At 36.1% G+C, this 72,089-nt stretch overlaps 1 protein-coding gene across 1 annotated transcript; it reads left to right on the top strand.

Annotated features, from left to right (window-relative positions):
* Positions 1-24,646: 24,646 nt before the first annotated feature.
* LOC104540706 (target of Nesh-SH3-like) lies at positions 24,647-46,521 on the top strand (the record flags this gene model as incomplete). The annotated part of the gene is made up of 4 exons (XM_010184572.1): positions 24,647-24,826; positions 33,455-33,523; positions 34,951-35,083; positions 46,340-46,521. Coding segments are annotated over 4 exons (564 nt in total), but the record flags the coding sequence as incomplete, so codon positions are not given.
* Positions 46,522-72,089: the final 25,568 nt, after the last annotated feature.

The raw sequence follows: 72,089 nt of genomic DNA, 5'->3' as shown, positions 1-72,089 counted from the left end.
TACATTTATCTCTGAGAGAAGTGATAAAACCCATTTTGTTACGTCACCAAATAACTAGTATGTTTCACTGAGATTTTTGTGAATAGAAAATTTGTTGAAAGGTGTTGTGTGACCTTTAAAAGGAGATTGAATTTGTCATAAGACAAACCAGTAGAGTCCACTTTACAGCAATACAAAGACAACTGTGTGTGACCAAGAAGTAATTTTTCCCATTACTTCTCCTGAGAGAATGCTGCATCAAATGATTGATTTCTTATTTTTTATTTTGAAGAGGAAAAAACAGAACGTACTTTCTGGAGCATTTTTGAAAATAATATTTCAGCCAAAAAAATAAAAATGGCACATTTGCTTTGTATATTCAGCTTTCTGTCATTTGAAACTGTTGCCATCAGGTGTGGTCAGTGTTTTGGGAGACTCCTCTCTAACTGTATGGCCTTTTAAACATCTTTTAATCTCAAACAAATTGTACCTGTTCTATTTTTCCTCCCAAAGGTCCTTGAGGTAATAGAGTTTGGGGATTTTGGGGGGTCTGTCTATTATATTGAATTCTAACTTGCTATTCCCAGATTTGAGTTAGTGAATGAGAAAAAGGTGTCCTCCTACAGTAGAATTATAGAATGTGTTGAGTTGGAAGGGACTTTCTAGAAGGTCATTTAGTCCAACCTCCCTGCCGTTATAGGGAACATCTTTAACTAGATCAGGTTGCTTAGAGCCCCATCAAGCCTGACCTTGACTGTTTCCAGGGATGGGGCCTATACCACCTCACTGGGAAACCTGTTCCAGTGTTTCATCACCCTCATAGTGAACAACTTATTCACAATATCTAGTCTAAATCTACCCTGCTCTAGTCCTATTACTATGTGGCTTTGTAAACAGTCCCTCCCCAGCTTTCTTGTAAGCCCCCTTCAGGGCTCGCCCCGCTGGAAGGCTGCTATAAGGTCTCCCTGCAGCCTTCTCTTCTCCAGGCTGAACAATCCCAACTCTCTCACTCAGTCCTCATAGGAGAGGTGCTCCATCCCTCTGATTGTCTTTGTGGTCCTCCTCTGGACCCACTCCAACAGTTCCACATCCTTCTTGTACTGAGGGCTCCAGAGCTGGATGCAGTACTCCAGGTGGGGTCTTATGAGAGCAGAGTAGAGGAGCAGAATCACCTCCCTCACCCTGCTGGCCACATTTCTTGTGATGCAACCCAGGATGTGATTGGCCTTCTGGGCTGCAGATGCACATTGGTGGCTCATGTCCATCTTTTCATCCACCAGTACCCCCAAGTCCTTTTCCGCAGGGCTGCTCTCTGTCACATCATCCCCCAGCCTCTGTTGATAATGAAGATTGCCTCTACCCAAGTCCAGGACTTTGCCCTTGGTCTTGTTGAACCTCATGAAGTTCACATGGGCTCACTTCTCCAGCTTGTCCAGATCCCTCTGGGTCACATTCCATCCCTTGGGCATGTCGACCGCATCACTCAGCTTGGTGTCATCTGCAAACTTGCTGAGGGCGCCCTTGATCCCACTGTCTGTATCATTGTTGAGAATATTAAACAGCACTGGCCCCAGTATGGACCCTTGAGGGACACCACCTGTCTCCATCTGGACATTGAGCCATTGACCACTGCCCTCTGGATGTGACCATCCAACCAATTCCTTATCCACTGAACGGTCCAGCCATCAAATCCATTTCTTTCCAACTTAGAGAGAAGGATGTGGTGGGGAACCATGTCAAAGGCCTTGCAGAAGTCCAGATAGATGACATCCATAGCTCTTCCCTTGTCCACTGTTGTACTCACTCCATTGTAGAAAGCCACTAGGTTGGTCAGGCAGGACTTGCATCTAATAAAGCCATGCTGGCTGTCTCAAATCACCTCCCTGTCCTCCATATGCCTCAGCATAGCTTCTAGGAGGATCTGTGCCATCACCTTCCCAGACACAGGGGTGAGGCTGACAGGTCGGTAGTTCCCAGGGTCCTCCTTTCTACCCTTCTTAAATATGGGTATGACGTTTCCCTTCTTCCACTCACTAGGCACTTCACCTGACTGCCGTGACTTTTCAAATATCATGGAGAGTGGCTTGGCAATGACATCAGCCAGTTCCCTCATGACACTGGGATGCATCTCATCAGGTCCCATAGACTTATGTACATTCAGGTGCCTCAGGTGATCACGAACCTTGTCTTTGTTAACAGTGAGAGAGACTTTGTCCCCCTGGTTCCTGTCTTGCAGTCCTTCAACCAGGGAGGTGTAAGGAGAGATGTTGCCAGTGAAGACCAAGGCAAAAAAGTTTTTGAGAACCTCAGCCTTTGCCTCGTCTGTTGTTACTAGCTTGCCCTGACAGAATTAAGGGGGTGTGATTAGCCTGGAAAACAATTTGACTGTAAAACTGGTTTTGCTGTATCTGTGCACCATCCATACTGGTTAGAAGAGCTGGAATTTCCTTTGTCTGTAAGACCAGTACTGTTAGTATGGAGTATGTGGGGTCTTTTAAGTATAGTACTAATCTGTTTTTTAAGAAATGCTCCTGTAACCTTTAATATAGTACCCTTTCATCTTAAACTACTTCTTTCTACCTAGCTAAGGCACTAATGTGATTTTTCTCTACCTATAGAACACTGTATGAAATTAGGACAATTTCAGGTCCAGGCAAGTGGGAACAGATCAAGCATACTGAAGAGCTTTACATATTGCAAGCAATGGATATGTCTGGTTTTGATTGTGGATATTGATTTGTGGGGTTTTCTTTCTTTTTTTTTTCTTTTTGGGGACTAGACTGGGTTTGGGGTTTTTTTGTTTTGGGTTTTGTTTGTTTGTTTTGTTGTTGGGGTTGTTTTTGTTTGTTTTTTTGTTGGTTTGTTGGTTTTTTGTTTGTTTGTTTTTTGTTTTCTTTTTCAGGGAGAAAGACATATCACTACTTAGTTGAATAAATTTAATCTTTTTTGGGGTGTTTTCCAGATACTGAGACTAAATTCTTCCTCATTCAGTTGTAACCTATTTTCTTCTGCTTCACCCTTTTCTTCCCACCTCCTCATTTCTGAGTAGGACCAAATTCAGTGCTTAGTCATCTCACTGTAAACATTGAGTGAAACAGCTTTTAATGGAATAACAGAATTTCTTTTTCATTTACAGTTATGTAACTGGTGGGAGAATCTAGCCCCTGGAAGGAGATGCATTGCATTTTTGCTTTCAGTGTGCATTGTGCCCATTGGCTCACCAGATGTATAAAAGGGGAAAATAAAAAATATTTTTAAATCGCCAAAATCAGATTCAAAGTTTTGTTTTGTTTTCAAACACAGATCTTTTGCTGAATAAATATTTATCATATCTGTTTATAATGTCATGTCAAATGAAAGTAGTATTTATTTTGCCTGGATGAAAGCCACATCTAGCCTGAAATTAATCTTAAGCAAAATATTGAGAATACAAAAATACTGGGTTCAATATAGGATATAGCTTTCTGAGTACTGTGAATGTTATTTTCACATTTAAAGTCCAGATTTCTTGGCTAAAACAGTGAAAAGTCTCTCAGATCATTTTTCAGTTAGCAGAAGTTTTGCTCTTCCTGGTTTTTATTTGCATGAAATTTAAGCAATCAAACAGTAGTCCCTTATCCTGAGAAGTGAAAAGACCTTGTAACAAACCCCAGAAGATTATTGTAGGGGGAGCCCAATAATGTTTTAATTTTATTTTTAATGCTAGTTCTCTTTTCCAGCGGGAGTGAATGATGTCATCCTGTCTCCTCCCACTGTGTAAACTAAGCTTGTGTCAAAGTGTTGCTGCCTCTTGTCACAGAGAGAACAGTTCACTTAAATGCAGCTGCAGTACTTTTGTGTGATACCTGTCAGAATCATTTCCAGTGCGAGTTTGGGTTTGTGACCATGATGTCAAGATTAGTCTTGCTCCTTTTCTGTGGATATATTGCACTAAACCTGGGAAATGCTCAGAAATTGCCAAGAGGCAAGTAGCTATGACAACTTTCTGGGTTTTTGTTTGTTTTACTGTTGTGGGGAAATTTGTTTTTTTTAATGCTTGTGCTTTGCCATGGAAATTAGCTTTCAACATGTTAGGAATGATTAAAGATTATGGAAAAGATGAAAGAAGATCAGCCAACAGAGCAAGGACCAGGTACAAGAGAGTAACTTTAAAGCTCTTAAATTAAACTAGTTCAAATGTTTTCATGGGATCTTGTGACTCTGATGAGAAGTACCATGAAACCAAGTAACTGCATTTAATGATTTTATAATGATTTAGATAGCATTGTGCAGGTTTGTGCTTTAAGATCTTAAAGAAAATGTGACTTAGAAACACCTTGTTGTGTTGGTGGAAGATTTCAGTTCTGTCTTGAAAAAACTTTTATGCTTTCCCTTTAGATCCATGCTTAATGATCGAATAAGAATTTACTTTTGTAGGTTAGGCTGCATGAATTTTGAGGAAGAGAAATATCGTTTATCAGAATTTCTACATGAAGGAAAAAATCCCCCCAACCTAAATATTTGTTTAACTATTCCTTTCTCATGAAGTCTGGAAGTACAGTAGATTTGCACAGCTGACAGGGATCTTTTCTTTTCTTTGCTAATGTGACCCATGTAACATTGGCATTTTACTAGTATTTTGTTACTTCAGGAAGAACAGTCACAGCATAAAATGAAAAGAATATTTCTGTATCTAGACAGTAAAACAGTTTGTTGTGCCTTAGTATTAAACCAGCACTTTCACAACTGTTTCTGTTCTGCATGTATTGCTCTCATTTTGTAGAAGTGCTTGCCTGATTCCATGGTGCTTTATAATGCATTTTACATCTGCAGTCTCCTGCAACCATTAACATTTAGAAAGGAAGCTGTGATTTAGTTCCTTATGAGAAAGTTTATTAAGAAATCAGCACTTTGAGGGGTGTTTCAAAAGTATTTTGGAGAGAAGAAGTGATTTTTCACCTCTTATCTCTCCCCAAAGACTTTTTGAAAAGATTTTTTTTTCTTCTATGCTGATCTTCTTTTGGAAGTGGCTTTCTTTTAAGTTCATCTTCTGAAGCCAATGTGGATTTTTCTGCATACTGCTAATAGTTGGGCAATGTGTAGTCTCTGAGTAACAGATAGATACATTGTTGTTGTTAAAGTCAAGCAGACTGTATGACCACAGTTTTATAAAAAAATAAATATGTAAGTAAACTATTGCAGCAGTTTTCATAGAGGAGGATTATGATGAACAGAGAGGAACCTTGTATGTATTGCCTACTCTGAGGAAAGGAACTTTCCTAGTGTTTTTCTTCTTAATGGTTTCACTGGACTTTCTGCACATTACCATAGAATAGTGGCTGTAAATTTATGTTAACTGTGAAATTCAGACAGAGCTACTGATCCACTCCGGCCAGTGGAACATCAACTCTGAGTTGCATTTTTTCCCTGTTCTAAAATAACATTGCAGAAGTGAAGCTCTGTTTGCCAAATGCAAAAAGCTGCAGGTGCAAATTTCAGTTCTTTTCATTGAAATAGCTTTTTAAAGATTCTCCCATTGTGGTGTTGACATATCAGTCTAATTCTTTTGTTTGCAGCTGCCTCTCAGGTTATTATTTATATTGGACTGCACTGAAAAAAACAAGTGTATTAGTACCTACCTGTTATCTGGAAATGGATTGTCTTTTTCTACAATACTCTTTTGTTTGATAAGGAATACAGATTTTTTTCATAAGCAAAGAGTATATTTGGATCTTAATTTTAAAATGAGGATATGTGTGGTAGTATTCTATTAAGAGAGCTATGCTGCCCTGCTAAGCAAGCTTAAATTCCAGTGAATTCCTGTGCTTTTCAAGTCATGAACTACGTAACTGAGATTCCAGAGACACTCTTGCTTATTGGGAGCAGTGGAATCAATTAATAACTTGGAGGAGAACAATCCAGCCAGACTTGCTTTCTGATGGAGCAGGTACTCCTGTGAACAGGTTACCAGTGTAAATCTTGCTGTTCTTACTGTCGCTTTGGAATTCCAGTGCTCAAGTCTTCTCTCCAGGAGGTGAACCACACTGATCCCTGGACTCATGACCCTGGATTTCCTTTCAGTGATACAAGGTGGAAGGAACATCTTGACTCCTGCAGCTGCAAAGGAACAGAGCCAGTATACCCGTTGGATGTCAGTGACTTCCACAGTTATTTGAGAGATTGTGTGCAAATAAGATGAACAGGGGGCTGGAACACACATGACTCCTTTTTCCCATATATTATCATACTTTCACCTCCACAAGTGTGTGTTTGACTAGAATGACAAAGAAAATGTTATCGCTGTACACAAAAGAGTTTTCTTTATTAACAAAAAATTAATTGTTTTCACTTCAACAATTAAGGCATTGTTGGAGAAATAATTTGGAGATGCTACCAACATGACCCAAGGAGTCAGAAATATCAGTTAAAATTTCCAGTGAAAATTTACACTTCTTCTATGTATCCTACGTTATAATAGTTTTGTCTGTATAGACAATAGACATAACAGCTGCTAAGAAAATTCTGTAGCCTGTACCTATGGAAACTTATGCGAGGGTTCACAGAACAGCAGGGCAAGAGGAGATGATGCAGTTATGGATGGTCTTTTATCAAGTATTTGAGCCACTGTCCTTTCAGCTTCTAAGGCTTTCTTTTTCATCAGAAAGAAGAGAGACTGGAACATTTTCCACTTATTTTTGTCTCTTCCCTTATGCCACTATACCACTACCATCCAACATATAATTCTTCAGTTCAACACTGTTGTACTGAAATACTCTAATTATAGGTGGAAACAGTTGCAATGCACAGGTGTCAGAGTTATAACTTGTCATACTTTCTCTAATTCTTATGGTTCTGCATAACAGAAATATTCAGTCCCTGAAGAATGCAACATTTTCTCTCTAGACGGGAGTTGAGTACAGACACAAAGTCTTGTCTTTAGAGAAGGAGCTGGTAAGCAGAGCATCCTGAATCTGAGAAGGAGATGAAAAAGCAAAGCCACAGAACCAAGAATAAACAAGTTACAGGACATAATCCACAAGATTGTATTGCCTTGTAAATGCTGTTTCACTGGCATCTTTCCAGCTGGACCTGTTACAAATGTTTTTCAAGACAACAGTTGTGGAACAAGTTCTTAGTGTTTGGTAAAACAGCATTTCATGTTTCTGATTTTGCCAGTTGACTTTCCAGTTACAACACAGATGTGCATAGAAATTCACTTTTTCACTGTAATCTCTGTTTCTGATAGCTTTTTTGTATCTTCATGTCCTGTTTTTCTTTGTTAGAGCTAAAAAGAATTTGGGGTTGATCCCTTCTTAAAAATTTCCAGTTTTATGAAGTTTTTAAAAAGAAGTCACAATGTTTTTTTCTGGTTTCTTTTTCATTGGGTCCCGCTCCCCCATGTTTCTCACCTCTGTGGTTTACCTACTATTTCAATTAGTCATCAGGTAGATTGGAATTCAGGCCCATCCTTGTTCTGCTTTCCAGGATTCAGGCCTGTCCTGTGCTGCTTTCCAGGAAGGGCTCAGGAAACCCTAATTCACCTTCCTTCTGGTTGCTGCTTTCTTAGGCAAAAAGAGTATAGACTTGACATTTCTTACTCAGACCATGTGAAAAAGACTGATTTACAGACTCATGCAGGGAAAACCAGATCCAAAACTTTCTACAGTTGTCAACTGTGGAGATAAGTGGGAAAAATAATAGTTTTACTCAAAGTGTTGGTTTTTTGTGCTATTCTTTGGTAACTATACAGGAATGCTAGAAAATATGGCAGATAACTACTAGCTAAGATTTGTTTTAATGGTAATTATAACTGACATCCTTTTGAGAGTGAACTTTGTATTTACAGTATACTTCCAAACTTACCATTGACATTTGTGAAAGGAATAGCAAAATTCATAGATAAATTTGCTGGCTATGCTACGTTATGTAATACTTCTTCCTAACCAGAGGTTAAACTCGGCATATGCTTTCACTTACTGATGTCAAGCAGTTAAAACAATGTTGAGTTATTTCAATGTATCACAGTCACTATATTGCAACAGCCAAACCTTAATCTTTAAACTTTTGTGCCACCCTTCCCCCCTCCAACAGCACCCCTTTGGTACCATAGGATAGCAGAGCAGAAATCGTAAGACAAGGAAAAGTCTCCTGAAAGACGGAGGTTTTGAGCTAATAATGAAGCTGGCATATGAAAATATCACAAAAGGAGTGAAATGACATGTGGTTTATATGTTACTTTGTCATAGTTTACAAAACATCTTTCTGGGAACTAGTTTTCAAAATACACAATGCATTAACCTTTAAAAAACAAATTCTAACGAAGGAAGGTCAGTTTGGACTAAATTATTGAACTTTTTTTTTAGTGTCTGGAAAGAGAAGTTCAAAATTAATTTGATTTGTGTGAAACACGTTTAGTGGCACATAAGTGACAGTAAATGAGAAATGTCAAAGGAATCCTTGATCTGGTATAATTGAGCAGCAAGAGTTTTCAGTCAGTAAATACATAATGGCAAACTTGACTTGTTCTTTGCTGACAATGGAAAAAATCTGTAAGAATGCCGTGATTATAGCAGTTCGTTTAATCAAGGTTATCTTATCATGCAGACAGCTTTGTCCTAGAATCACACAAAAACATATCAAAACCCAGTACTGAGTGTCAGGCTTCCGAATTCAAAGATAATCTCTAATACCAGCGTTCCATTTTTATACTGGCACAGGCAATGGTGCGACAGTGTGATGACACATATGGGTGTATTCTGCCAGGATTACATTCCATAGCATATGAATGCCTCTAAAATGATTTCACAGCTGGGTAATCTGCATAACCTTCCACTTCTTCATTTTAATTTTAATGTTTCCAAATATCTCTTTCTGAATATTATTTTTCAGTCCTCCTCCACATAATCTTTTGTGTCTAGCCATTCCAGCAGGACAAGCTACATAACTCACTTGAGGGGAGAGTTACAGGCTAAATCCTGTTGCTTCTATAGTCCTAACCATATCTATAGATAAATGTATATAGACAGTATTGTCTGTATATATATTGACTGGTGGTACTGTGAATTATCAATGGGTCTGAGCGTTCTTTAGAGTGTTTGGACTTAACATGTGTGTACTATACATTATGTGTGGAAACAGAAAGCTCACTCTGCTCTGGGGGTAAAAATGGCTAGCAGTGACCTGCCATAGTCAGAACTGTTCATACAGCTCCTACTGGATTTCTTTTCCTTGGGGAAATGCTAGTGCAGACTTGAAATTGTGGGTAAGCAGGATAAATTTGTTGCTGTGGAGTGTTCCTGACTACTGCCTTTAGCAGGAGAAGGTTGAAGACTTGCTCACTGGCATGGATTGTGCAGTAGTGTGACATTAAATCTTGGCATAAAAAGAGGCAGACATTAGTGTTCTGGAAAGGCAGTGGCCATCATCAGCAAAACAGCCCAGTTTGTAGTTCGCTCTCAAGTGAAAAAGGGCAGCCAGAAGCAGGCTAGATGCCACCCAAGCTTGCCTGACAGGCCTTAATTCAAATGCCTTTACTTAGAAATTGTGTTTTCTACAAATGTAGAAATGTAATACAAGTTTGCTTTATGAAATGTATGTTTGTCTTTGCTGTGAGGACAGTGTTCATGAAAATGACTACTGGCAGCATCATGAATTAAGCCTTTGTGTGGGCAAAGGCTAACTTTCCCAGCACAGCTGTCCCTTAAAACATACTGATCATATGCCATTATACTTTGGTTACATCAACCCTAAGCCTCTCCAATCGAGAAAACCTGTGTGTGTCACATGTGTCACATGAAGAATATCAATCCAGAGTCTTCACCACTTCAGAGTTGCTGATCAAATTGTTGGTAAAGAGTTGAGGGACTAGCTACTGGGGATTTAAAGGCAGGGAGGTAGGGAATGTTTTTTTTATTAGAAGAAAGCTAGTCTTGTCCCAGTCTGGAGAAGAGCATTGACTGCACCTGTTCAGAGGTTGGTAGACAAAATCTGACCTCTGTTTCGTAAAATACTTCAGAGTTGTTGCTGAGGTCCATCACTCTGTGATGATTTAATATTATTTAAAATGTTTTCTGGAAAGTTAATAACTGAGGCAAGTGAATCCATGATTTTTTGGGGGGTTAGTCATAGCCATGGTTTTTACACAAATCCTGTTTACCTTGAACAAATGTGTCAATGTAGTGGGGTTTCACATTAATAAACCCACTTCAATAAAACCCAACATAATGAAGTATCTAAACTTCTATCTGATTTGATTTTTAGTTAATTTTTTGTGTATGTGTGCAGTGTGCTAACACTTCAGTGTTACTGTCCGTGCTTAATAAGGGATTGTAATTCAGTGTTATAATTCAATCCAGAGAGTCAGTGGCAAAATGGATTCTCAAAGCGTGAGAGAGTTTCTTTTGTAGGGTTATTTCTACATTTTTGTATAGTTCTACATTTATGAATTATTTTGAATTCTCCTCAGGAAAAGCATGATTCAATAAAACTGCAAGACACTGTAATATTCTTTCCTATCACCAGCAGTTGTACCATTAGTTTATGAATCTATAAATGGCCACAGAGTACTTTATATGAGTTTACATAATTAATACTTTGAGAACCTGGCCAATTTTAGAGGACTGGCAGTGTATGTGGGATAACATTATTTTTGAACTTGCACAAGGAAAAGTCTTTTCTCTTTTTGTCAGCTGCTTGCTGCTGCTTTATATTAATTATTCACTTAAATTTTTCTTTCTGTGATGTAAAAGTCTGGAATCATTTTAGAACACATAAAATTGTGTTTGGCTCAAAAATACAAATATGTAAACTTGAAATGTCCCAGGAGGTTGTTTTCTGACTTTGAAGTCAAAAAATTTTCTGGCAGTTTTGATTCCCTTATTACCACATTTCAAGTCTATACATGAACAAGAAAAATGCACAGCAAGAAAAATTCAAGACTGTAAGACCTTATCACTTATCGCTTCTGTTTTTAAATCTCAGTATGTCTGTACAACATGCACAAGCATGAGCTGAAAAATAAATGAAAGGGTGCAATAGTCTGAAAGAGCTTTGGGATACAAATACTAGGAAGAAAACTGTATTGCCTGACCTGGAAATTTTAGCAGAGTTCCATTATCTCTGGCTCACACAGATGCTGAAGTGACTGGATAAAATGGCAGGGCACAGTTTTTATTTATAGCACAGTGTATACTGAAGCATAGCTTGTTACACTGTTAGGGAAATGGCTGCGGTCAGGTTTGAGAACCATAAATTCTCTTAATTTGGTGAAGAGCTGTACCAGGTGAAAGTCAGGGAGTTGCACATTCAGCTCGAAACAATAGGTTTCCTCCCTTTATTTTAAAGCTTATTAACAGGTATTTACTGTTGTGAGCACAACTATGAAATTGCTCACAATTGGTAGCCAATCATTTGCTCACTTACTGATGAGAACCAGCTTTTAGCTATGCTATGACAAGCATAAATACTGCATCTCTTCAGTATTTCTCCCTGCTTTTTGTTTTAATTATGAGGAAGGCAAAAATCTGGCAATTCTAATTATCATGACTTCCTGGTCCTGTCAATAATTCAGTGTTCCTTAGTAGGTGATAAATGTGCTGTGACTCAATTTATGAAAGTGTAGTAGTGAATTTATGTTGTCTATTTGTCAAGACTTTCAATAAATATCATAAATAAGATTTTTCTAAAAGGAAACAGTACTTAAGCAGACTTTTTGAGTTAAGGCACTTGATTTGAATTTTGGACAGTTTTTGTAATTTTTGCTCCAATGGAAGATTTATAATTTGACTAAACTTGCACACAAGTAAGCAAGTCATGAGGGTGATTTCACACAGATTCTCTAGCACACAGAGGAAAATTTATGAGCAAAATTTATGTACTTAATATTCTCTTAAGTCAGGGAACATTCCCTGGGAATTACTGCAATCTACTGCACACTGGGTTACAAGATCAGTGATGAGACAGACATAACTTTCTACATACCATAAATTCTCCACAAACAATTGGATACATGCCTGAGTGAAGTACAATTAAAAATGCAGTCATTCATATACAGATTGCCTAGCTAATGGGTCTGTGCATATGTGTACATGGCCCTATCCTGCCCCAAAATTAGCATAAGCCTTCCTTTTGTTTAGCTGATAGTGTTTTCCTTATTGGCTTCTTTCTTCTTCTTTCAATAAAACATTGGATGGAGCATTTTTTTTTAATATATTTGGACGTAGAAAGGTGAGTTAGAAATAAAGATTATTCCCTGCTGCTTTCTTGTCTCTCTGAAGACAAAAGGCAATGTGGTGAAAATGGAGCGAGCGATGTAATGGATGTAGAATTTGGAAATACAGTCAGAGAACATAAACTCTATATTTTCTGACATATCCCGAGTAGGAAGGGAAATAGGTGAGAGAACAGATGAAACACTTTGTTAGTAGCAAAAATAAGTATTTGCGACTTTTCTTTGTACTCCCTTAATCATACACATAGCTTTTATTTTACATTTTGTACACAAGCTACAAATATACGTGTTTTCCCCTTTTTTTCTGTAATCCATTGATTTAGAACAATTTATATTTTAGTTTTCTTAAGACTAGTTAATAATGCCTCTGCTTCACAAGGTGGTCATAGTGCTGAAAAAAAGAATTTCTGTCAAATTTTGGAATTAGAAATCATGAAGTATTTATGTTATTAGTGCTTACTCTTTTCAGTCTTTAATTAAAGACTTAGTGGATGCTTGTTGCTTCTTTCTTCAGACATTTACTTGAACTGTAGCAGCTTTCCTTTGATCTTTGCAAACTCAGAAGATACCGAATAATGTAGAAGATGCAGAACAACATAAAGAAGATAGAAAGGGTTACCTGTGATTTTTCCTTTTATGTTAGTTTTTTCTATAAGCCAGGTCATCAGTCTTGAGATCATCTAATGGTGCAAGATGAGATACATTTTCCAGCTGGAAAAACAGTATGCAGTTAGAATCAACCCTTACAGGACTCTGCTATACCCAGCTAGTGTCATAGACATGTGTGAGAATGTTCAGTTTGGAGACCAAAAGCATAAATGAAACCACTTTGTTTTGACTGTTAGTTGGAAATGCTGAGCATTTTTTTTTTTGTGTGTGTGTGTGTGTGTAACTTTCTAAACTGAAAGGGAATAACTGGTTAAAAGCTGTGCTGACAGACTTGAATCCATTGACAAGACCAAATTGCAGTTCCCAAAGCATAACATCTCATATTTGGTTACAAGTTTCATTAGCTGATGAACTTTGCTTATTCTTTCTGAGTTTAATATGTGATATACAGCAACACCCAAGAACTCTTATGTATGTTTCAGATATTTAATTGCTTTATCAGCTGTCTGAAAAATAAGGAACTTATTCCAAAGTTAAAACACAGAAAATTGCAAGCACCAAGTGCACATGCAAAGCTGTTAATCCTTGCACTATTTGAAGTCCTGCATGTCTTGGATGTTAGAAGAAGATTTTGAGCAGAGAACTCAGATACTTTGTGTGATCATATGATGATTGCAATTCTGGAAGTGAAAAGTCATCCTGACTTCAGAGAAGGGATGATCCCATTCAATTTTAGTCTTCTGAGGCATATTATTTCAAAGAGGCCTGTTTCAACTATACACAGCATAATAGGGGATTTATATATAAAAATTAAATCCCATTAGGCAGTAGTAAGATACTAAGTTCACTCTTACAAGCTGGCATACGTTTAAGAATTGTTAAATGCCTTGTGCTGTCATGGGCATGGTCCTTACATATGCAGACTCAATGAGATAGGCAGATTGTACTTTTCTGTTTCTAGATGTTTCTTCTAGAAATAGATTATTATTTTAGCTTCTGAATAAATATTTGTTTCTGTGCAAGGATATCTTATTTTAGATACCTTTTATTTGATCTTCTGAGAGCCTGTGAACTAAACCACTGACGAGACTGTCACTCTCATGAGATGGGCATAGGTGTGTTTACTTAAATATTAAATCTTGACAGAGGAATGAACCATACAAGCTCACTGATGCATCAGGAGAGCAGCAGTGTCTATCTCACTAATTGCACTGCCATTCTGTTAAGATGATTTAGAAAGGTAGCTTGATAGCTAACTTTTTCTGACTGGATGTCCCAATCTAGATTGTCTCCCTTCAATTTGAAAGCAGATCATTATATACTACTCATCTTCTTTTATTTGCCCAAACCAGGTTTTTTGCCAAGTGGAGACAAAAGACAAAACATTGTCCCTCACTGAAATGAGTTTAGGAATTACTGTGGATATTGCCTGAGAACCAGAAAGACTATCAATAGGGATTTTGGACTTTTAATCATTTGCTGCTCTTATTTGAGCCCAGTTTTCCATTTATCTTGTAACCTGCCCATCCAGTCTGCATTTCTCCAGTTTGACTGGAAGGATACCTGTGGAAATGGTGTCAAAGTAAAAGTAAATTACATTTACCATTTTCTTATTTCTGCAAAGCCAGTAATAGCATTACAGAAGGCAGCAGGATTGGTAAGACACAGTTTAGCTTAGTTTGGTAAATTTGTGCTGGCTGTTCTGAATCACCTTCTTGTTCGTCATATGCATAGATTTCATCATCTGTTCCTGGTGAGCAAGGTTAGGCTGAACAGCTTGGAGTTTCCTGGATGCTCTTTCTTGCCCTTACTAAACCAATCGCACTGAGATTTTTTTCTGTTATCACATGACAAATTAATCTTGCCTCACCCTAGCAGTTCTCTTATGCTTATCTATATATTGAGGAGATCATGCTTTATTGAATTTTCAATATCTACATATTAGAGATAGGAATTTAGGATGGATGTTAGATATTGGAATTTAAGCATAGCATTGAGGAGGGCAGATTGAGGTTTTATGGTGCATACTTACAGATGCAGGATAAAAATTGGTAGCCTTCAAGTGGAAAAATATTAATTTCTACAAAGAACCAAAGGATTGAGATGGACTTTTTGAAATAATTTTTACCACCGTCTGCTTATTCCTGAGACAGTTTGTTTCAGAGCTTCACTGCTTTTATCAGTTTACCAGCTATCTTCCTTGACACAATTTATGTCACTTCTGCTCTGATATGAAGCAGAACTTATTCATGCTGCTTTCCCTCAGGGCTTCCTTTATTTATTTGTTTTATATATTTAGATGCTGTCTCCATATCTGTCTACTCTATGCAGGCTTTTTTCCTGGGTAATATACTCTGTACCTGTAGTCATTGACTTTGCCTTTTTTCTGGATTTTATCAAGTTGCTCGACCTCATAGTGCTCTATGGCTTATTAGTGATAAGAGATCTTTTTAGAAGTGAAGACTAGTGTATAAAAGGAGTGGGTGCCAACTCTTCAGATTTTACAGTAGAGAAGAATGATCTTGAAACATACCTAGATATGTAGGTGATTCTGAGTCTCAGATTAGTTTACAAATTAAGAGTTGGAAATACATGCTGGTTTCAAATTTACTCTGTTAGTATAGCCTGCAAACCCTGCTAGCTGACTAAATATTACTATCTTTAAGCAGTTTTGTCCTTAAAAATAACTATGTGCTGAAAGCAAAATCAGCTATGAAATCATCTAAGTCAATGTTACAGAATACTGAGCTGAAGACTTGCTCTCTCAGCTGCTTGGAGTGCAGCAAGTAAAGCACTACGTATCACAGAAGGAGGATTTTAGTATATAACTACCTATTTTGTTCCACAAGTTCAGAAAAACATGTAAATATCAATCTAATATTGCTTGGAATTTTTTTAATATTAATTCGGAGCTGCTTTATTCTAACACAGTAGAAATGATACTTTCTTACCATCAGTTATTTCATATTCTTCTTTTAAATCTGACTCTTAATCTCTCAAAGTATTTTAAAAGATTCCCAGATGAATAGTGATACAGCATATCTATCCAAAAGGTTTGTACTAAAAAACACAAAATTATGTATTCTGATGTAATACATAGTGATCATATGTAAGGAACAGATTTTAAAATGACTGCTACAATGTGAGAACCTCACTGCAACCTGGATACACATCAATCCATGGAGCAGATTATCTGTGCATTCAGTAATGAATGATAATGTTGAGGATTATAAAGTATAGTATCTTCACTCTTCTCTCAGAAGCAAATGCAGTTGTAGTTCCAAATACCATTTTTCTTTATACCTTTGATTTTTGATTCTTCAAAAATGCATTGTAGGTGAGAAATGGATTAAGAGAGTGGTGGTGGTAAACACTGTCTGCTGTTGAATAGGTAATAGCAGTGGTGGTAATGCTAAGCACTGCCTGTCAATGAACATGTTCTTAACAAACTTGTTGCATGAAGGTCCACAGTCTTTAATGGTGATCACCTCAACCTATTTACAATATGTGGGCAGAGCCAGACCCACAGAATCTGAATTCCTCACCTACTTAATTTCTTAGTATCTTCTTGAACTTTCACTATTGAGGAGCTGTTGTTAAAGAAGGTCCATGTTTTTATTCAGCTGATCAGCTCTAAAATGACTATGTTATATACAGCCATGTCCAAAGACCACATTTCTCTTTTTGTGTTTGCATTAGCTGGTGGTCTTTGAAGGCTTAAAAGAGAGTTAGGCCTAGAAAACTTGGAAGACTTTCCTTACTCCTCAGTCTTCTACATGTCTTTACTGAATATCTTTATGCAGAATCTGTCAGGTTCTTTGGCCAAGTTACAATTTGTTTCATAGCTCAATCTGGGTGCAGTTGCATTGAACCTATTTCCTTGGACAGCAGAAGGAGCCAAGATTGGAAAGATGAGCTTTTCTGGGCAAGATGCAGTCACTGTCTCATCAGCTTTGTCCAGGTGGAGTTTCATCGGCCCAGAAAAAGACCTGTCAGGCCAATCTGAAGAAAACAACAACAATCAACTGGCTCTGAGACTAAAGCCAGGGGAATAATGCCCTGGAGGTCATAATTACATCAGATCCAAATCAAGCTTTATCCTAGTGTAAATAATCTAAAAGGAAATAAGGTTTCAGGTTAGTTTACTAATGAGGAGTTTTTTCATGGACAAATAATGTTAAGTTTTGTGGGTTTTGTGCTGTTGATCTGAAAAGTGATATAATGGATAGGCTTTGATCTGTCCCTGTCCTTCAGAAATGTTGGAGTGTTCAATGTTGAATTTTATTTAAATTAAAATTTTAGCACACTTATTCGACTTGTAAACACAACTAAGTTTACTGACTGGGCAAAAAAAAGTAGTGGAACTTCCTAAGATATAAAAGAAAAATTAAACAATATCTTATAACAGGAGACAGAGACAGGTTATTCAAACTCTGTCCAAGGATGTTTTCAGAAGTTTAAGTCCTGTTCCCTTTTGCATCAGAGCTGCAGACCTGGTTATTTTCAAACAACATTTTTCTTGCTTGTTTACAAATTTCTTTACCATTTTAACAAATGAGCTGCAGAATGAAAGCTGAAGTGGGATCTTGAGTTTAAATCCAGGCTCTTTTCATCTTTGTACTCAAAATAAGGATAGTTATTGTACTTAGTTCAATAAAAATAATTTTAAACCAACATGTGTAAGGAGCATTGTGAGTGAGTTAATGAAATGGATGTAAATGGAACTTCAATGAACTGCTTGAATGACAACAGGTGATAGATATGGCAGCGTATGAGTAATAAATTCCCTTTTTGTACATTGCTTTATGTAAATATGTAGAAGCTGGAACTGCTGATTACATCTTTACCTCTGCATCATCCTTACTGGTCCTAAAATAATAGTGAGCTACAGCTTATTAACTCAGGTCTGAACTATACTGATCACTAGAGAAGAAGCAGAAAAGGAAGTTTTTAAAACTGTGTAGTTCTGTAATATAAATGCTCTAACAAGTTTCTTTGAGAAGTATCTATTCAGTGTATATCTGTTAAAAACAGAGAGTATATTCCAGATTAGCATTAGCAAAACTAAAATGCATTGCAGCTGAAGGGAGACAGTCTCAGCACTCCTGAAACACTGCTGTGAAAAAGGGCATTGGAAGGGATGGGGCTGACCCTGGGACCTCACAGTGCATGTCTTCCTACCTTCTCTTAACAAGGTATTCTTGTCCTGTTTAAGGGCATGGTCTATTTGGCACCTATTTTCTTTTGTCAGAGTATTTATTAATATGGATTTTGTGGCTAGGAGCGTCAGTGTTTTAGGTAATCTCTGATGAAAAAGATGATGTAACATTGTCTAGAGATACCTGACCGGAAGATACAAGGAAAACAGACAGATTTGCTGCAGAAGTGCAAAGCAATATGACAAGAGGCACTGGGCACAAGTTGGAACATCGAAAAGTCCGGTTATTTATTAGGATTTAAAAAAAAAAACAACAAGGATGATAAATACTGGAACAGGTTACCCAGACACGAGCAAGAAATGTGTGCTTGCAGCCCAGAAGGCCAACTGTATCCTGGGCTGCATCAAAAGAAGTGTGGCCAGCAGGATGAGAGCGGTGATTCTGCTCCTCTACTCTGGTCTGGTGAGACCTCACCTGGAGTACTCTGTCCAGTTCTGGGGCCTTCAACACAAGAAGGACATGGACCTGTTGGAGCAGGTCCAGAGGAGGGCCATGAAGATGATCAGAGAGCTGGAGCACCTCCCCTATGGGAACAGGTTGAGAGAGTTGGGGCTGTTCAGCCTGGAGAAGTCTGCAGGGAGACCTTACAGTGGCCTTCCAGTACCTGAAAGGGGTCTACAGGAAAGCTGGGGAGGGACATTTTACCAAGGCAGGTAGCAATAGGATGAGCGGTAGTGGCTTTAAACTAGAGGAAGGCAGATTTAGACTAGACATTAGGAAGAAATTCTTTACTGTTTGGGTGGTGAGACACTGGCACAGGTTGCCCAGGGAAGTTGTGGATGCCCCCTCCCTGGAAGTGTCCAAGGCCAGGTTGGACAGGGCTTTGAGCAACCTGGTCTGGTGGGAGGTGTCCCTGCCTATGGCAGGGGTTGAACTGGATGATTTTTAAGGTCCCTTCCAACCCAACCCATTCTATGATTCTATGACATGTTTTGGAATCTAGGTCCTTAGAAGTGTTCAAGACTCAGCTGGACATGGCCCTGATTAGGTCTGCTTCAAGCAGAAAGTTGGACTGGACAGCTTATAGGAGTCCCTTTCACTCTAAATAATCCTGTGATACTATGTTTGGGACTGTCTTAGAAGTGTGTCTTGTTTATTCTACTGCATAGAAACAGAACTATTTAAAAATGTTTCCCATTTTAAGCTATCATTGTTTTTCAGCCAAACAACCAATATTTCTCCATTTTTGGGAGCCAAAGTAAATATGAAAATATAAAGCAGCAAAAATAAAAGTTGCACAGTGTTAGATTAACACTGAAATCTTGGCTGATGGTACTATGGCACCAGATCTGGAAAATGAAAGCACTGCTGTGAATGTTTTGAATCTTTTAAGTAAGGTAGTGTTCACAAATACATGGTGCTAATATATTTTCTTAAGGCATGCTTCATTTGTCTAGCACTCTGGGAGGCAGTGCTAGGTCTTGCCTTCATGCCCTCTAAAATCTTTGAAATGGTGAAGAACAGTTTCAATGTAAGGCAAAAGGAATTCTGATGATGAAGCCAAATTTGCTGTAATACAGTACAGCTGCATTCACCTTCTAGTTTTGTAGGGCAGAGTTCAAGGCTTTTCACTGTATGGATAAAAACAAAAAATAAGACTGTATTTGATCACAAGAAAACGCACTCACTTAAAGCGCACCAGTAGAATTATAGAATAAGTGAAAGTAACACCTTGTCTTGGTATTGCTTTTACTGAACCTTCAGTGAGGCTGGCAAACAGCTGAAAAAAATGTAAGTTGCCAAAATGAATTTGTTTCAAAACATGAAATGGTTACTTTATTTCATTTAGGCTTCATTCTTGAAGTTTGTTGCTATATCAGCACCGCAAGGTTTCTTCTGAATGTGTTAATTATCAGTTAATAAATCATCAGTCAGCTGTTGACATGTCTTCATAAGCTGGAGAGAGAAATAGAGTGCTCTTCAGCTGAAGATACTTTATTTGACAGGGCCAGGATATATTTTAGGGTTTGGGTAGAAACAGAAAAGAGTCAGTTAATTCAAATTCCAGTCACTTCATCACCCAAGTTCTCTCACATTCCTTGAAATAGAGGAGAATCAAACCAGCTGGCAATTTTAACTAAATCCACATCTATTGTAATGATACAGTGAGGCATGGGACATAGAATTTAAAAGGCTTTAATGCTCTGTTACTGAAACAAAATAGTTTTCATTTTTCTTTTGGGAAGTGAACTCTGAGTTCACTGGTTTGATTTGCTTTTATAGGTTGGAAATACCACCATCTCCAATACTGAACTGCTGAACAAATACTGCTTTAATGCAGCTAGCCCAGTGAACCATTTATGTTTATCTCCTTCTCTTCAGTTATTAATTAGCAAAGGAATTTTATAAATCTATTCTTAGTAGTTACTGTTTTGTCTTTTCAGACTGCTTTGTAGTGTTGGTTTTTTAGGGGATTGTTAGACCTAAACCGAAGGGGTTTGACTGGACTCTTGCTGTGAAAGTAGAAGTTGAAAACTGGACTTTATTGTTTTTTTTCTTGTAGCTAAATGTGAACCATCAGTTAGAACTAGCTGGTATGAGTAAGAGATGGTAGCAGTGCTTATGGATTCTCCTTTCTCTTCCTCTGTTACTCTGTGATTAATTAAAGTGATGAGAAAAGGAAGATACTTCACATAATCCCTGGTGGATCCAAAGCTTGAACAAGTGTCCAGTTGAATATTTTATATGTTATTTTCCATAGCTGCTTTCACATTTTAAAGATGTGAATTTCAGTAAGGTATTCTAGAGTTAAATTTTTCTAACGTTTCAATTTTTTTTGCTCTTGGCTACTGTTGCCTATACATGATCACTTATTTTTTCCAACTAGCCAAACTATGGTGTTCCCAGATGAATTATTCAGACCACTTGTAGCCACATTTTTCTTTCTAAAGGGTTATGAGAGGCTGGTTCCCTTATGATGCAGTTGGTTGATCAAGCTGTCTTTAAAAGTCTTTTACCTTATAGGCAAAGAGTCCTTTCCCTAGAGTGATTCTAACACCACAAGTGACCTCATGAATTCAACATAGTGCTTTTAGTTCAGATGTGCTGTGCACGGTTTGTCCTGCTGGTGTTGGCTATCAATTCACTTTTGTTGAAGAGAATACTTGCAGATCAGTGCGGAATTTCTGTTAGCAAGCCAGGGAGGGAAAGACTGTTTCTCAGAGGCAACTATGGGCCCCAGAATCTTTCATTTGTAGGTGACCTCCATGTAAAAGAATTACTCTACAAATGTGAATACTTCAAACTAGAGTTTCAATAACACATGCCAAAAGCTGATACAAATTAATATGAGTTAGGAAAATTCAACCTTGTCTTGCTTTGTGCCTGTAAATGTTCTTTTGTGCTTTTAAGGTGTTTTCAGAATTTCTTAGAGTTGTAATTAGGGAGTGTCTGGTTTATAATTTGACTCTTTCATCAAGGAGGCAGTGAGGGGAAAAGGGTATTCTAAAATGATAATATGGCAAAGTTATTTTCTAAAAATTGAATACATTCTTATCACAGTATTATAGTAGTCAAGTTCCTGTGACTTCCCTCGTCCATTTGATCATACTTAATGAATGTTTATCTGAGTGGTGGCCAAGATAGAGATATTACTCAGAATGGGAGTGCTTCATTTGCCTTTTAGTTGTTCAAAATACAGTGAGATCAACAGAAGTGAAATCTATTTTGCTAATGTGCTCCTGAGATTAGTTCTCATTTACCAAGCTCATTGATAAGAAGTCCTTTATCTCTGTACTGCTGCAGGCTAGCCCTCTCTTGCCTAGACTGGCAGTGTCTGAGCATCAAGTAGCGTTGAGCTCTCCCTGGCTGGCTGCAGAGGTCCCTCTGGGCTGCTGTGTGTGACCTATCTGCATGCCTCTTGTCCAGTCCAAAGTTTCCAAGTGACCATGCAGGCCTTTCTCATAGACCTCAACCTGAGTTCCACTTTGTTAATGTTGGTATGGAAGGCTTTTCTTTTTTTTTTAAAATGCTAATCAGTGTAGTGGAGTTGGGCTTACAGTCTAGTGCACAAACCTGCCTTTTTCTTTTAGACTCAGAAAGTGTCTCAATTGATTCATAAAGGTTCAGGTCTCCTTTGAACTCATGTAACCTCCTTGAGTTTGGAAAATTTTAACTTTTTTTTTATTCTTTGAGGGCTATTTCTTTATAATGCACTCAGCTATAAGAAAAGAGGGTTGCTTCACAGTATTTTGTGTTTGTATTGATGATGCTAAGAAGTATACTGTGTGTAGGTGGTCACAGATGCAAGGTGTTGAGTGGGAGGGCTCCTGGAAAGATGTTGGAGTATTGATCTGTTGGCAGGCAGAAGAGCTGGACTGATGACCAAGTAGCACACTGACCTACTTTGGGGAGAGATGTCATTCCCTACAAAGAGTCCATAGCAAGACAAGGATTTATTTTAAATTTTGTCTCCTTTTCTTTTCTTCTGTTCTGCCTTACTCTCTATTTTAAAAAATATATTCCTGTTTATCTTCCATGTCCTACTAGAACTGGCTTTCAGTTTAAAAGCTTTCATGGTGGTTTTGATCACTAGCTCAAAGCTGTTGCTGTCTTTGGATCCCATTTAGAATTTCTGTTTTTAGAAATTTTCCTGGCAATTTTTAGGCTTGAACAAAATCAAGACCACTTGTCACTATAATTGACTACTTATGAATAAAGCACAGTATCTGTCTAATCGGAATCAAACCCAGTTGAATTCAATCTTGAATTAGAACTAGATCTTCAAATTAATGTACAGTATAACTGAGAGGTATATAGAAACAGAAAAAATTGTGTAAAAAAGATAAATTATTGTAAATTGGAAATCAAAATATTTCTTCACTAATTTATTTTTTTTAATCCAGTTTTGGGTATCATTAAGAATTTCAATACAGAAATAAAATTATTATCTCATATTTGAATCAAGTAATGCAAGTCTTGCTTTCTTCTTAGACATGAATATTTAATAGAGACCAGGTGACCATCCTTTCATTTATGCTCAGCTCTCCAAAGTTAGGTTGGTGTTTTGCAGACTTCATAATTTTAACAAATTTAGTTCACAGTCAACCAGAGGAAATAATCCTAAACTTTGCTGGCATAGAATGCTTTTTACTAAGCATTTTTATGAAGCTTATTAGAGGGGTTTGTAGTTTGGTTTTCTCCCTGGTTTCTGCTATTTGGAGCCTTGTTGATATTTGAAGTTGTTCACCAGCTGCAGTTTCATATACTGAAAATAAAATAAGTTAGGATATCTCCCAGACAAGGAAGCAACCACCACCCCTTCCCCTGTGATGGTATTGTACTGCTGAAAATGTCAGAGTTGAGTTTTCTGGAAGCCTTGCAGTTTTCTGCAACCTGGCTGAGTTGGCTTTGGAAAATTGTGATCATTTCCTGGCTGAGTGCTTTTACTTGATCAGTCTTCAGATAAAGGAAGAGTCTCATCAAAGGCAGATGTTTTCCATCAGTTTTACTTGTACACTTCTTTCTATAAAGGGAAGAGGCACAAAGTGTTTGGCTTAGGTCTTTACATTCAGTGTGCAGCCAGCTGCAGGTGCTTGACAGTACTACTAAATAATCTTCACAGTTTGGGGATTGTGGCCTCTCAGCAAATCTAGTCATTAGAATTTCTCCAAAAAAAAATCAAAACCAAAAAAGGAGGGTAGGCTGGGGTGATGCCAGAGAATCAATATCTATGTGTCTAAAGAAACTTTGAATATCAGTCTGCAATTATTTTTGAGAGAGAGATAGGAAGAATGTGAGGGAGTTAGTGAGGGAAAAAAGGAGAGAAAGAGAAAAGGAAGAGAAAAAGGAAAAGGAAAAGAGGTTCAGTATTGCTCTGTTATTTAATAATTTAATTTTATACTATTATTTAACAGTATACCCTGTTATTTAATGACAGGTCATACATCTCTCATTGGATTTAGCTCCTGAAATAAAATGATTTTGTAAATTTCTGTTTGGTTTTTTTTTTCCTGAAAAGTTAATTTCAGCACTAATAATTGGAGAGACATTGAAAATCTGTTTTGAATACAAATTTATATTTTGCAAATGAGAAGAGGAATAGTAACCCAAAATGTGTTTTTCAAGTGCCAGTGTCATAAGTTTTGGGAAAAGTTATTGTTTGTTTGTTTTTTAAAGCATTGGCATTCAGCAGTTCAGAAAATATGATAAAACTAACAGTGACAAAGGAATATTAAAATTGTTGTAAAATTGTAGGAGAAAGGAAAAAGATTATTCTGTTATGAAGTCATTCTGTGTTGTTATAAGCTAATTTTTGTAGATGGATATACAAGATGTTTTTTGCTTTATGTGCTGCTCCCCTGGAAAGCATAAAAATGAATGTTTAAAAAAAGTTTCTTAGTATTTCTGAGTAAAGTATATATGTTGGTTAGATGTCCTGGTGTAATTCCAACTGGGAAATTACATTTCCAGCCCAACATAGGCAAAAAAAAAAGAAGTTTTTTTAACTTTTAAAACTTTACTTTTAAAAATACACTTAGTTTCCAGGACACTCCACCTTTCAGCAACTGTTCAGTTGCTTGCAACTAGAAAATTAAACAGCCCTGTATTGTTAAATTGTTATATTCCATTACTGAATATATGATTACAAGATAATACATTCTGACCATGTCTTTTTTTACCCTTTCTTCAGTGAAAAGGCAGAATCTGAAAGTTCAGATCAATGCAACAGATGACACCGTTTGCATGAGATACCTTCGACCAAGTCAGAACACCAAACTAGAAGGTTTTGTACTGGGTTATGGGAGCAACTTCTTCTCTAATCAGTACATTCCTTTACCTTCGGAAGGAAAACCCTACATAACAGAACTTGGTAAGGCATATTTGCTTTTCATGCTACTGTTGTCAAGAATTGTGGGAAAGGAGTGAGGAAAATATAAACCTTTGGGTTTCTTAATTTTTGTTTTTATTCAGTTGTTGCACAGCGTTTCTTTGAGTTTGATTAAGGTTGGCTGGGAGAATTTCAGATTAAAGTGGAATCAAGAGATATTTCACGGAGAACAAGAAGTTCTTGTTGTTTGAAAAAGTTTGCTACTGGTATTTGTTTTGATAGTTTTCGTTCTACTAAGAGATTGTACTATATTGACAGGACAAATGGGATTATTTGCCTAAAGTTGCAGTTATAAAGTAGAATGCAAAGGAGAAGTGCATAACACATGGTACAAGAAGCAATGAAACAGTTTTGGGAACTGCGTGGTTGATTCCCCTTGCTAGAAATGTTCATACCAAAATTATGCCTTTTCTGGCAGAGGCCTATTTCACTTTTAAATGTTGTAGAATAACCTATCATTTCTATGTCAGGAGTTATGGATGAAATTCTTTGAGCTGTACGGAAGAGATTGAACCACATCAAGAATGTTATATCCTGTTGCTTGGGATAGGAAGGGAAAAGGGAATTTGTTTGCCTCTTTGACATGAGGTTATGTCAGCATGGGCAGGGTAGCAAAATAATAGAACTGGATTAGTTAGAATTGTCTGATGAATGATTAAAACTGACTTATCAGGATTCGATCTTTTAAGAAACCTGTTCAATCTCTGAGGATTTTTCTGCTGCTTTCTTTAGTCTTTTCTAGCCTTAAATGAATCTGGGTTACCCTCATCATTGTAATGCCAGTGATCTTGGTGTAAAACAAGGTGGAAGAAGGGATGCACAAGGATAGAAGTAACAAATGCTATCTTTTTTATGTGGTCAGTTACGGCAGTTCTGGAGGCTGAAAACTGCAGAATAAAAAAGAATAAATAAGATGTTAGACATAGAATAATTAAGATATTAGAGACTTCCATTAAATCACCGTAGGCTGACTTTTTGCTTCTTGTGAGTTTGTACTCCTGGGATCTCTCTGTAATTCTATCACCAGTCTGGTGTTTGAGTTCATAACTGTCACTTGAGCTGTGTTTGATTTACCTGATTTATCCCATGTGTAACTTTTTAATGAGTTCACCAAGAATGGAGTACAGGATTTTCTGTAGAATACTGTGAATTGGGCATAAGTAACACCTGACTAGTTTTATTTCAGGAGTAGTGGGGATTAATATTTTCCTCTGAAATTCTTGTAAAGAGGAAAAAGCACTGAATGTAATGTCGTGTGCAGATCATTTGCACTTCCTATTTAATAGTTTTATTAACTACTGCTTTGTGAAACTGTATGAAAGCAGAAAGCTGAATGTCACCTGGAACATAAGGAATTTTGATATTTTGTAACTTTAACATTAATAGCTAAAGATTGGAAACTGTAGACAGCTTTCTTTAGTTCTGCAGTGCATCAGAGTGCTAGCCATATGCATATTTATTAAAGGTTGCTGTTAAGCAACCAAAATCTTGTAGCAAAGAATGCAGAAGATGAGAAAACCCACAATGCATACAGCCTGTAATGAAATGGACACATTTTCTCTAGTATATCTGGAGAGGGGAAGGCCCGAGTATTGGGGAAAACTCTCCTTTTCCTTTTTAATTGTTTTAAAGAAGAATAACTTAAAAATTTTAAATCATTCATGCTAATAAAAGTTGTCAGTCAGATTCCTAGTGGCAAAGAATGTATGATTGTGACTTCTGTCATGCAATGTGAATCATAATATAGATAGAAAGACTAGCATTTCCAGCTTTAAGAAAATGTCATCTTTGAAACGACAGGAATAAAAGAAGCTAACAGCAATTGGTACTTTAAGTTGCAAGCATTTATTTAAGGCAATTAACAGTACAATTATTGGAGCCATTGCTTTGAGTTAAGAGGTTTAGGGTTAGATTATATGCTTTGTGCACTCATTTATTGGAGTTTCAAAGCAGAAAGCACATAATATTTTCAATTTCATTAACATTAAATACCACACTTAGCTGCAGCTTTGACTGTACTTTCCAAGTGTGTACAGAATATATGCTAAAGCAAGCTTTTGACTCTATTTTATGGTGACTTATGATTGCTAGCACTCCCCACAGTTTCAAGGACCAGTTGCTGGCATAAACTGAAGGAATTGCAGGATGGTTCTTAGTTTTAGGAACAATGGTTAGATTTTATTCTGGCAGCAAGAGAACTCAGCTCAGCACACACTTTATGTGGATGTTAGAAAAAATAAGCTATTGTAGAGGAACAATAAAAATACTCTCGATATACTTTCCAAAGATACAAAGCCCCTGGATGCTATTGCTGAAAAATACTACATTATCTTTGTACTCCTAGTACATCTCATATGTGATTAAGTTGGCCCAATATGCTATCTTCACATTAAAATAATGCATTTTTTAAATTTCACACTAAAAATTGTCTATTCCATGTTCTAGATAGTCTAGTGATTCAAGTGCCACAGTGCATTTTGCAAAAGAACTTCAGTGGGTTCCACAGGTTTTTCCACAATCAGAACAATTAGGTTTATATGATAATACTTACATTCACTCTGGGAACCCCTTCTTCTGCTCCTCTCATGCTTTGATTTATGCAGTTTGTACAGAGAGCAGATGAACTTTACAGGCTGCAGTGAACAGTAGTTGGTTGTGGCTTTTGCTGAACAGGATGTGGAAGGAGTGATTCCCAAACATGAAGAGACATTGTGGCCCATTTAGGCCAAGATTAACACAATTTAATCCTTCCTCCTATCCTATCCATTTTAGTGGTTCATGGAAAAAGAATACATTTCCCAGTCAATTTAGGGACTTTGCTCACAACCTTAATTTGGTTTGGTAGCTGAAATATGAAGATTAGAAATGGAGATTTAAGGGCATTTGCTAGTTGCTAAAAGATATGTTTTCCCAATTGGTTAAGAAATATTGCTTTAGAATATTATCTCCTGTGAGAGACACTAGATCTAGGAGAATGGAATCTCTGATGTAGACAAAACTAGATCTTGTCCTAGTAGTATTAAAATTGTCTTTTCAGTGAAGATTTGTAAGTGAAGATGGTACAGATATTCAATCAACTGTGGACACTACTGAGAAAAAATTATTTCATTAAGTTAGTAGTTAGACCAATGTAAGAAAACATACAGACTTTGCATATAAGTAAGTCATCATTCCCTCCCTAAAATGCATTAATTTTTAAAAATGTCCTTTGTCCTTTATAGCAAACAGTAGAGGTCTACACAGCAGAATGAACTGCCTTGCAGACATTTTCTTCATTTATCTCTGACTGCCTGGTTTCGTGTATGGAGCAGCAGAATCAGTATTCTATTTGGGATGATTATACCTTATTGGAACTGGAGTACAAGGAATGAAGAAATGACAAATCTATTTTTCTAATAATGGCACAATATGCACAGTAATGTATATACCTAAGGCCCATGACTTCCATATTTCCCACCCTATCACTGTGATGAGATTTATTGTCAGATATTCTACTGGGTCACAAACCTCTTATGACCGTGCTAACACTAAACTTGAAGTCAGCAGATTTATTAATTTATTAAATTATTTGTCCACATGTGAATATATTAAAAAAAAATAATAAGGTTTTGAACTTTCCTGGGATTTCCAGGAGAGATACATGGCTTTGCAGAAGGTGTGACATCTGCTTACAAACTCTGGAGCAGCTTCATGCCCTGCTAGATAGATGGATTTGAATCACAGTGAAGGGTAAATTACAATGATGAGGCAATGTTGGAGGAACCAAAAGAAATCATTGTAGACAGGAAAAGTTTCTAAGAATGAAAAGCAATTAGCTAACAGAGTGAATACAATTAATTATCTTTTCAGTTTCTAAAACCGGCTCAGAGTTGGGCCAAGCTTTGACCTTTCCTTTACCTGAACCAGATTGTACAGTGTAAAAGGAGAACATATTGGCAAACCTGCTTTATAACAATCCTAATAAATGATGGCCGAATTTTACATATATCTAGGGAAGAATTCTAGTGCCAGCTTGAACACCTTTTAGGAAGTGTAATTCAGGGATGCGTGCTAGAGCAGTGCTTAGCTAAAAGATCTTGCTGCACAGTGTCTTATATCTGGTCAGTTCCCAGAAATGTGAAGATGTATTAATCGTATGGTTTTCAAGATGCCAAATAATATGAACATTAATTCAGAAGTATATCACTTTCTAATAGCTTGCCAAAAAAACCAGACTCTTGTTGCTAATATTAGCTGAGCCTAGTGGACTGAAGGACCTGGAGGATGTCAGCAGCTACACCTCCAGCTAGACAAGTTTACTGACCAGCAGCAGGTTCATTCACACCAGCCCCTTTGTCCCTTTTCTCTCTCTTTTCCCATGCTTGTTAAACCACAGTACACTTGGATCCTTCCCTTTCTCCACCTATGGCCTTTGGCCTTCGCTCTTGATGACACCCTGTAGAAAATCTTTAGCAATCCCTAAATTCAGATTTAGGAATCTAAAAAAACCCGTTTTGATTTCTGAATCTGCTAGTCTAATGAGTTCTAATGATGCATTGTGACACTTTATTTTAAAACTTAGAATTTTTATGTTCATTAGTCAGTTCGTTCTTACATTGTTTTGTAATATTAGAAACTGCACTTCTTTACTGGCTGAACTCTGAACTGAATTAAAATAATATGCTTGAACATAAGCAGAATTTGCCAGCATTTTGCAGTCCATGTTAGTTGCCTGCTGCCACGGATTTGGTAGCTTAGCTCATGGCGCATGGAAGTGTTCTCCTATATTAGTTTGATGTGTCAGCAGCATATATTTTTATTATATTCTGATGGTCTTCGGAAGCTGTTGGTGGGTTTTTTAAAATCATTTTATATCACTAATATTACAGAATCTTAGTCAAACAGTTGTTCTTCTCTTTTATAATGACACCAAAGTGCTGGTTTGCCTCTGTGCAACTTTGCAGTCTTTTAAGTGTTTCTTTTGTAGTAAATTGTAGACATACCTGTGTGAACATGTAGAGTGTGTCTTACAGGCTGTCTGGCTGAAAAAGTACAGAGTAATTGAAAGAGATCAGAAGACTATTGCATCTGATTGTTGACAGTTCATTGAACCGTAGCAGGCTTCATGTTTAAAACCAAAACCAAGATGACTTAATGCTTCTGTCTAATATTTTTGGGGAGTGGGAGGAAAGTAAGAGTATATACTGAACAGATATGCATATATCTACTGTATGTATCAAATGCTATAGATACAAATACTTTACAAATAATTTACAAATACTAGTGCCTCAGGTGTGTGACTAGTCTTTCCTCCTGCTTCAATAATACTTTGGTTAGGTGTACATGCCTGCTGGAGTGTTCTGCTTTGGTCCAAAGTGGCATTGCTTTACTCAGCTGTGAGTATTTAGACTTGAAAGAGCAATTCCAAAGTTGTATTGTTGCCTCTCAACTGAGTTGCCAGAACAACTCACTTTTAGGGAACTGCATCACTAAGAATCAGGCATGAATTTGTTTACTAGCGCATCTAGGCATTTTCCTGTAGTACTTTGTGGCTAAAGAATTAAAAGTGGTCACTATTAGGACTTCGTTATTGATATGCAATTTCAAGGTGTTCATAAAGAAATAGCTATGTGCCAGCCGAAAGGAGCTCTTAGCCATGATATTTGTCATTCCAGTCTTAATAAGGAGGGCTGGGAAGTAATAGGTTCAAACAAGTGAGTTTATTATGTTAGTCTTACAGTAGCGGCTCTTCAAGAATGTGTTAAGCAGCAAGGAACTACTAAGACTTTTCATAGTAAATTTGTAAATGTATTTCAAACTGAACTTGTTAAAGTTTGCATTGTTCTGTTGGGATCCTTCAGTTATGACATCCTGGATTGTTACAAGTTGAGAGGCAGACAGATCTGTATCTTGCATCTGTATAGTATGTATCTCTGTTTTACTGATGTATATTAAAACAATTTCTGGGTGCAGATGCTGTATTCATGGATCTGTGTCCAGATATTTGAAAATTAACCTTAATTATGTAATTATAATTTTTTAAAATTAAGCATAGTTCATACAAAATGAGAAGTATTCAGCTGTGAACAGGATTGTCTGTACTCTGTGATTTGTTTTGTATTTACTTGAAGTCATAATTTTGTTTTAGAAATGCACTTCTCTTTTGAAATATATTTCAGTGTAAATAGTTCATACATACTATGAATCATAATGACACACAGTCAGAAACCCATATTTTTATGAGTCTTATGGTCACCCTTCTTATTAGATCTTATCTCAGCAATTTAATTTACCCCCTAAGCATTAAGATGGAATAGCACAAGATAAATTATGGTTTTATTTAGGTTTCTGTATTTCACAGAATTTTCTTTTTCTCCTCCTATGTTACTCATGTCTCCCCAAGATTTCCACTTATGAACATGGAGCTGTAGAGTGGATTATGTATGTATAGGCATCATAAAGGAACTCAGATGATCATAGAGTTCTTGCAACTTGATGGAGTTTAATGCATGAGTAGGGCAAAGTTCTGAGTCCCTGAAAATTAATTGAGTTGTAGTAGCATCAGATTATTTCCATATTATGATGATGACTGATACGTACATTTCTCAGCAGAATGACTGAATCAGTGTGAAAACTCAGTGGCCTTCTGAACTTAGTAAGAGAAATGTTAAATTGCAGTGGAAGGCTAAGAAAGAACTCCTATTTCTAAACCTGAAATGAGATTATATGGATCATTATATGATATTAAGCAAGCTGTCCACCTTTCCCTAGGTATAGAATGTATCTCTGTGTAGAACAAAAGCATTTCAAGGTCTGTGTTTGTCAGTCTGTGCATAATACTTTGATAATGAGCATCAAACTGATACACTTAAGTTGAACTACGGTTGCTGTACTTTTAACACCTGTATTGTAGTGATTCTGTTCAGGAATGGCAAACCGTATTTCTAAATTAAGATGTATTTTTCATTCAGAATAGAATTTTAGTGTAAGTCAGGTATTGAATGTATTCTTCTGATAATTTCAAATTCTGATTTCAGTTACAATGATCATAATATAGTCTTAAATTCAGTGGTTCTAAACCAGACAAGTGGTACTTTTTTAAACATTCTGTTCTATAGCAGAGCTCTCTCAACATCTTTTCTCAGCCTGTTTTCCTAAATACTTCTTATAGATTGTGGTATCAGAAGAACTTAAGTTCTCTGGAAAATCAGAATGTGTTGTATTCTCTATTAAGGCAACATTTGCTATATCTACAAAGAAGCTTAATGAACAGCACCAACTCAAAATATTTCCACTGAGAGCACTGTGTAACAGAACAAAATCACCTGTTAGAACTAATGATTCCTGATAAATACCAGGTTTTGTAGCTTTGAGATGTGCAGAGAGAAATTTAGAGTTCTTGTTAACACTTTTTTTTGACAGGTAGTCTATTTCTATACTGCTACACATGTCATTTCGTACTTCAGCCAGAATGAATTTTTCCAGTGATGGAGTAGAGCAAAACTATCTGTTTCAAACCTTTTGAATGACTCCCTTTCAGCATCATCATTTTGTTGATGAAAACATAATTTTTTGCTGTTTGGAAGACTGACTTTTTAGTTCATGAGTTTTCAAGGTGATGCTTGAAACTAATTTTGTTGAAGTTAAGTGTCTGCAATACTTTAAGAGAGTTACAACAGTCTCACTAGAGGTCATGAATGCACAGCAGAAAATTGGGATTAAAGTACAGGGAAAACAAATTATTTTAGTGTCACTTATTTCTGGTTTTAGGTCTCAATGCAAAAAAAAGTCCATATGACTGCACAGACCCTAGAAGATCTGTGTGCTACTCTAAATATTAAAAAAAGATTTTTTGTAAATGAACAGATATTTGCACTTTGGGGTTGCTTTTTCTTTTTAACTAATTATTTTTTCCACACTACTTTAAGCAGCTATTTTCAGTGTTTTCTTAGTTACGTTTATATTGGGTGGAGTTGAAACCCATTTTTTAAAACATTAAACAATTAAAATAAACCCATAGTATGAATTTGCAGTGACTTAAATGCATGCCTCTTTGGGAGCTTCTATGACTTTTTTTCTCTTGTTGCAGTTCGGTGAGAATAGAGCTTGGTTTAAAATAATTGAGAAGGACAGAAATCACTGACATCTGATGTCAAGAATAAGGGAAAATCTTCTTTCTGAAGATAAATTTCCCAAACTAAAGTCTTCATCTTAGCACTATTTCAGTCAAAGCATTTAATATTTTAAGCTGCAAGATTAAGTTATCTGCCTTTCACTGCCAGAAACATGAATATACCTGCACTTGTGGCCTCCTACCATGTGTGCTTGTGTCATCCAAGCTGCATCAGATGTCTCTCAAATGTGTTAGAGTTTGTGTAAAACTTGTTTTTCTTAATTTCATTAAAAGAATTGTCAAATCTTTTGTGCATGCTTGTATTATTTTTCCAAATGGCTAGAAAGTTTCTGAATGATTGGTGAATAAACTTTATAGCAAACATGCTGAAGCATCACAAAGATTGGATAATGTGTCAAGCATTCACTGAACATTGGAGTTCTTCTTTTGAATTGTATGTTAATCCCTTCTTAAATTAATAGCATATCTGTAATAATTGCTGCTTTCTTCGTTTACAGATGCAGAGCCACGGTATTTGGTTTCAGTAAGACCAGCACGTGTTTCAAATAACAAGAAATCTTGTTCAGGTATTTTACCATTATTGCATCTCTTTCTTAAAGTAGATAAAGGAAGACAGAACTTTTTATTGGGTTTCTCTGAAAGGATATTTGTAACTGTAGGTGTCTGACTGGGATGCACAAGTTGCATTTATGGGAAGGTAAAATGTAGGACAGTATTTCCGAGTCAGTAATTAATCACACATGTGGTGTTCAAAACATGAAAAAGTATCTAAAAATTGTTATTGTTAAAAGTTCTTCTTGAAACTTAGAATGGTAATTCTAATTCTTGAAACTTAGAATACTAATTTCTGATGTTTAAAGAGGTCACAAGAGCATGAAAAAAAAAAAGTTTTGAAATAAAATGACCTGGTGTATGGAGATTATTCTTCCCAAACTACCACTAATACTAATTTTAATTGTGTTACTTCATTCAGAGTGAAGTTAAGTATTGTGCAAAAGCTGAACATGTTGAATGTAGTAGGTGGTAAAAAGAGAAAAATGCCCCTAGATACAGATACAGACACAGACTCAGACTCAGACTCAGATCTGCCTACAGTTTAAACCAGCAGAATTTTTGTACTTTTGATGAAGAATTATATTTTTGATGAAGAATGCTGTAGAAAGTAATTATCTACAGACATAATTGCAGTGTTACTAAGAATCCTGTAAAGAAATTACTATTTCTGTCACAAGCAAAGAGAATCTTCCTAATGTAACACCTTCTGTGAAGCAGTCCAAGAGAGACAGAGCTTTGAAGTTCATCTGTGTATAGCTTGTTCTCATACTATGCATACCAAAACCACCCTTTATAAAAAACTAGGTTTAACTGGAACATAGGCTGAAAAAAAGGAGAAATGGAGAAAACTTCTAATAATACAAATTAGAAACAAATTTTAGTAAACAAATCTTCCTAACTACCAAGTAATAGCAAGAATTCCTTTATTTTTGCCCTGGATCTGCAAGTCTGGAAGTGAACTCTTTCAGTTTATTCCTGGGTTGAAACCTATGCTGTGCAATTCCAGAGGGGACCTAAAAAATTCAGTCATTCTGAGGCTTGTGTGTCTGATACCTGCTTTCTAAAGCAGTCTTCTAATCTGTGCTCCTGCCACCTGTATCCTCCCTTTCTTTATGCCAACTTGGTTCTGCACTTCTTTCCTCTTGTTCATGCTCAATTGGCTTCAGAGAAGGAGCAGTCTCCCTTCCTTGAAGATGTTTCATTTGCCTCAACAAGAAGCCAACACACAGATCACAGAAACCGTCTTTGCTCCCTTTTTAAAATCATACATTAGGAACTGTGACCACAGTAAAGGGAGAGAACTGTTGTACTTTTCCCTTCAAATTTAGAAGATAAGTAGGTTTTCATTTCTTTTATTATCTAACTGCAAAAACTTTCCGCTACATAATACAGGAAGGAGAAAATAACTTGTAATTGGAATGATATGTTTCTTATGTAGGTCGGACCAAGACTCAAAAGCCTCTGCAGCTGGTAGTTGGCACTCTTACACCAACCTCTGTGTTCCTGTCTTGGGGCATCCTAGTCAACCCTCAACATGACTGGACAGCAACAAGTAACTGTGCTAGTGACAGGTAACAGAACAGAAAACTGTTTTTATGATGATCATTATTTAATCCAGTATAGTTATTTGGTATGACTGAAATAAGTTTTACAGTGGAAATTAAAATGTTAGATCAATAGTTCTGAATGTAAAGTAAGTTTTCTCATTTACTTGAATCAGTGCTTTGCAAAACTTTACTTGAGTACAAATTTAGTCACACATTTACATGCTGAAGTACAAATCTTGTTATTTCACACTAGATCATTTGTTCTTAAAGCAATGGTGTTGGCTCTACCTTCATTTGTATCTGAATGAATTGAAAGAAACTTTGTTAAATCATAGGAAATATATTGGTTTAAAGTTGGTCAAATAGGAGTAAAATAAGACTTTCACTGTGCTGTGATACAGGAATGATGTCTTGTTTTAATGCTATTTGATTTTTGTTTCCTATATTTGGTCTTACCACTGCAATGCTTTCCTGATATTGATACTGTACAACTTTCATTACATTTCTGTTGTAAGTAAAAGAAGGTCCTTTCTACTACAACTTTTTTCTTTTACTATAAATATTTAACGAGTGCTACAGCAGGTGGGAAGCTCAGGAAGAGTCACCAGGTAGCAGTTTCAAAAGAAGTCATAGAGCTGCGTAGCTTCTCATTTAAGAGCACTATTACACTTTAGGTGGCTCTTGGCAGATGACTAAAATTCATCTGCTATAATTATTGAAAAGGTTAGTACAGATGTTTTCCCTGCCCTTTCATTTCAGTATTCTCTTTATATTTTTTTTATGACAGAAGAATTTTTTTGTCTTCATTTACATCCTATGAAGCTCCATTCAACTCAGCAATATTTTGTAAAACCAAGAAGAAACTTTGAGCATCCATGTTTGGGATGCATCTACATCTGGTTTGCAACTATTATCTTTTGGTTTTTTTAAAATGCATCTTGCATTAAACATTGAGAACACCTTTTTTCCCCATCTGTCTGATTTTTTTCTAATTTGTAGCTAATTTAGACATGAATCTGCTTACGTTGGTGTTGATAATAAAACTTCAATTGATATTGTTAAACTGATGTTAAACAGACTATGTTAAAAATCTCATTCCATGTAGCTGATATGACCTTTTTCTTGCCTTCCAAAAGTTTTGGACTAACCTTCTTCAAGCTTCAAAATTTTCTCATGAACAAATTTGAATCTTCATCACCAACCAGAATTTCAAACACTGTTAAAAAAACCGGAAATTTTTATGGAATTTTACAAAATAGTCAAGCATGTAATTTAATAGATTTTTTTCTTTTTTTTTAGTATAAATAAAAGTTAGTTTAGGGTTAAATTTTGATCTCTTAATCAAGAAAGAAGCAAATAATTTCCTATAGTTAGAAATAAAAGAAACCAGCTCATCATGGAGGAGCTTGTTAAGAGTTCTGCCCATATAATAATTTTAGCACCGTTTTTACTATTGAACCTATCTTCTCTATGTGCTGTGTCAGCACCAAAGTTACAGCACCCATTGTGCAGTGGAAATGAAGAATACTTTAAAAGCAGCCTATTTACCTGAAGATTAAAGGCATAAAGTATATTGTACCTACCACAATGCCTTCATCAGCTTTGTATTGTCTCTTCCTGTTCAACATGCATTGACTCAAAGTTTGAACAAACTCTTTAACATAGTAAGTAATGTTTTACACTCAGTGCAGTGCTACTGGTATCTTGCTATGTTTAGAATATATTCTATATGTTTGTTATGGCTGTGTGAGAGACTTGCTTTTACCATGTCGTTGTGTCAAGTATTGGTGTGCATCTCCCAAAATTCTGGTTCTTTAGTTAAGTGTTTTTTACTGATTCCTTTCAGGTATTTACTTTTAACATGCCTTCCATTTTAGTGACATGTTGTTAGGCTGTACCAAAGTACTAGCTATGTATTTCCCTTTCACCACATAAGAGGACTTGCCTATAAGAGCTGTATTGTTGATTTTGTTTGAATATCTCCCTGTATTTCAACTCTAAAGATACCCTGACACTCATGAGTAGCTAGTTTAAAAACATGCCAATCAAATTACAAATGGTCTTATCGAAGCATGGGCATATACCTATAAGCAGATTTCTATTTCACAATCAAGCATAGCAATAAAATTAATGAAGAAATCAAAAGATCACTTAAGTGTTGCTCTTATTTTGTTCACTTTTATTGAACAAAATTCCCTGTGATTAGTATAAAGGATGAGAACAGTTCTCCACAAGACTATGGTGTGTATTTCTATAATTCCAAGTAGATATTGGATTCAAATATATTTCTAATCAGTATATAGAAGAAAAAATATTAATTGTTAGAAGTACAAGACTTAAAATCACATAATGGATTCATCATTTGTATCTATTGCAGGGGCAGTCTGCTTCACTTACTTGATCCTTTTTCATCTGGCATGTTCTCCTTATTGTGACATGTTGAAATGTACTGTTAGTCGTCTTCAAGATTGTTGTAACCTCTGATCTTTGACATTGGCAATATGTAACAGTTATGACCTCTTTTTTTATGACTCAGTTTTTTCAGTTAATATCCCACCAAGTTTTAAATTTGTAACTCTGTATGACCTGAAATGGAGCCATGGTGTTCAGCCTCATTTTTTAACATCTCTGAATAGACATTAGGCTTTTGTACAACTGTTGCATAATATGTTAGTTGAATATGTTACTGACTCAGAATATGAAAACCATATGGAACAGTATGCATCTGTTGGTCATCATTTTCTGTAATGTGAGTGTGATCTCAGTGGGATATTCCTTAGAAGATCCAGATTTTTGAGCAAACGAGTTTTGAATAAGAGATGCCATGTCCTCAAAGAGTATTGATATATTTTATTTTAAGTTATTGCTTACTTATTGAGGGCACATAGTGTTCTGTACCTACAAAGTGTTTTTTAAGAAACTCCAATGAAGAAAAAGTTCCTGTGCCATTTCTCAACAAATCATTCTTTCGTTGCTTAACTCTCTAGATATTAAGGGCATAAGCAAAGAGAGTGCTACATATTTCCTGCAAGATAACCCCAAACCCTAATTTCTCATGGAAACAAAGACAATCATTGCCATTCATGTAGACCAAAGTTCTTTGCAAGGTCAAATTTTAAAGCCTCCTTCAAGTGGCTATGATCTCTGATCAAAGTCTTAGCACTAGAATGCAAAACAAAGCAACACAATAAGACCCAAACCAGAAAAACTCAAGCAATCAGTTTTATGTAACTGATGAAAACTGTATAACACTAGAAAGGTTCCACCAGCAATGTGGAGTTCGCTTTCTCAGCATCTTCTGTTTTCTGACATCAGTATGAGGTAGTTGATGGGGGAGGATGGCAGACTCACGGCAACCTGCTAAACAGTTACATTCGGTTCCTCTTTTTATATTTCTAAGAGAGTAGAGAGACTTGTTTCCTCTCTCCCTTTCAGTGTTCAAACAACCATTAGCGGACAAAACTGTCATAATAAACATACTTGCGCTATATTTACTGTCCATTTATGTCTGAAAAAGAGAGTATAGACTGTTGTATAGACTTTTTTGGCCTTTTGTTTGGTTAGAACTACTCCACAGATTCCAAAACAGAGCAGTGGGTCAAAAAAGGTGGTTTGACTTCCAGTTCTTTAGGAGGGGGAGTTGGGGGTAGTAGCAGAAAATATTTTCTCCACACAAGGCAAAACCAGGATTTGTACATAGAATACTATATTTTACTACAGTGAGTGGATTTTATAGAAAGACAAACATGCTTTCAGATGCATGTGAAATAGAAATTTAAAACCTGAAAGTTTTTCATTAAATGAAAATTTTCATTAAATATATGTAAGTTAAGAACTTTGACAAATTCACACTTATATTGTTTAAATTTGTTTGCCCATTATTTAAATACCTTAATGTCATATTTGCAAGTAGTACAGATGTTGTGTTTTACAAAGAATACATACTTACTCTTTATGTTGTATGTCACATAGAATAAGGGTTTTAAAACCCTAAATTCAGTAAGATGTGTGTATGCAGCTCCTTTTGTATGCATCTACAAATCTTTCTCACTATGCAGCTGCAAACTTAAGCATACATTGTGTTACCAATGTCATAGAAAATGCATTTAAAATTTAGCAAAATTCCTTAAGGAGAACAAACTGCAGCAAATAAACTTTTTGAGTTTCAGATGCTTTGAGTTACCACTGAGGAAGTATATGATGAAAGCTTGTTTAAACATGGAAAGATCTGGTGGTGGTGGTGAGCCTCTTGTTCTTCAGAACCTCTAACTCTTAAATTTATTTCAGTTGTTCTTCTAAAATAATTAAGTAGAAAAAGTGAATGTTAGTGATCATGTTAAAGCAAAAACTAAATTAGAAAGTGCTTTGCAAACAAAACTGGTAGCCATCAGCAATGTAATTCTTTCCATCTTTTTTTATATTTCAGTGTCTGTTACTTTAAAGTAAACTGGGCAGTAAAAAGGAAATAATATAATCAACATCATGTGCCAATTTGTGAAACACTGAGTATCTGAACCAGTAGTTCAAACTATATATTTTATTAATTTCTAATACTAAATGGATGATGTGCTTCTAATGAAGTCTAACTATAAACAAATAAATAAATATATGTATATGTTAATAATTTTTTTTGAAGTCTGATTACTGTTCTATGCACAAAATAATCTTTTATCTATAGCAACATGAAATCACAGAATAGGAATGTTCTTATATGTCCAAGCTTAATTGTTTGTTTAGTGTTATGTGTGACTAAAATAGTTATGATTAAATTGTTTGGAGTTTTGGTTTGGATCTGGTTCTAAATAGACCCATGATATTTATACAAACTGACCTAAAACCATCTGCCTTGCAAGATTTCCAGCATCTAATAATTTGTGCCCAAATAATTGACTGTGCAAGCATTTTCTGAGAATCTGGCTGAAAAGAGATTTGATTAACAATTGAAATAATATCACTGGAATTCTTGGCAAGACAGTGTCATTCATATATGAAAACTTAATGTTTTACCTATCCCTCCTAGAATTTTGCTTCTCTTAGAAGTGAGCAATATTTCCTTAATTTTAAAAGCAAAAATGCTCTGAGCTGCTTTTTTAAAATGGTCATCATATTTTGATTTCTTGTGTAATAAAAAATCTAGCTCTAAGCTGAGAAAGAAAAGGTTTCACTGCTTTACACTGTGGAGTTAAAAAAAACAACAAACCACTTGACTACTTAATCTGAACATAGAAGCATTCTTTTGTATAAGGCTAAGAGTCTTTTACACAGAATTTATGGATACAGGAATCACTACAATGGTTGGCCCATGGAGTATTATTGTAGTCTTGTGGCTTCCTTTAAATGATGAGTTTGGTTTACGTTTATTTCTTCCAATGTTTCACACTTTGTGTGCATCATAGGTGGAGGTAAGTGAAGTCAGAATATTGTGAAAGAATACTTAAAGTTTGTTAATGCAGAGATTGTTTCAAGAATGCAGCAGTGAACCCTGTGGAACAGTGAAACACTACCCCTCACCTGCTCATGACACCTTCTGTTTGAATTGTTGGAGTTTATTAACCTTTCAGTTGTCTAGCAAAAAAGGAGAAGGTAAATTTTCTCCATAGTCCCCATGGTAGTTTGCTTGAAAGTATCTTCTAATAAGTGAAACATGGCCTATTAGGGAGAGAGGGAGAGAGACTAATTTTTATGGAGTTTAACAAAAGAGCTCTAATATTTTATACAGCGTAATCTGGAAGAGAGGTGAAGTGATCCCTGAAATATGTTGGTTGGTATTTGTTGTAAATTGGAATACAAGTGCTATTGAATAAACATTATTCTGACAAAATGTACCCTTTTTTATAACCACCACCAAAATGAAAGAAGAATCAAAAATAAAAGCAGTTAAATATTGCCAGGTCTTTGTACATGCTGAAAATCTAGATTAAAATAAATTCTCACCCAGTGCAACTGAGTGTGCCAGCTCCTTGCTGATATGTTGAACTAGCATTCATGGCTGTGCATAGCATTCCGAGAACCGTTCCAAATACATTTTACTTAAATAGTGTCTTACTTTCATATTAGCTATTAGAGCCCTATGATGTGCAATCAAGTTTTCATATTCTTACCTCACAGAGATAAAGGGAAGGTTTTTATTTGAGAGAAAGTGTAGTGTACTTTTCCCCTCTATGTGAGTGTGACTTCAGCCTGCCTTCTGTCATTCTGGGGGGAAATCTATGGAGAAGTTTCTCTAAATGTTTGCAATCCAGGAGAAGTTTTGCAGCTTCTGACAAACATAGCAGGCTAGCTGCACAAATTTTCTGCATGTATGTCACTGATACAAGGGGACTGATACATGTGAGTGGTGACTGGATTTTACTGCTTTCTTGTGGCTTCAATTATATGTGTTGATTGCTCGATATTATATTTTTTTCTGAATGGAAGTTTTGAAAAAGGGTGCAATTACAATTACAGGAAAATAGTCAGTAGAATGTTCACAGTCAGGCACTGAAATTGCTCTGAAATTGCAGCTGTAGTTGACAGCTTGTTGGTCTGGTTTAAAAATGAATTGTTGCTCTTTAATAACAAAACTTGCCATTTCTGAATTCATACTCTATAAACAAATGATTGCATTTCCCCAAAAGTGACTGTTGTTTACAATTTGGGTATTTTTAATACTCAAATGATTGTGACTTGCAAATCGTTAAACGAAACTTCATTTTGGTTGCTTTTTATTGAAATGGTTCAGGAAATTGTTATCACAGTCAGTGTTTTCAGTATTTGTTGTGGCAAGTTTCCACTGAAATAATTACGCCCTTGGTGAAGTTTTTACAGGAAAATAGGGAGTTGAGAGCACATTTCTTCTATAGTGTGTGTTTCTATTTCTAATGGTACAGTTTAGCACAACTATAAAAATCTTCTTGTCAGAGTTTTCAATAGTCCTGAATTTTAGTGAAATATGTTTTTGACATGCAAGTGTTCTTGGTATTTTAATTCATGTTATGGAGAAAGAATTCGCAGGTGTGGAGACAGTATTCAGAAGCAGAACATTTTCTACAGTAGAAGCAATTGAGAACAGCCACTTAAAAGCCTATTCATTATGAACAAATTTTTGATGGGATTTTTTCCTCCTTGTTTCTGATGCAGCTATTCATTTAGACTGTTAAATAGCTGAAATTAATCAGTATACTATTTTCTTTTCATTACATACAATTGGCTCATTTCTGCCTCAATCAACTAAAACAGGTAGGAAAAGGTAAGACTGAAGATGAAAGCAAATGAAATTTCCTCTTTGAGGCAATCTGGGAAGAAGGCAACTACTTCTGCTTATGATTCATATTTTGGTAATACACCTATCAATACCTAGCCTAAATCTCTTACCAAAAGACTGTATGGGGTCCAGCAAGATGCATTTATGTTGCAGATGGGATTTGTTTATTACTGTTATGTCCTTAGCAAGATAGTGACAGAGATTTCAAGTAAGCTTTTCTTGTCTGCTAATGTCTGTGTGACTGTGTATGAAAAGATTAAGAGGATAAAGGAGGAGCATTTCTTCTCATTTTAATGTGTCAATAATTTCCTGTAAAACACATTCTTTGTCACTCCAACTGATATTTAGATCTTACATTGCTTGACATATGAAATATTTGTAGATCAAAGAAGTAAGGATGCAGATTATTACTTGGAATTCTAGGAACTGATAAGAGAAAGGAGATTCACTACTTATAATATTTCTTTCCTTTCCGAGTGTTGGGTTAGACTATGTCTTGTTTTAAACCAAAGTAGTACAGCTAATGAAGAGAGTTATGTTGTATTAAGTTATAAAACTTAATTTTGTAACCTCATGGAATACCTGAATGAGCTAAATTGTAGCTACTAAAACAGGAGAACCTATATTTTTGGTCCCAAGAAAACAGATTTTATTATTATGAGATGTGTAAACAAAGTGTATGAAAATATTTTCCATGACTGGCGCTTGCCTTGTCTTAGGTTGTGTTTTAATAATGAAGTAGAAATTTCCCTGTACTCAGCAGTCATCTTTTGCATGAACTCTACTCTGGAAGTGCTCATCTGTAACTTTGGCAAAAGCAGCTTTATGCTTTGACAGTATTATATTTGGTCTATAAAGTCATTTTAATCTGGACCTTACAACTTTAACTTTTTGTCTCAGTCTTCGCTGACAAGGGCTCAAGCCATAGTGCCCAGGTCATAGAAGTCAAAGGCAGGGACTGGGAGAATGAAGAACAACCCACTATAGGGGAAGATCAGGTTTGAGACTATATAAGGAATCTGGAGGTGCACCTCATGAGATGTATCTGTGGGTTCTGAAGGAGCTGGCAGATGTAGTTGCTAAACCACTACCCATTATATTTGAGAAGTCATGGCAGTCCAGTAAAGTTCCCACTGACTGGAAAATGGAAAACATAACTCCCACATTTAAAAAGGAAAAAAAGGAAGACCCAGGGAACTACAGGCTGGTCACAGAATCACAAAATCACAGAATCACAGAACATTAGGGATTGGAAGGGACCTTAAAAGATCATCTAGTCCAATTTCCCTGCCAGAGCAGGAACACCTAGATGAGGTTACACAGGAAGGCGTCCAAGCGGGTTTTGAATGTCTCCAGAGAAGGAGACTCCACAACCTCTCTGGGCAGCCTGGTCCAGTGCTCTGTCAACCTCACTTAGAAGAAGTTTCTTCTCAAATTTAAGTGGTACCTCCTGTGTTCCAGTTTGTGTCCGTTACCCCTTGTCTTATCATTGTTTGTCACCGAGAAGAGCCTGGCTCCATCCTCATGACACTCACCCTTTAAATATTTATAAACATTAATGAGGTCTCCCCTCAGTCAGTCTCACCTCTGTGCCTGCCATGGAGCAGATCCTCCTGGATACTATGCTAAGGCACATGGAAAATAAGGAAGTGATTGGTGACAGCCAACATGGCTTCTTCAAGAGCAAATCGTGCCTGACAAATCTGATGGTCTTCTATAATGAAATTACAGCACTGGTGGATAAAGGAAGACCATCTGACATAATCTGCCTAGTCCTGCATGACATCCTTGTCTCTAAATTGGAGAGGTATGGATTTGATTGATGGACCATTTGGTGGATAAGGAATCGGCTGAATGGCCATGCTCAAAGTGTTGCAGTTAACGGCTCAGTGTCCAAGTGGAAACCAGTGCATTCCTCAGGGGTCAGTATTGGGACCAGTGCTGTTTAACATTGTCTGCAACATGGACAGTGGGATTGAGTGCACCCTCAGCAAGCTTGCCGATGACACCAAGCTGTGTCATGCAGCCAACAGAGTGGAGGAAAGTGATGCAATTCAGAGTGACCTTAGTCTTGAGAGGTGGGCTCGTGCAAATCTCATGACGCTCAACAAAGCCAAGTGCAAGATCCTGCACTTGGGTTGGGGCAATTTCAAGCACAGATACAGGTTGCATGGAAAAGGGACTGAGGGGAGCACTAAGGAGAAGGACTTGGGGGTGTTGATTCATGAAAAGCTCAACATGACTTAGCAATATGTGCTTGCATCCCAGAAGGCCAACTGTATCCTGGACTGCATCAAAAGAAACGTGATCAGCAGGTCAAGGGAGGTGATTCTGCCCCTCTACTCTGCTCTCGTATAGCTGTGTCCAGCTCTGAGGTCCTCAACATAAGAAGGGCCTTGAGCTGTTGGAGTGGGTCCAGAGGAGGGCCATGAAGATGATCAGAGGGCTGGAGCACCTCTCCTATCAAGACAGGCTTATAGAGTTGGGGTTGTTCAGCCTGGAGAAGAGAAGGCTGTGGGGAGACCTTACGGTGGCCTTCCAGTACCTGAAGGAGCCTACAGGAAAGCCGGGGAAGGACAGGATGAGGCGTAATGGCTTTAAGCTGGAAAAGGGTAGATTTAGACTAGATATTAGGAAGAAATTATTTACTGTGAGGGTGGTGAGACACAGACACAGGTTGCTCTGGGAAGTTGTGGATGCCCTCTCCCTGGCTTCAAGGCCAGGTTTAAGCAATCTGGTATAGTGGAAGGTGTCCCTGCCATGGCAAGGAGTTGGACTGGATGATCTTTAAGATTCCTTCCAGTGCAAACCATTCTATGTTCTACGTACTTGGTAGCTTTTCTGTTGATTAAAGATTTTCTTTTTTTCTTTTCTCAAGGTCCCATCCTTTTTCTCCATATATTTTCCTATATAATACCTGCAATAAATCTCGCAACCCGAATTTCTTTCTCTTTTAGCTTCTGAATGAGTCCTGGGCACATACCCAGAATTTTAGAGTTGTGTTTATTGTATAGCCTTAATTTGCTTTATTGAAGTCTGATAAAATACAATTAATTAATTAATCCTTTTTCAGCTGGTGTAAATGTATGATGGACATGCTTTATTTATGTTACATGTAATAATTTTCAGTGATACTTGGATTAAAAAGTTGCCAAATCTCTCTGAGATCTGTTTTTACAAAAACAGAAGACCCAAACAAACAAAAAGGAAGAAATTGCATTCTGCCATTCTGGCAGTGATACAGTATTTATATTGAAAGCAAGACTGTAGCACGCAGTGAAGTTCTTGTGGTGTAACTTTTATAATTTTCATTTCATTGTTTTACTTTGGTCAAGATTGCATTCATACTTTTTAAGGGTGGTGTTGCTTGATTCAATTGGGCAATTTCTGTAGAAATGTTTTTTAATTTCATAATCTGTTAGCTTTCATCACACTATTGATATAAGCTGCTGAAAGTAATGTCTTGGTTTCTGTTCTTGTTTGAAGTGTGGGCAATGCATAATGGGTTCACTGAATGAGGAATGTATTATATAAATGTCAACTATTACTGGTTTTCCCCTGAGAATATTTTTGGACTAATTTTGAGGGGAACACCTTCCCTTGGACAGATGCAGAAGATTCTGAGAAACTGGTCAAGTCTTCCTGACTAACAGACTCATGATTCAATTGACTAATTCTGGCACATGTCAGAATCACAGAAACTGCTTGAAAAATGAGCTTGCAGTTTGTGTGGTCAGAATCACACACACATGGTTGTTTGTGAATAAGGAGACTGTTCTTTTGCTGTCTATATGATACTCCTAATGTCAGGGTTTGTAGGATGGGGAGCATAAATGTATGTAGGAGACAAATGGGCTACCACTACATTTGCAGGGAAGGTATGCCGGCTTTTTTTGGATATTTGAAAACCATAAGGGGCCAGAAAGAACAAGAACAATGGTGGATAGAAGTAATTTTAATAATTTCTAATGAAAATGGTTGCAGCAAGTTTCTTTGTTAAGAAAATTATTTGTTGGGTTTTTTTTTTGATTGAGCAGGTTCTATACAGTTCGCTACAGAGAAAAGGATAAAGACAAGAAATGGGTTTTTCAGCTTTGCCCAGTGACAGAGACGGTGGTGGACAATCTGAAGCCAAACACACTTTATGAGTTTGGAGTTAAAGACAACATAGAGGATAGTATTTGGAGCAAGACTCTCAATCATAAGACAGTTATTTCTAGTAAGTATTTGGCAATAATTAATAAAATAGCTACTCAGTTTGACTGTATTTTTTCCTCTACTCTGGGATTACTTAAAGTATGCTACTGATTAAGTTTTCGATGTTTAAATGCTATCCCTTATGCCCTTAACAAACTCTTTTTGGAATTTGCCAAACTAGAAATAGTTTCTGTTTGAAAAACTACCACCTACTTTTCTGAAAGGTGTTCTCTTCTTATTGTAAATAGTAGAGGATCTGCTGCAGGCTGGTAGAACTCTAACACTGATTAGTTTAGATACACATAAAGTGTTGAGTACATACATTTATACTTCTGATTGGATTCCAAGCTTTTTCCTAGGGAGTTTAATAAGATGATCATTACTAATTTCATTTGATTGAAAGTATTATCCTTGTTTGAATCTTCTTTTATGTCTGCTTTTAAGTTATAGCTGGTTAAAAGTTAGACAGGGCCTGTCCTATCCAGCATGTATCACAATGGGGCTATTATGACTCTGCTGAAAAGTTAAATTTGAAGCTAATTTTAAGAGAAGAAATTATATAAATTGTGTTCAAAGTATACACTCTCACATATGTTTTTGTTTGGGATTTCATGGAAGCAGTGTATGGCATCTCTAGCTGTTGTCTCAGTCATAGGAAGTCACAGGAAGGCTTATCAGAGGAACCTGGATAGGCTGGGTTGATGGACTGAGGCCAATTGTATGAGCTTCAACAATGCCAAGTGCCGAGGCTGCACTTGAGTCACAGAACTCCGTGCAACATTACAAGGCTTGGAGAAGAATGGCTGGAGAGCTGCCAGGCAGAAAAGGACCAGGGATTGTTGTTTGACAGCCAGCTCAACATGAGCCAGCGATGTGCCCAGGTGGCTAAGAAGGCCAATGGCATCCTGGCCTGCATCAGGAATAGCATAGCCAGCAGGACTGGAGAAGTGATTGTCCCACTGTACTGGCACTGGTGAGGACATGTGAAAACACATACTGTGTTCAGTTTTGGGTGCCACAGTATAAGACATTGAGGTGCTGGAGAGGGTCCAAAGAAGGGCAACAAAGCTGGTGAAGGGTCTGGAGCACAAGTCTTACGAGGAATGGATGAGGGACTTGGGATTATTTTGTCTGAAGAAAAGAAGGCTGAGGGGAGACCTTATTACTCTCAACAACAACCTGAAAGGAAGCTGTAGAGAGGTGGGTGTGGGTCTCTTCTTACAAGTTACAACCAAGAGGACAAAAGGAAATGGCGTCAAGTTACTCCAGGGGAGGTTTAGATAAGAAATTAGGAAAAACTTCTGCACTGAAAGGGTTATCAAAGACTGGAACAGTCTGCCCAAGGAGGCAGCTGAATCACCACTGTTGGATGTATTTAAAAGCTGTCTAGATATGGTGCCTCAGGGACACGGTTTAGAAGTGAGCATGGTAGCTCTTTCTCTGGAGTCCCAAGACAATGCAGGCAAAGTGATATCAAACACTTGAAACACCTGTACTGCTCAAAGAATCACTGCTGTCAATGGAGGAAATAGGCAGCATAAGAGTCTTCCTCTTTTTAAAGAAAGGAAGAGAGGACTTAACAGACATTGTCTAATTTATTTTGTTTTCTTCAAACATTTACATAAAGGTTTTTCTGAGCATGATGTTGGTCAGAAGATGCTGCAAACTCCTATGATCAGTATTTCTATCTTGATTCAAAATGTGAAGATTTGGAATTCTCATGAGAGATCCTTATTCACATAATATTTCCAGATTACATTTGATTTGGACCTCAGTTTCAAGTTGCAGGCAAGTTAGACAGGCTGATATACTTCAGAATAAGGGAGGGGAGCAGCAAGGTGGCTTATAATACTGCAAAAGCCTTCATACTCCCTAATAAAGAACTTTGCTGGCCTTCATCATAAATTAGAAAGCTGTAACATTGAAGTACCTGCCAAGTGCCCATAGAGTAATTTTAGAAGTCAAGAATAATCCCAGCATTATGCCATGAGTTTAAAATGGGGAATGGTAATAGTCTTTTTCCTCACTATCTGCCTTACAAAAAGAATCCCTGCTTCACAGGTCTAAAGAAGACTTATTAAATGCCTAGTTTTCCTAAATGTTAAACATTTTAAAGTCATCTGTAGAGTGAGTGCTGGAATATATTTGAGCATTTAAAGTAGGAGGGAATAAAGAGTGCATAGTGTTTATAGTTTAAACACAACTTAAAGTTGACACTGACTGAAATGTCCACTGGCATCACCAAATTTACTCTTTGCATATAATATATTTCAAAATGCTGCATCTTACAGACACTACACATTTTTAATAGGTCGGAAGAATCATTCTTATAAATTATGAAGACAGTTTGCATTAGGCTGAAAGATACTTTCTTTTAAGAGTTCATATACTATTTAAATGAGACTTTTTTCCCCTAGAATGTAGACTTGTGTATTCAGTAGGTGCTTCTGCTGCAACTAAATTCAAGGAGCTTGCTACCACCCTGAATGTCTACATTCTCATCTACTGATATGTATCTTCTGATCAGAAAGATGACAGCACCTTTCAGATTCAAGCCTTTCATATTGTCATTGCATAGTAGGTAGACAGAGAAACTGTGGGCAGTAAACAGAGAATGAATATTTATTATAAATTTCTAACCATCTGACTACATAGGAGTTTACCAGTCAGCACAAATGACCACTTCTTTTCTAACTTACTGTATAGTCAAGATCTTTTCGTATATTAAGAAACATCTCCATTTAAACCAACCCTCATTCACTTTAAAATTTCTTTTCTCACTGAAGAATATATAAATTAATATAAACTAAAATTCCTGTTGCATGTTATAGTATTTGTTGAGTCCACAGGACAAATTTTTGCAATATACTAAACACATTGGGAGGGGTTGGGAGGAGAATCTGGTTTTAATTCATAATTTGAGGAAGACATAAAATACATGGCAAATATTCAAAGTTTATTTAATCAAAATTTATCAACAGAGATGAAAGTAGATTATTTCTGACCATCTTAACATTATTTTCTCATGAAGTCAGTGTCAAACTTATGTCACTTTTCCCTTTTCTTTAGGCCAATAGTAGGTCCTGGTCCTGAGAAGTATCAAGCACTTTGAGAGACTTTTTCCAGGATAACATGTCAACTTAAATGTCTCTCAGTTTATATTTCTTTATAGATGATTTTTTTTCTATTGCTTATCACTTTTGGATATAATTGTGAAGAATTCGTTTGATTCTTGCTTACATGTCATTTGATGCAAAGGAAGCAGAAAAGTGTTAAGATGGAACATGCAGACAAAGTATGACACATCATGCTAGGATATAAGAGATGCCGGGAGGGCATCACAACAAGCTTCCAATACTAAGAAGCTAAGAGGAAAAACCTAAGAGAAGAATTTCAGATTAAATCCATGGGTTACTTTGTTCATGTGTTGAGACAAAGGAAACCATGTCAGACCCAAAGAGAAGTAATATGCCTGCTCTGTATTGCCAGTGCTATAAATGTGTATTTCTTTTAGAAGAGTGCACTTAAAAGCAAGACTAACTATTGGAGACCTTAAAACATGCTGCTTTTAGCCAGTCTTAGTACCAGCCTGACAGAGGGGGTGCAGAAATTCCTCTTTCAAGTTTCTTTCTTGTGTGTTAGTATTGTGGTTATATTAATTGTATTAAAGAATCTTCTTAGGCAACTCTGACTTCTCCTTAGTAAGTCCTAAAGACCACTTCAGCTCTTTTACCCATTGCTGTAGAACAAGAAGAATACATTTCATTTCGTCTCTGTCAAAATGCAAAGCGGAGGATTTGCAGATGAATTAGTCAATTTGGAGAAACAGAAACAAGCAAACTGCTAGATGATGGTTTTTTATACTTTACAAATAAGCCTTCTAACTTTCTTAGCTATTGAAAAAGTTGAATAAACTTGGTTTACTTTGGTTTGGACAAAACAAAATGTAATTCTGTGTATTTATTTCTCTTTCTGTCAAATCAGATAAAAAAGTAAATGGACAACTCCAGAATATGTACAAGTTGGTACCTAATGGCCAAACACAGGTATGCAAAACAGTCTTATTTTTTATACCAGATTTGTGTTTGTGTTTTGTATGGTCAAATTTTTGCTTCTTTGTTAGGGTAAAGTGAGAAAAGACATTATGGTCACATATTGCCAATATAAAAAAGTATGTTAAATCTAAGACTAGATAACTACATGGGGAAGCGTTTACATGTAGTGGATTGATAAAATGACTGAGAACTGTAGCTAAGATAATTACATCTGTTGATTCCAGTTTAACAAAGATGAAGCTGATCATTTCCATTCTGAACGTTTGAATTTGTTTATTCCTTTGTAGTAGTCAGGTTTGTTAACCTGCGATATTTGCAGTGGTCAGTTCATTTTGTGATACAGTAGTGCTGTTATTTTATAGAGTGATCTTTTGTGTACTCAGAACTTCTAAAATCATTAGCCATTCCATTGAATTCACTGATAGTTCTCATATGTGAGGCAAGTGTTTGCAAAACAAGAGGAGGCTGGAAAGGGCAATTTAATTTGCTTATTGAGATTGCTAGGCAGTTCATTAAATCCTTGCTGTGCAAGGTAGAATTTTTAACTGTTTCATGAAAACATTTGAAGATTTTTTTTATTAATAAGTAAATAAATATCAATATCTATTAATTTATTCTTTTTTTTCTCCTCATCTGACATTTGCCATAACAGCTGTCAAGGAAGCATGGGTGGGCTTCATACATTTGTGGATTCACAAACAGAAATAATTTTGCTTCCGACAGCTGAAGCAGAAATGAAGGATCTGCAGAATGAACATGTTAGTAGGCTAGTTTTAATACAGTGAAAAATAGACATTTTATTAATAGCTTTTGAGCATTACCTCCTCTTCTGATATTAAATTGTTTCCTTCATCTTTCCTTTCCTTAATTTTTTAACAAAGTGCAAGTTTCAGCAGCTAAATAGCTCATCTTCTGGGTTTTTGTTTGTTTGTTTGTTTGTTTAGCTATGTTTGTAAGTTACTATCCATGAGGTAAACTATGGGATAACTTCCCAAGAACTGTTGTAGAAATCCTTCTTACTTCAGATATATTTAAGAATTGACTCATGAGTGATGATTATTATAAGTGAACAATCTGTTCTTCACAATTCTCTTCTGTCTCTGGTTTTCCAGGAGTTTTTATGGTAGGAATTCGTCATGAATGGTTTCTCATTGTTCATTCTTTGTATTGTACAATATTGTAAGTGGTCTGTAATTACCAGACTTCAAATTCCTTCAGGAATCAAGACACAGTACATTACATACATTTTCTTATAGACATAATGAGGTATTCAGTAATATTTTAATTGTAGCATCACATACAGAGTTAGAGCAGTATAGTGCTTAGGTAATCAGAAACATAGTCATGTCTCACAATCAAGAAAAATTATTTCATCTGTGAGTAATATCAAACCAGTTGATTAGATACTCGGGAAAGTTCATCTCATGTTGCTGATGAAATCAACTTAACTATTCTTCCCATTCGTCCCATAAGTGTCTTTAAAGTTACATGTGACAGCCTAAGATCAGAGAATTCATTCTGGCATCTGGAGTGCAAGCTGGGTTCCTTTATTCCTCTTAGAGAACTCTGTGTGTCAGGATCCTGACTCCTATGCTGCTTATGTGGAGGTAGGGATTCTATTTATGCAAAAGAAGTCCTGAGAAAGTGAGCTAAAACAGTTTTCCAAATATTTGCATAGCTTAAACATGGAAGGAGGATTGGAGCCAACATCTAGTCTTTTTAGTCAGCTCCACAGGGCTTAGTTCCTGAGCAGTACTGCTTTATCACTCTCCACAGAAATATCATGAAAACATTCCACAGATTATTCTAAAAATTCTCTCATCATTGTCACTTTAGTGGTGCAAAAAGCTATAAAACTAAGGTTGGGAAGCAGATAGTGGCCAACTCTGAGGTTTACATTATTACTTCAGTTCCCACAGTATTAGATGGGGTATGTTTCAGTGGTGCAATCACATCATCAGTGCAAAGCCAGAATGAGTCTTATTTAGGCCAATCTTTGTTCCTTATTTTGCTCCAAAGACACAACTGGATCATATCAGCATGGTTCTAACTCTTCTCTGTAAGGAGACACTTTTAAAGGTTGTTTAATAAAACAACATTACCAATCCATCTAATCGTTCTGCCCTTTCACCATCGGTCACATATCAGCTTGTGTTTGTTTTGGCAGGTTCATCCTTAAAATTTGATTAAGCTCTTGAGGCTGTGTGAGGTACAACTAATGAGGGGAAAGAGAAACTCTAGGGATGGTCTTTTTTTCCCATTCATAAACAGTGAGTGGTGGTAGGGTTGAGATGATGCAATAGAAATTTATTTAATCTTCAGACTGATTAGGTTCCTGTAATTTCATAATGTCAGCCTTAAAGGTGGGGGCCTCCTCAATTGATGGAGAGATTCCCTTTTTACAAGGAGTAACATGGAAAAGATGAGGGGTAACAGTACAAGTTACTCCTGGAGAGACTGCAATTGGACAAAAGAGGAAAATTTTTACAAGAACTATCAGCCATTGGAATAATCTCCCCAGGGAAGCAGTGGATTCCCCAACATTGGACAGTTTTAAGATATGACTGGACAGGGTGCTGGGCCATCTTGTGGTTGTGTTATTGCCATGAAAGGTTGGACTAGATGATCCTTGAGGTCCCTTCTGACCTGATATTCTATGATTTCTCCAGCCAAAAAGCAGGACTCTTAGCTTCTCTAATTTGTTAATCTCAGGAATAAAACATGCCTGTTCTTCCAAAACTTATCCAATACAGGTTGATTCTTCCTTGAGGAGTCTCTTAATGTCAGTTATTTGTGGCTTTTTGGAGTATTGAGATATAAGAGAGACAGAAAGGACAAGTGGCTCTAAGTAATGTTGCCATATGTCACTTGACAGAATGTCTGAGAACTGTTGTCCTCTATGCAATATGTCATAGATATATGGTCAGAATTTAAGATGCCTGACTTATGGTATAACTTAGATCTCTATTTTTCCTCAGAAATTAAGAAAGAACTTGTTTTCCTTCTTCCTTCATTCATGGAGATCCCACAGTCATTTTAATAACTAATGTTGTTAATACATATATGCTTTATATTCTCTGTCTGGAAAATACATTTAATAGTGCTATTCTTACAGATGATATATTGAAGTTTCTGAAATAGTTTGTCTATGTAGTAAATTTTACTAGACATAGAAATATCTAAAGCAGTCACTTTTTGGAGACTGAGAAAGAGAGGATTGACAACATGGCGGTAGATTTCAAGTGCAGCACTTGCAGTAAGCAGTGTAATTACAGAAGCTGTGGAACACATATTTCATGTCAGTGATTTGTTCTTGAGTGAAAAAACTAGATTTTCAGTGTATTTTAATGTATTTATGTTGTGGTTTAAGCCCAATGGGTAGCAGCACCATGAGGCCATTCACTCACTTCTCCTCCCCATGGTGGGATGAAGAGAAGAAAATATAGCAAAGGACAAAGACAGTTTGCTCACCACTTATGATCACTGGAAAAGACAGATTCTTCTTGGAGAGAAAAACAAATAATTTAATTTGTTACCAGTAGCATCAGAAAAGAGTAGTGAGAGATTCAATCAAATCTTGAAGTCAACACCTTCCCCCATCCCTCCCTTGTTCCCGGGCTCAGCTTTGTTCTTCATCTCAGCCCACCACTGGCACAGGAGGATGGAGAATGGGTGTTGCAGTTAGTTTATCCTATGCAGTGTCTGCCGCTCCTTCCTCTTCAAGGATAGGGAGGACTCCTCCCATTCTCCAGCTGCTTCCACATGATGTCCCTCCCATGCGACACAGTCCTCTACAAATTTCTCTGTGGGTCTGCTCATGGCTGCAGTTTTCCTCATAAACTGCTCTGGTGTGGGCTTCCCATCTGCATGGAGCAGTCCTTCCCACAGACTGCTCCAGTGCAACTTCCCATGGAGTCACAGTCCCTTCAGGAGCAGCCGCCTTCTCATGTGGAACTCTGCTCCACCGTTGAATATCCATGGGCTACAGGCAGGTCAACCTGTCCTCCTACCATGGGTTGCAGTGGAACTTCTGCTCTGGTGCCCTCTCCCCCTCCCCTATTTTCTTCACCAAACTTGGTGTCTGCACAGTTGTTCTTCTCATATACTGCTCCTCTCTGTGCTGAATGTTTTTTTCTGTGGGTTCTTGAAGAGTTCACAGCTCTCTTGGGATGGAGCTGCAGCAGAGCTTGATCTTAAGTTGGAGCGAGAGCAACCCGGATGGGCCAGGGCCATACTGGCTGGGGCCAGAGCAAGAGAGGAAGGGTGGGCTATGCACTGTGCACTCTCTGCTGACCCCTCTCTGTGAATGCAGAGGCACTGATTGGCTTGGCCTTGGTCAGAGTTGGGTTCGAAATTGGAGACAGGGAAGCTTCTAGTAGCTTCTTAAAAGGGCTATCTCTATAGCCCCTCCCTCACTACCAAAAAACCAAAACCCCTCACAGAAACCAAATACAATTTAGTATTCTCAAATTGGTGTCATTATAGCCATCTATTATAATTCAACAAAGAAAGGGTGCTCTTGTCAATATAAGGAAATTTTACTAGTAAAAGCACTGGTCATAATTAATATTAGAAGTTCCACACTGGAGTTACACGAGTACTCACTACAACTTGAGAGCTGTTTCTTTGACTATAGGGCTCCTGATGAGAAACACAATAAAATGAACACCTTCTGATAGATGCATTTTGTTCCACTTGTTAGTCACATGAATAGCAGCATGACTTCAAAAGCTGATCATCTGCAACACATTTTTTTCACTAGAAGACAAAATAGAAAGGTAAATCTTGTTAATAATAAAAGAAAAATAGTAAGCAATAAAGAGAAAGATTATTTTTTATCTTTTATTAATTACAATCATTGAAACCTCCACTTAAATTCAAACCATGTTCATGCCAATGCAAAGCTGTAGCAGAAAGTCATGGCTTTCATAGAACAAGCAGTCTCCATCCATTTCCCTGAGGAAAGGGTCATATTACTTGCTGAGATTTGCCTTCTTCCAGCTTCTTTGAATTTGGTATGTGTTTGATGTATTCCCAACCATTGTTCTTAAAACTTTTTTTTTTTAGTATTTAGAAGAGAGAAAAAATAGTTTTCCTTAGATAAATAATTAAATCTTTGTCATCAAATGCTGAATTTCCATGCAAGTGTTCTTTCATGAAAGTCTACATGAAGTAGACCAGATGTCATAAAGAGCAAAACAAACATTAACTGATTGAGACTTTAGCAGTGTCCATTTAACACAGAAAGGTAACTGAGTTATTTTCTTTCTTGTTACTCAGATATAACTGAAAAAAAGTCCACTTCTAATGTACTTAGCATTTTTATATTGCTGGCATTACAGTCTTCCTCCTCTCATCACCTGAGTGTATTATTAAGCTTTTAGAAGTTGTTCCTAGTACCCATGTGTGGTAGTAAATACTGATTTATAATAATTGGGATCAGCTCTTTTCTTCCTTTTAATAAATATGGGGTCCACTCATGTGTTCCTTATTTTCATGTTATGAAAATGCTGGAAAAGATTCAAACTTAGGCAAAAAGTAATCCGGGTCAAAGACAAGTGAACAGCAGAAAAGTCCATGTATTTAGAATAAAAATGTGAGAACACAGGTGGCTGGCCAATTATACTTTGAAAATAATTTAATCAAATAAAATTACTCTGATTTGATCTACTTTAACCAGACTATGCACCCAAGAGTGCTGATAATTTACAAATGTACACCTGGTTCTGGAATAGTTTGTGTTCTGATTATACTATTCCTGAGAATATAATTATATCTTGTGACCAAATGTTTCAGATGTTTTGTTGTAGTTAAATTTCAGCTTTTCTTAGCTTTCTGGATTACTTCCCATGAGTGCCCAAGAGATTCTTAAAAGAGAAGAGGACTGAATATTCCTAAGCTGTCTAATACTGTGCTTTTATGGAGCAAAACATCTCAAGCTGAAAAAAGGAGATCAAAATGCATTATTACTATGCCAACCTATGGGAATGGAAGAAATAGTGTAACCTTCAGAGACTAGGGCCAGAGCCATATCCAGTGTTAACTTGGGGCAGGGGCGATATTGGATTAGAGCCCTCTGGTTTTGCTACTAAGTTCTATTACTACTGTGACAGTTATCCAAAGGCTTTTTTTTTGCCCCTCTCTTCCTCAGCTTACACTGCGTGATAGTAAGAAGCTGATCCCTGTCACAATAATCAAACAAGGTAAATTTACATTTTTTAATTGATTCTTATAGTCTCCAAGCAAGTAAGTTAAAAGCTAAGTTAAGGGTAAGTTAAAATGAAAAAAAAATTCTGACTCTGATACGGATGTAATGAAAGTTTCCTTTTAGAATTTGTGGAACCTTACAAACTATCCTTTTATTACAAATACTATTAAACTATTACCTACCTGTGTTAATAAAATGGCCTATTACATTGCATAATAAACAATGACTTAGTTGAGTCACTGAATAGATACCAATCAGTTCGGATTTCTGCTAGTATCCATACTTTTTCAGCTGGATTGTCCAGCTGAATGGACATTGTATCTTGATATCAAAGCTGTGCATAACTTGATAGTTGGGCATGAAGGGCAGCAGTGTGGATAAGATTCATGCTACCAAGATTTTTTGGGTGTCTTCAGCTAAGTCATTGACTTTCTCCTTTCTCCTCCTTTGTCTGGTCAATGGAGAGAGATATCTATGGTAGAGTTAAACATATTGCCCTTTAGAAATGCCTGTTTCTCTTTAGTAACGGGAGATAATATAGTAGTGTAATATTTGAAAGTTACTTAAAGGTAGTTGATAGAAAATGCGCTGCAGATTAAAATTTACTAACAGAAATTGTATTGTGCATAATATTAAGTAACAAAATCAAGCAAATTGCCTTTATATGTAAGGCACAGTTCAGGGACAGGAAAACACTGGATAGTGGTGTGAAAGCAACATATGGTAATTACCATTAAAATATGACTGTACTGGTGTTTACATGCATCTTTTTTAGGACTTGTGAATGGCAAGGTAATGAAATGGCCTGGAACTGGCCCTACATTAACTTAAGTAAAGAAGGTAGTTTTTCACCAAGGATATAAAACTGATATGATAGGGGAAAAAAGAGATGCACAGTTAAGAGGTGATGTAGAGGAAACAGTCTGCAGTCTCTTAAACTGAATGCAAATGCAGAAAAGATTAAGATGATGTTCTCATCTTCAAGTACTAAGTTGAGGAAAGATTTTCAGAATGCTGAGACTTGTCTCAGTTGTGGTTTTGTTTCTCGTTTTGGGTTTTTCTAAATGATTTTCTAATATTTCTATGTTATCTCCACAGTTATTCAAAATCGGACACAGTCAAAACCTTCAGATAGTACTTCTCTGCCAGGAGCAATATTAGGTGACTAGAAGATGTTTTTATTATTTTTCCTCATCTTTGTCTGAAAACTAGAACTGTGTAAAATCTTTTCATTTTCTTGATACGATAGTTCTTTACTTGCATATCAAAGAGTATTTTGCAGCAGGTTCAAACAGTCTGGTGGTACAGATGGTTCAAGGGTGATGTAGCCTAAGGGATATAGAATCATTTTATAACCATAGTATTTTAAAAAAGATTGTCACTGTTTAAGAAGTTCTTTCATAGTTCAAGTAAAGGTCTGTGGCAAAGATCTAATTGAGATCAGGGGTTGTTAGTTTTTTTTTAAAGTTAGTATGACAATATACCATCTACAGACACAAACCTGTACTGATATGTTAGGCTACAGTGATGTGTACTGTAACATTTCTTGCAGTTAGAGCTTGATGTTAGATCTCAAGGCATCACTGTTTCCCTCAAGCCATTTAGTTTCATGCTTTCTTTTCTTGTTTGACGAATACACAATACTGGCTTAGAATGTAAAAATAAGGAGAAGTCTATAATGTAGTTCTTAGTGTGGTAAACTATTGGTCTGCCTGAAATAGATAGGAAAGGCTTACTGCACCATGCACCTCATGACCAATTTATTCCCAGATTCAGGAAGATGTTTAGTCTTTTTTATATATGCGAATACCTTCTATAGCTACATAGCTTTAGCATAAGTTTGCTTTGTATGAGTTTTAATGTAATGATGTGAATCAAACAGATACTTACTAACCACATTTGGTATTGAGTCTTCTTGGCCCACCAGGCAGAATGTCCCAGTATTTGTGATACAGCAGCACTCCAGGGTTGTATGCTTCAGTATTGAATTGTTTTCTGTTCTGTTTAATCACGAAATGGTGATAATACACTGAGTGGTGTGAAGGGGAAATTGCACCAAATGAGAGTGATAATTACTGAATGGAACTAACTTATTGCCCAGATACTCAGGCTAAACTCGCAGTGGTTCAGTAGTTGCTCACATATTTCAGAGGGCAGACTGTATTTTTCATCTCTTCTGAAATTAATGGCACATATCTTTCTGTGTAGTGCACCTTATTGTTCCAGGTCTCAATGAAACTCAGCAGAAATTTCCTCCTCTCCTGACAATAGATGACATACCTCAGGCATCCAGGAAAACACTGGGTAAGCAGAAATGAACTAAGCTTGTATTGTTCATGAGCAGTATCAGAAATGTAACAATGTGAGACCAAGTATGTAAGCAGGAAAGTCTTTTTCTTCTGCTCTTACCCGCTTTTTTTCTATTTGTTTAATTAATTATTAGCTTGGACTTAAAGAATTCATAGAAATTCACTTATTTTAAAACATCTGGACAGGTTTTTAAGGTATTTCTCTGCCATTTAAAAGAATAAGCAGTAGCTTTGATGTATAAAGGAAAGAAGATAAAGAAGTCACTTTTACAGTCTTCAGGAGTTTGGTTTTGTTTTACAATGTCACATATTTTTTCATAATTTATATCTATAGGTTATATATGTCTTTAAAAATGGAAATTTGTGTGTCCATTTGAAAGACCAGTTTTTCAGTGAATTTTAATTATATGAGTTCTGGCTTCAGTATATGTAAAACATTGTTTCACAAAGAGATTCTTATTATTAACTGTAATTAACTCAATGAAAAAATGGTAGCTAGAAATTAGAACATTTCAATACAGATTTCATGTGTATCTTGTGAATATGCCTGAAAACTGCAGGAAAAAGGTTGATTGAGGCTTTTGTTTAAGAAACGTAAATTAGCATATCTTCTGTGAACAGCATAATTGTGAGAAATACATCTGCCTTTAAAAACACTAATAATTCCCCCAGTGCATCTTTCAAAGATCCCTTGAGTAGAGTTCTGATGACTTTGGCTTGGCTAATCTTAATATTTAATATGAACTACAAACAACTGGGTCACATTTTTTTTCCTTTCTTATTTCTGCTTTTTTAAATTTACTCTGTCACTCCATTGCTGGCCATGGCACATTTTAAGATTGGCTTGCTTTGTAATGAGAAAACAATAGCATTTGTTTCTGTTAAGACATTGTGTACATATAAGAGTAGAGCTACATAGTAGAGTAATATTTGAATGTGTTTGAGTAAGAATATGTTTGAACTTAGGCTGAGTTCCTTAAGAACCAGTATCTGTAAGTATTTATCAGCATCTGACTGACACATATCGTTAGCGTCATCTGTGACTTCTGAAAATTTAAGCTGAATGGAAAACCTTAATTGCAGTATTTACATTACAGAGCATTACTGTTTTTCAGTCATGATGATAAAATTAATCACATTGTTAATTTGATTAGTATTAGCAATATTAGTATATTTTCTTTTCATGGCAAGCATAGAAAACAAGGTGTTTATCATTACTATCTTGATTTTAACATGTGTATCATCTGCAGGCAACAAAGGTACCACCAAAACACAGTAGACCATATTTTGCCAAATCAATTTTTCATATCCCCTACTTTTAGTAGACCATATTTTAAGACCTCCAATATTAGTTTTGGATTATAGTATCTAGAAATTTTATATTTGTTTTCATTTTCTACCAGTAAAATTGTACATTTCTGCAGGAAAACAATGTTGTGGTTTGAGATAGCTCATAAGGGTCAGTTCTGTGCACAGTAAAAATGGCAGAATGTGAATATGAGCAAAAGATAGGGAAAAAGACAAAGGTAGTCCTAGAGATGTTCAACTTCCTCTGTTGGCTGAGCAGAGAACTTGGACTTCTAGATTTAAATGCTCTGATAGGTCTAAAATAGATAGCTGATGTGATGCCAGTTTGGAAGCCGCTTTTTATGGTGGATTATGCAAACACCTTTGTGAAAATAACCAGGGCAGACAAGCGATGTGCTGTTCTCTTCTGTTTTGTTTACTGTGTATTTCTTACCAGAGAACATGAAGTACATGGGTGTATACACAAGGGACTACTGGATTTCAAAGGAGTGTAAAACAGGGAAGAATCATTGCCTGGAAAGCAAAAATACCCTGAGAAATAGTTTAAATATATAAAATAGTTGACAAAAAGACATACTGTCCAAATTTATACAGATATCATTAACTGATATCTGAGAATGATGTGTGTCTACAATGAAATGCAATAAGGCTTATGCTGTGTGTGAATTTATGACTAATTATGATTTGCTGACATAGTGCAACTATTCTAATTCTGTATTATTTAGAACAGTCAAAATAATGCATCATAGAATATCACATTTATTGAATTCTCAAAGTATATTTTTACTTTTACTTAGTAAAAAACCTACTAGTAGTCCAGAAAAAAACCTACAAAATATATTGCCCTACTCCTAATGGGGAAAAAACCCAACAAACAAACAAAACCCACAAAAACCCAAACAAACAAACAAACACCCAAAACCAAAACAAAGCAAAACAAAACAAAAACAAAACTGGAAAAAATCCCAACGAGTGTACTATTCAAGTAAAAATTAATTAATTTTCCCTATATCCACTGGTGGAATTGGAACTGTCATACCACTGTAATTGTTAGCTGTAATGTAAAAGAAAATCAGGACATGACTAGTGTGAAAATTCCATTGAATTAAAAAATTTCTTAAACTATTATTGTATATTGCTATACTATACTATACTACATATTTGAATTTTGAAAAGCATTTTTGCTGTTAATGCTCAAATGCTAGACAAATGAAAAACACTTCATACTGTGAAAGTAATGATTTGTGACGCATTAAATTCCTTGCTGTACATTTTATTTTTAAAAAGACTTAATGAACAAAATTATACCAAAAATTTATGTGTTTAACATAGCTAGATAGTTGCTTGTACTGATTGTGCAGTGGAAGTTCAGTGATTCCTAAAAGTATTCAGCTTTCCACATTTATCCCTGTTGGTTTACTTTGGCAAACTGAAGCAGGACAGAAATAAATGTGTAGTAGAACAGAGCAGATACAGATTTGCAATTACTCTCTAATGTCTTTATCCCTTTAGCTAAAAATGAAACTCAAGTTTGGCCTGCTGAATCCAAAACACCAGAAGTTCAAGAAATCTCCCCACAGTCCCTCCCAGGTAATGAAAATTCTATTTTTAGAAACTCTGTGGAATATCTTTGCCAAATACATAAACTGAAATTAAATCCTCCTTTGTGTTGCTTGATCTGCAGTTAAAGATGGTAGCTGGAAAACAGGAGGAAAATGTAGCTGAATTAATACCCATGAGTGGTAGATGTGGATAAAACATGTATCTAATTTTGGAGGACAGTTTAAGATGCTAAAATTGTTACATTTATAAAAACACTTAGAATTAGAACCATATCTTTGTGGGGTACTGGATACCTTGAAATTGTGAAAAATGGCAAAACAAGTTTTCTTGAGATTCATCTTGATCTTCTGTCTTTCATGAAATATATGAAGAAGAAAATTAGGGATAAGAGCGTCATCATGCAAAATGCATGTATGAGATTAAGATGGAGCACTCACAGCAATAAGCTCTGTTTCAGAGGTGCACAGCATGACAGCATGATACCTCATTTAAGTTCAATTTTGAACGCATTAGTCTTGACCACACTGTCTGTGGTTTTACTGGTCCGATTAATGTAAATGGGAGCTCTTCACATAGAAGGGAAAGGAATATAAAATTTGATCCTAGACACCTATTCAAGGTTATGTGTCTGTGAAAAGTATGTTAACTTGTATACTTGGAGGACTGAAGTTTTTTGTCATCTACTTGTGACTGCAAAAGTACTACTTATTTAAAAGACCATACTCAGATGCTAATTTCTTAAACTTCAAAAACATGGAGTGAAATTCTAAAACTTGCAAGATTTACTGCCTGTGTAGCATAGACTGTGTCACATCAAGCTGTGTGACAAGTATAGCCCTATATTTTAACATTTGCAACCTAGAGGCAAAAAGATTGGACAGAACTGCATTGGTCAGACTCAGATGATGAAGAGTGACTTTCCACCCACCTTATCCACCCATATTTCAGAACAGTTTAAGTAGACATGCACCTGTCCTCATTTTCTGTAGTTTGGCTTTTAACCTGCAATTGAGAGTCAAGTCTTGATTCTGCTGTCATTAGAGACAATTGTTTGCATCTGCCAACTTCTTTGCTGAAAGCGTAGAAAGGAGGCTTGAACATTGGCAAGATTTTAAAATTAAAAGAACTTCAGAAAGCAATAGAGTGAAGGTTTGCTCTGGTTTAGTTTAGTCATATTATGTGATCTTGTTGCCATTACTCTATTCCATCTATAAACTATTTTCTGGCTGGCTGAAATGGTGTAGCATGTTATTCCTTTGACTTCACACAACTCACACAGATACTGCCCTTAAATGTGACTGTTTATTTTATTCCTTAATTATGTCAGAGATACTATACTTTACATCACCAAAATACCTCCCAAAGAGTATGTGGAGTATAAAAGAGATATAGGATTAAGTAATGCTTCAAAATCTTGTAATGATTGACAACAATCTTTTAGATTAAACAGTCCGTCTTTTTTTTCTAAATAAAAATATTGCAGATTTTGTATTACTCAATAGATAAGTGTATTTGCCAAATTCTAGTTTTAAACATGAATACCTTTCTGCAAAAAATTCACTTAATAAATGTGTAATAAACAGCTTGCTTTTAATTGAAAATGTGTCAATACTTTTTTTAAAAATGTATTTTTTTTCCATTTTTTTGTTTGTTTTACAGTTTGAGATCTCTCATGGACCTCAATTCTGCAGTTACTTTACTAAATTATTTACCTTGTCTAAGTAACTGCAGAACAAGCAATCTATAAATGTATTTCATGGAACTTTGTCATTTTGTGAAAGTGAGAATTGAATGCATAAATTTATGTAATTTGCTCTCCCAGAAAATCCTAGTCATCAGGCTTGCATTCATCTTATCCAAATACATCATTCCTTGTGCTGGAATTTACTGGTTGATCAGGTAAACTGTGTGAAATCTGACACCAGAACTGGTATGTCACCTGGGGAGGAGAGAATCAGCCCATTCCTTTTCCTTTCCTTTGTGTCTGTAATTATGTTTATGTACCTGGCATGCAGTAGTTCTAACCATAAACATCATAATATCTAGATGTAGCACAGAATTATATGTTTATGAAGTTGAATAATGTGTTTTGTTATATCTGATAATAATTGGCAAATAGTCTTTTTAGTGACAAATGACATATAAACATTTGCTGCAACTAAACGTATTTTTATTTCTATCACACCGTTAGTTATTGACTGAAAGATTTAGAAACATTTTCATCTTCCACTTCATGACTCCTCTATGATTTTGCTTCCATGGCACATTTTCTATGGTGACCATTCCTTTCAGTCATACTTTGTTGATCACAGCACCAGTGTCTCATGTTAAAATATGAGTAGTAAATAAAGAATGTATTCATTGTGGTTATCGTATTTCAGTTAATGAGAAAAAAAGTAGTGTGTGGCAGGAAACAGGGAAATGAAAGTGAATCTTTTAAAGTAAAAGAATTCTTCAAGTGTAACTTCTTGCTAGCCATTGCATATGCAAAAATAGTACTGAATACTTGAATACTTAAGCATTCAAGCCAGAATTTTGCAAGTAACTTAAGCGAGAGATCTGAGCAGTGTCCTTTTGCAAGGGTTGCATTTGAGAGGCAGAGTAGTATATAGGCACGAGTAATTGAGTGTAGCAATAGGATCTACTTCATTATACTTCATTCAGACTTTCCTATTTGAAGATCATACTGGATTGAATAAGGCACAGTAATTATTTGCTGTGAAAGGTTTAAGGATTGGTGCCAGAAGTGTCAACAGAATGCTGATTTAAAGAGTGCTTCATTCTATAGCAGCTGTTGTGTTGTCAGTCATATAGAAAAGGAAGAAAGGAGCTTTAAGTATGTCAGTAAGTGGACTATATGAAAGGCTCCATGGGTTAGGATGCTCTTGTATTCCTCTAGGTCTTTGTCAAAGGGTGTGTTTTGTGATCTCATGCAGTTCAGTGACTTTTTTGTTGCATTTGTCAGCCAGGCATCACTTTCTTAATTTCAGGCCTCCCCTCCCTTGCCATTCACTTCCATGAAAAGTCTGATAGTAAGCTCTTCTCTGCTGTTGTTTCACACCAGCCTTACAATGTTCCGTGCAAAACAGAGGAGAGCCTGGCTTCTTTTGTCCCAATTCTAGGCATGCTTTTTCTTATTCAGCTTGCTCAGTTAACTTAGCTGACAAGAGACACAGTTCATATGTGTGTAAACTATCTGACCACTAAAAAAACCTCAAAGCATAATGAGTTCTAATTTTCTGTATTTGCTTTTGGTGGGTTTGTTTTCTGTTTGTTTGGGGGTTTTGGCTTGGGCTTGTTTGTTTGTTTTTCTGTAATTACACTTCATGAATAAGAAAAGTTAACTTTTGAAGTGCTTTCAAAGTACTTCTGAGTTATGGGTTTGTTAGTTGTTATTTCTGGGTCTCTTACAGGTGAATTTTTGCCCACAAACTTCATAGAAAGAAATTGCTTTAACTTCTCTGTAAAATTAAATCCTTCTTCCACTGACTATGGTAACAGCTCTGTAACTGACAGGAGAAACTGAATTGGGTCCTAAGATTCCAGCTTTCATGGCACTGAAAAGGACCATACTCCAAAGCAGAAATCAATATAATGGTTGTAATTGTAGTACCATCTATGTAACTACTTAGAAACTGGAAAACAGCATGTTTTCTTTGGGAAATTAAATAAGAAGCTTATAAACCTACATGATCAGTTCCTTCTTGAAGCATGCTCAGTAGATTGTGGAAAAGGCATGGAAAGCATACTGGAAAACCAAAAGTAACTCTTCTATTTTATCTCACAAAGAAAATGATCTTTTATTAAACTGAATTAACACTTAAGCTTAGTGCAATGTAGATGCTGATCACCAATATCAAAGATTTCCTCTAAATAACAACATGTGCTAAATAATGTGCTTTGTGGAAGGAATTAATGCTTTTATCACATTCAGAGTTGAGACTTTACCATTCTGTGCTCCCTATTAATAAGATTTGTCATTTTATCATCTGAGATTACCCACTGTGTGTGCTGCATGACTGATTAAATGCTATGGGACCTCCAGAAAAATGAAGAGGAAAAAAAATGATCTTGACTTACACATCATAGGAATTAAATGTTATGTGAAACAGATGAAAGAGTATAATTATGCACTATTTTATTAAAAATGGTCAGCAGTTCAGTTTAGGTACACTGAATTAGAATGAATAAAAGTCAAAAGTCTATTATATTATTACTAGAAAAATGAAAGAGCTAAGGTATTATGGTGATTCTTTATATTTTTCCTGATAATTTTAATATTAAAAGGATTTTAAAAGTCCAGAATAGCAGGAAAAATATTTGTATATACACTTTCTGATACAATGGGTCTTGTTTATAATATACAGCATAATGAATTTGGGAGGCTGTAACAGAAGTGCAGCAAGCTTCTGACTTTAGCTTTGCTTTTTGTGACTTATATTTTCCTTTGCTTTTGTAAAACTGCAACAAAATAAATCCACATCATATATATTTCACATCTAAAACCAAAAACAGATATTCATCATTAGGGAGTTGGTCTGCTGCAGAAATTATCCTATCAGGTGGCATAAAATGGTGGTAAGGAAAGCAGCAGGCTGTGGGCAGAAGGTAAAGAAAAGCTCAGAGGGATTCTAAATTAAATAAAGCCTCTTTCTTCTAGCTTGGGCTGAGAAAAAACATGGACCTGAAGAATTTAAATCAACGGCTAAACCGGAATTGGTGCAAACTCTAAACATACTGGGTAATTAATTTTGCTGCTTTTTACCTTCTTGGTACATTAAATGCTTTTTTTCACCTCCAACAGAATTTTTCTACCTCCAGCTGCATCCACTGTATATTGACTCTGAAGAAAGTCCTAATTAAAATTTTCTGGTTCCCTTTACCTTTCCAGCGACTCACACATGAACCGTAAAGCAGGATGCATCTAGCTCTGGCTTAACTGTGGTTGTTATACATATGATTATTACTAGCAGATTTTTCGAAGTAATACTTTCTGTCTGTGATCTGCATGATTGACATCACATAAAATTTCCATCAGTAAAATTAATCTCAGTGATAAAAATTAAATAATTTCCTTCTTTATTTTCTTCTGATGACAGGTTCATGTAGGTAGTATCAGCAGTGATGCAAAAGGAAAATTTTATATTACATGTGACATGATATAATTGTATTTCTCCTGGAGGAAAAAAGAGCTCTACTGATTTTATTCATAGTGATGACTCAGAATAAGAGCTTTCTGTTCTAAGTAGTAGTATTGTTAGTTTTGTGATCTGGAGCAGCATTTACTTACTGTGTTCAGCATTCTAAATCCTCCAGTATTTATTTTGTTGCCTGTATTTTAATCCCCAACCCATGCAAAATTATGAACACAAATTTAAACTTGAGGTTGTATTTCCTTTTATTTTGTTAGATTTTTTTCTAAATTACAGATGGCATACATACATAGTGATGTATGATAAAGGAAAAGATCGTCAGCATTTGCAGAACTGAAATACAGATCTTCCCATGAAGAGGATTGCTAATGCTTCTCAATAAACATAATTTCCATAATTCATTCATGTTAATGACATACTCTCTTTTGTCTTTTTTTCATTTACAGTTGTAAGCAGATTTCCAGAATTTGCAGTCAATCTAATTTTGATTCTAACTTTTAATCAGTTTTTTTTAAAGCATAATCAACCTTGCTTGTTTTTTTGCCATGCTTTTAAAGAATAAAATATGAAATTTAATCAAGATGAGTCACTGCTTAATTTCAAACTAGGTGGTCATAGTTATTGATGAATGTCTATTATCAACTTCCTGTGACTGATGGATCTTCATATTAGGATTAAGGAAAAGTTCATATTCCACACACCTGTTTAAAGGACAATGTTATGTGGGTTTTTTTTCTAGGCTGGAACTTCTTTTTTCCTTTTTTATTAAATAACATTTGTTTTAGGAGTGGTTTATAAGCCAAAAAATAGTTCCATACTGTATCTTGTAATATTCTTAATCAAGTAAAGCCTTGATTATTTCTTTTATCATAGCTTCTAATGAAATACAGCTACTTCCTTCTGGATCCAGAGTCTCTGATGCTCCAAAAAGTCCATTGACAGAACTTGGTAATGACTTTCTTTGTAAATTTGTGTAAACTTCAGTGAAAAATAGCCTAATTCTTTTTTTATTTCTATGGCTGGTAGGTTTTAATGTTTCAGCTGCAGTAATATCATTTCGTATGTAAAATATGATAGCCATTAGCTTTTTCTTCACAAAGTTTACAAATTTATTCTTTCATTCTAAGTCTGGTTTTGCTTTATTGTCATGACAGGATGCTCCAGATTAATGCTTCATTTAAAAGAACAAACCGACAAAACCTTGTGAGGATATATGTGCTAAATTTTATTTATAGAATGATGATGACAATTTATACTTATCTAAAATCTGTATTCTTAGTTTTTTAATTTTCTTGGAAGTACCCTGTAAACTACTAAGACTGACTGTATTTCACAGTTGGAGTACTGTTCCAGCCAATATCAGTACTGTGGTTTGGTAGTTTGTCAAATACTTGTATATTTGGTTAAAATAGTGACATGATTTGTAGATTATGTTGTGATTTAAATATTCATAAGTGTTTGTTTATTTCTGGATTCATTAGTTGTTTGGTGAACTTCAGGGAAGGCCTGATGTTTGAGAAAGTATAGCACTGCTCACATTTTCGAAATAGTTTTACTTGTCTTAGGGACAAAATGTTATTGTCTAAATCTTCTTACAGCAAAGACGAAAAAAAGATTTTCTTTCTTTTTTTAAAAGTTATATTTTATATAGAGATACAAACACATTTACATGTAGGTAGACATGCATAGACACATGTATTTACATATATGTAAATAAAATCCAAAATTTATTGTTATTATAATGGAAATTTTAATGGTCTCTCTAATTCAAGAATCATCATTAATCTAGATTTAACTCCTACAGTAAAACAAAGAATATTAATGCAGGCAGAGTACTTACATACAGAAAAAATCTTAATAATAGCAGTAACATAATTATAATACTAACACACAGACTTCTTTTTTTCTACCCTTTTTCCTGGTGTTTTGCACAACCTTGCACTACACCTTTGGGTCCTAAGGTTGGTGATTTCATGTGTGTCTTGGTGATGAGTGGGGATATTTCAGCAAGTTATGAACATCTGGAGTCCTGTGCAGGAAGGAATATGATGTTCATGTTGATGATTTCTTCCTACTTTCTTACTTCTTTCTTTCTTTCTTCTGCTGAGAGATGCTTTTCATCTGAATTTACCATAAGTGGTGCCATTTGTGTATGTTAGATACTATTTCTGTGTTCTTGTTTTTAACCATAAAGTAAGTTTTGTCCAGCTCCAGGTGTGTAGTTTTTTATAACTGACCATCTCCAGTCTCCAGTGCCAAGTCTGGTCCTCATCGCTAATCATCCCATATCTGTATCCCTCTACGCCATGTCCTCTGTGTCCCTTTCTCAAGACCTCTGCTTTCAAATCAGGACTACCTTTCTCTGCACTGTGTCATTGTGTTAGTTATAAATATCTCATTCTATAAAAACAACTGCTTATTGCTGTTATCTATATAAACAACTATTATACTAGTTAACTGGAGTGACCTTGAATCAGCATGGATTTATATTTCACTAAGCATTAGTCAAGAAGTTGTCATATAATAATGCTGGTTTAATTAAATAGAGTAATTTTACATAATACAGCCTGCCAAATTTTAAAATAATTTCCAGGAACAGCTCTTCTTGAAGTGTATATTTGAACCTAATTCTCAAGAACATGAAAATTATCTTCACAATTTGTTCTTAATTTTAGTACATTTTTTGACACCTCTTTTCCAGATATGTTTGAGAGGAGGAGGATACATATTTTTTTTCACTGCAGTGAAAAAAGATTGGTTAAATCCAGTTAGAGGCAGCACTGGGGAGAAAGAGACATTCAGTAATTTGAGAAACTATTTGCTATAAATGTAGCTGAAAACCTGAAAATTATTAGGGATGGGAAGTATTTTTGCTTTCTGCTGGGGAATAATAACCTAATCCTATACTTGTCTCAGTGGTAAAGGTAAACTAGTAACAACAGTTCAGGCAAAATTTATGAGTCATTCAAGTATTTACTCTGGGTTTGTTCTCATGTCTTCCATTCGTGCCACATTGTTCCACTTCGCAAAAGTGGGATTTAATTATGTGAGGCTTGCCCCAGCCATTGGGTCTGCTGAAGCATCTGTGCTCCCCATGAAGTCAATGTTGAAGTAAAAGATACTCTGTGACAGCGAGATTGTCATACAGAGAAGATTTCTCTATGCTGTGCCTCTGCACGCCTTGATCCGCTGCTATCATAAAATCAGCAAGGAAAGCAAAATTTAATTTCTGAAGTTTAAGTGTGTGTGACCTGTATTCTGCCCTAGTTCCCCTGAAGACTTTTTTCCTTTATTTTTCTATCTCGATTGTACCAAGAGGGAGACATCTCCTTTGTTTTATAAACTTTCTGTGTGGTCGGTATATTTTGAATCCAAATCTTTCTGGAAAGATAGCTTTGTTAACGTGCCTTCAATGTTCTGATGCCTTTGGGAGACCTCTCATAGTTCTTACTGGATGTAAATGGATCAATGGAAGCCTTTGCCAAAAGCTCTGACTCACACAGCTTTTGTTGGCATTATTTTCTTCTCTATAAATATAAACTAAAATAGAATAGTTCCAGTTGGAAGAGACCTACGGTGATCATCTGATCCAACTGCAGAGCCCAGCTATATCAGGATAGCAACCTGGGATCATATCTGTTAATGTGATAATCAGGATTGAAAGTTAATGGGAAAGCAGATCCAATATATGAAATAAAAGTCTCTTGATTGTTCAGAGAAAGAACAATTAAAAATACAGACGGAAATCTTTCATTTCAAATGTATTATAACTTAAATCAGCATAAGTGACTGACGCAGATATGTTTACTGGAAAGAATGGTACTTACTGGCCTGTACACACAGTTGAATAGGATCAGTTTCTTAGAAGCGGGACAGTAGTACAAAATACACACATGGTGGAAACTCATTCATGATGGCTTTTAAGTAAGAATGCCCAATCCACCTTGATTCCCTGTTTTCATTAAAGCACACTTCAGGTTATCCATACTTCAAAGCAAAATGACCGTAAGATCTTTGTAATAGTCTTCATTAAAGCATAACAGATAAAAGATGTTTTTTACTAAATTTCACGATCATTTCACTGACTTCGTTGCACTATTCTTTTTTCATCTTTTCCTGTTACACCTCCTTTTAAAATAGTTATACATAATATAGTAACCAGTTTCTACATCTGTGAGTTGAGATCAAATGTATTGTGTTCAGATTGTAGCTTCTTCACTGTGAAGAAAAACCTCTTAAGCAACATGGATTCTGACTGATTAGATAATGTATGCCAAAGTTTAAATGGGGTAATAATTATTAGAAAGAAGAGACCTTCAAACAAAAAAACTCAGCCTTGCTAGTTAGAGTTTAAATTAGATTTTGTACCACTTGCAAAGAGAGTGTCTGTCATGGTCATAATTTTTTTTCATGTTTGCTCTTAGCTACTCAGAGTCCAGCCTTGAAATCCATGTCTCTACCTTCTGCAGAAACCAGAGAGATGGAGATAGGTAATCAACAGGTTATTTCCATGATTTTTTTCCATTATCTTAGCATCACGGAGACCTACAAATGGAAATTTTAAGATCTGCTTTAGAATCTCAGCTACCAACATTCACAGAGAGCTGCTTGTTCTTGTGTCTGTGTAACTAGCTGTAAAGCATATTTGTTACTGGTCTAAACACCGCTTAAAGACAGTGTTGTCGTATCTCATTGTTAGCTTATATCTTTTTGTATAACTGCAGCTATTAGCCCCGAAAATTTAACAAGATAAAATTCCTTGCTGATAACAATTCTTTCAGGCATGTGAAACTCAAATTTCAAGGCCAGAGGGCTATATTGCAAGACATCATCTCCTGTTGCCACTGCACCGTTGTCCCACATCTCACTTTCACACCGTCTGCCAGCTTTGCACTAGCATCGTCTGGAATTGCACATCCTAACCAAGCTATTTGATGCTAATCCATTAAATCACAGCATTTTAAGCTCAGATACTTTTTTCAGCTTTTGAGAAA

The sequence above is a fragment of the Mesitornis unicolor genome, unplaced genomic scaffold (assembly GCF_000695765.1).
Source record: "Mesitornis unicolor isolate BGI_N332 unplaced genomic scaffold, ASM69576v1 scaffold7325, whole genome shotgun sequence".
Taxonomy (NCBI): Eukaryota; Metazoa; Chordata; class Aves; order Mesitornithiformes; family Mesitornithidae; genus Mesitornis; species Mesitornis unicolor.
Note: the sequence above shows the minus strand (reverse complement) of the source record. Positions and strands in the feature narration are given on the sequence as shown.